The sequence below is a fragment of the Oncorhynchus mykiss genome, chromosome 29, assembly GCF_057628025.1.
Source record: "Oncorhynchus mykiss isolate SJ-2025 chromosome 29, ASM5762802v1, whole genome shotgun sequence".
Lineage (NCBI taxonomy): Eukaryota > Metazoa > Chordata > Actinopteri > Salmoniformes > Salmonidae > Oncorhynchus > Oncorhynchus mykiss.
The window spans coordinates 7,823,469-7,895,557 of record NC_143050.1 but is presented as its reverse complement, the minus strand read 5'-3'; the positions used below and the strand labels follow the sequence as shown (position 1 = coordinate 7,895,557).

Below are 72,089 nucleotides of genomic sequence, written 5' to 3'. Positions count from 1 at the left end.
CTCTCCTATTCTCCTCTCCTCCATTTCCCTCTACTTTATTCTCCCTCTCCTCTCTCCTCTCCTTTATTCTCCTCTCCTCTATTCTCCTCTATTCTCCTCTCCTCTATTCTCCTCTCCTCTACTCTATTCTCCTCTCCTCTCACGTCTCCTCTCCTCTATTCTCCTTTCCTCTATCTGTCCTCTCCTCTCCTCTCCTTTATTCTCCTCTCCTCTATTGTCCTCTCCTCTCCTCTCCTCTATTCTCCTCTCCTCTCTTCTATTCTCCTCTCCTCTATTCTCCTCTATTCTCCTCTCCTCTATTCCCCTCTACTTTCTTTCTCCTCTCCTCTATTCTCCTCTCCTTTCATTCTCCTCTCCTCTCCTCTATTCTCCTCTACTCTATTCTCCTCTCCTCTATTCTCCTCTCCTCTATTCTCCTCTCCACTATTCTCCCCTCCTTTATTCTTCTCTCCTCTCCTCTATTCTCCTCTCCTATCCTTTATTTTTCCTCTCCTCTATTCTCCTCTGTTATCCTCTCCTCTATTCTCTTCTCCTCCCCTCTCCTTTATTCTCATCTCCTCTCCTCTATTATCCTCTCCTATCCTCGCCTATATTCTCCTCTCCTCTCCTCTATTCTCCTCTCCTCTCCTCTATTCTCCTCTCCTCTATTCTCCTCTCCTCTCCTCTATTCTCCTCTATTCTCCTCTACTCTATTCTCTTCTTCCTCTATTCTCCTCTCCTCTATTCTCCTCTCCTCTATTCTCCTCTCCTCTCTCTCCTCTCCTCTCTCTCCTCTCCTCTCTCTCCTCTCCTATATTCTCCTCTCCTCTATATTCTCATCTCCTCGATTCTGCTTTTCTCCTATTCTCCTCTCCTCTACTCTTTTCTCCTCTCCTCTATTCACGTCTCCTCTCCTCTCTCCTTCCTCTATTGTCCTCTCCCTCTTCCTCTCCTTTATTCTCCTCTCCTCTATTGTCCTCTCCTCTCCTCTCTCCTCTCCTCTCTTCTATTCTCCTCTCCTCTATTCTCCTCTATTCTCCTCTCCTCTATTCCCTCTACTTTATTCTACTCTCCTCTATTCTCCTCTCCTTCATTCTCCTGTCCTCTCCCTCTATTCTCCTCTCTCCTCTCCTCTATTCTCCTCTCCTATATTCTCCTCTCCTCTATTCCCCTCTCCTCTATTCTCCTCTCCTCTATTCTCCTCTCCTCGATTCTATTCTCCTCTATTCTCCTCTCCTCTATTCTCCTCTCATCTCCTTTATTCTCCTCTCCTCTGCTCTATTATACTCTCCTCTATTCTCCTCTCCTCTCCTTTATTCTCCTCTCCTCAATTCTATTCTCCTCTATTCTCCTCTCCTCTCCTCTATTCTCCTCTCCTCTATTCTCCTCTATTCTCCTCTCCTCTATTCTCCTCTCCTCCATTTCCCTCTACTTTATTCTCCTCTCCTCTATTCTCCTCTCCTTTATTCTCCTCTCCTCTATTCTCCTCTATTCTCCTCTCCTCTATTCTCCTCTTCCTATATTCTCCTCTCCTCTATTCCCCTCCTCTCCTCTATTCTCCTCTCATCTCCTTTATTCTCCTCTCCTCTCCTCTATTATACTCTCCCCCTCCTCTTCCTCTCCTCTCCTTTATTCTCTCCTCTCCTGATTCTATTCTCCTCTATTCTCCTCTCCTCTATTGTCCTCTCCTCTCCTCTCCTACTCTCTCCTCTCCTCTCCTCTATTCTCCTCTCCTCTATTTTCCTCTCTATTCTCCTCTCCTCTATTCCCCTCTCTTATTCTCCTCTCCTCTATTCTCCTCTCCTTTATTCTCCTTTCCTATATTCTCCTCTCCTCTATTCTCCTCTCCTATATTCTCCTCTCCTCTATTCCCCTCTCCTCTATTCTCCTCTCCTCTATTCTCCTCTCCTCGATTCTATTCTCCTCTATTCTCCTCTCCTCTATTCTCCTCTCATCTCCTTTATTCTCCTCTCCTCTCCCTCTCTATACTCTCATTTTTCCCCTATTCTCCTCTCCTCTACTCTCCTCTCCTATCCTCTCCTCTATTCTCCTCTATTTACCTCTCCTCTCCTCTCCTCTATTCTCCTCTATTTACCTCTCCCTCTCCTCTCCTCTATTCTCCTCTATTTACCACTCCTCTCCTCTATTCTCCTCTCCCCACTATTTCTCCCTCCTTTATTCTCCTCTCCTCTCTCCTCTATTCTCCTCTCCTTTATTCTCCTCTCCTCTATTCCCCTCTCCTCTATTCTCCTCTCCTCTATTCTCCTCTCCTCGATTCTATTCTCCTCTATTCTCCCCTCCTTTTATTCTCCTCTCCTCTCCTCTATTCTCCTCTCCTTATTTTCCTCTCCTCTATTCTCCTCTGTTATCCTCTCCTCTATTCTCTTCTCCTCCCCTCTCCTTTATTCTCCTCTCCTCTATTCTCCTCTCCTCTATTCTCCTCTCCTCCCCTCTATTCTCTCTACTCTATTCTCCTCTACTCTATTCTCTTCTCCTCTATTCTCCTCTCCTCTATTCTCCTCTCCTCTATTCTCCTCTCCTCTCTGTCCTTCTTCCTCTCCTCTATTCTCCTCTCCTCTATTCTCCTCTCCTATTTCTCCTCTCCTCTATTCTCATCTCCTCGATTCTCTCTTCCTCTATTCTCCTCTCCTCTCTCTATTCTCCTCTCCTCTAATCTCCTCTCCTCTCCTCTATTCTCCTCTCCTCTATTCTCCTCTATTCTCCTCTCGTCTATTCTCCTCTCCTCTATTTCCCTCTACTTTATCCTCCTCTCCTCTCCTCTATTCTCCTCTCCTTTATTCTCCTCTCCTCTCCTCTATTCTCCTCTATTCTCCTCTCTCCTCTATTCTCCTCTCCTATATTCTCCTCTCCTCTATTTTCCTCTCCTCTATTCTCCTCTCCTCTATTCTCCTCTCCACGATTCTATTATCCTCTATTCTCCTCTCCTCTATTCTCCTCTAATCTCCTTTATTCTCCTCTCCTCTCGTCTATTATACTCTCCTCTCCATTATTCTCCTCTCCTCTCCTCTATTCTCATCTCCTCTATTCTCCTCTCCTCTCCTCTCTCTATTCTCCTCTCCTCTATTCTCCTCTCCTCTATTCTCCTCTCATTTATTCTCCTCTCCTCTCCTATTCTCCTCTCCACTATTCTCAACTTGTTTATTTGCCTCTCCTCTATTCTCCTCTCCTCTATTCTCCTCTCCCTCTCTCTCCTCTCCTCTATTCTCCTCTCCTCTCCTTTATTCTCCTCTCCTCACCGCTATTCTCCTCTCCTCTATTCTCCTCTCCTCTATTCTCCTCTCATTTATTCTCCTCTCCTCTCCTCTATTCTCCTCTCCACTATTCTCAACTTGTTTATTTGCCTCTCCTCTATTCTCCTCTCCTCTATTCTCCTCTCCTTCTCTATTCTCCTCTCCTCTATTCTCCTCTCTCCTCTCCTTTATTCTCCTCTCCTCACCGCTATTCTCCTCTCCTCTATTCTTCTCCTCTCCTATATTCTCCTTCTCCTCTCCTCTATTCTACTCTCCTCTATTCTCCTCTCCTATATTCTCCTCTCCTCTATTCTCATCTCCTCGATTCTATTCTCCTCTCTCTCCTCTCCTCTACTCTATTCAAGTCTCCTCTCCTTTATTCTCCTCTCCTCTATTGTCCTCTCCTCTCCTCTCCTCTATTCTCCTCTCCTCTCCTCTATTCTCCTCTCCTCTATTCTCCTCTATTCTCCTCTCCTCTATTCTCCTCTCCTCTATTCCCCTCTCTTATTCTCCTCTCCTCTATTCTCCTCTCCTTTATTCTCCTCTCCTCTATTCTCCTCTCCTCTATTCCTCTCCTCTATTCTCCTCTCCTCGATTCTATTCTCCTCTATTCTCCTCTCCTCTCCTCTATTATACTCTCCCCCTATTCTCCTCTCCTCTCCTTTATTCCCCTCTCCTCGATTCTATTCTCCTCTCTATTCTCCTCTCCCTCTATTATCCTCTCCTCTCCTTTATTCTCCTCTCCTCTCCTTTATTCTCCTCTCTCCTTTATTTTCCTCTCCTCTACTCTCCTCTCCTATCCTCTCCCTCTCTCCTCTATTTACCTCTCCTCTCCTCTCCTCTATTCTCCTCTATTTACCTCTCCTCTCCTCTCCTCTATTCTCCTCTATTTACCTCTCCTCTCCTCTATTCTCCTCTCCACTACTCTCCTCTCCTTTATTTTCCTCTCCTATTCTCCTCTGTTATCCTCTCCTCTATTCTCTTCTCCTCCCTCTCCTTTTATTCTCATCTCCTCTCCTCTCCTCTATCCTCTCCTATATTCTCCTCTCCTCTCCTCTATTCTCCTCTCCTTTCCTCTCCTTTCTATTCCCATCTCCTCTATTCTCCTCTCCTCTCGTCTATTCTCCTCTCTACTCTATTCTCCTCTCCTCTATTCTCCTCTCCTTATTTCTCCTCTCCTATTCTCCTCTCCTCTCCTCTATTCTCCCTCTATTCTCCTCTCTCTCTCTCTCCTCTCCTCTATTCTCCTCTCCTCTATTCTCCTCTCCTCTATTCTCCTCTCCTCTCCTCTATTCTCCTCTCCTATATTCTCCTCTCCTCTATTCTCCTCTCCTCTCCTTTATTCTCCTCTCCTCACCGCTATTATCTTCCTCTCCTCTATTCTCCTCTCCTCTCCTCTATTCTCCTCTCCTCTCCTCTATTCTCCTCTCCTCTATTCTCCTCTCCTATATTCTCCTCTCCTCTATTCTCATCTCCTGAATTCTATTCTCCTCTATTCTCCTCTCCTCTACTCTATTCAAGTCTCCTCTCCTTTATTCTCCTTCCTCTATTGTCCTCTCCTCTCTCCTCTCCTTTATTCTCCTCCTATTGTCCTCTCCTCTCCTCTCCTCTCTACTCTCCTCTCCTCTCTCCTCTGCCTACTTCCCTCTCCTCTATTCTCCTCTTCTCTATTCTCCTCTCCTCTATTCCCCTCTACTTTATTCTCCTCTCCTCTCTCCTCTATTCTCCTCTCCTTTATTCTCCTCTCCTCTATTCTCCTCTCCTCTATTCTCCTCTCCTCGATTCTATTCTCCTCTATTCTCCTCTCCTCTCCTCTATTATACTCTCCCCTATTCTCCTCTCCTCTCCTTTTATTCCCCTCCTCGATTCTCTTCTCCTCTATTCTCCTCTCCTCTATTATCCTCTCCTCTCCTTTATTCTCCTCTCCTCTCCCTTTATTCTCCTCTCCTTTATTTTCCTCTCCCTCTACTCTCCTCTCCTATCCTCTCCCTCTATTCTCCTCTATTTACCTCTCCTCTCCTCTCCTCTATTCTCCTCTATTTACCTCTCCTCTCCTCTCCTCTATTCTCCTCTATTTACCTCTCCTCTCCCTCTCTCTCCTCTCCACTATTCTCCCCTCCTTTATTCTCCTCTCCTCTCCTCTATTCTCCTCTCCTTTATTTTCCTCTCCTATTCTCCTCTGTTATCCTCTCCAGTATTCTCTTCTCCTCCCCTCTCCTTTATTCTCATCTCCTCTCCTCTATTATCCTCTCCTATCCTCTCCCTATCTCTCCTCTCCTTTCCTCTCCTTTATTCCCATCTCCTCTATTCTCCTCTCCTCTCGTCTATTCTCCTCTACTCTATTCTCCTCTCCTCTATTCTCCTCTCCTCTATTCTCTCCTCTCCTCTATTATCCTCTCCTCTATTCTCCTCTCCTCTCCTTTATTCTCATCTCTTCTCCTTTATTCTCCTCTCCCTCTCCTCTATTCTCCTCTCCTCTATTCTCCTCTCCTCTATTCTCCTCTATTCTCCTCTACTCTATTCTCTTCTCCTCTATTCTCCTCTCCTCTATTCTCCTCTCCTCTATTCTCCTCTCCTCTATTCTCCTCTCCTCTCCTCTCTCTCCTCTCCTATATTCTCCTCTCCTCTATTCTCATCTCATCTCCTCGATTCTCTCCTCTATTCTCCTCTCCTCTACTCTATTCTCCTCTCTCCTCTATTCACGTCTCCTCTCCTCTATTCTCCTTTCCTCTATTGTCCTCTCCTCTCTTTTATTCTCCTCTCCTCTATTCTCCTCTCCTCTCTCTATTCTCCTCTCCTCTATTCTCCTCTATTCTCCTCTCCTCTCTCCCTCTACTTATTCTACCCTCCTCTATTCTCCTCTCCTTCATTCTCCTCTCCTCTCCTCTATTCTCCTCTACTGTATTCTCCTCTCCTCTATTCTCCTCTCCTCTATTCTCCTCTCCACTATTCTCCCCTCCTTTATTCTCCTCTCCTCTCTCTCCTCTCCTTTATTTTCCTCTCCTCTATTCTCCTCTGTTATCCTCTCCTCTATTCTCTTCTCCTCCCTCTCCTTTATTCTCATCTCCTCTCCTCTATTATCCTCTCCTATCCTCACCTATATTCTCCTCTCCTCTCCCTTCTCTTCTCCTCTCCTCTCCTCTATTCTCCTCTCCTTTATTCTCCTCTCCTCTCCTATTCTCCTCTATTCTCCTCTACTCTATTCTCTTCTCCTCTATTCTCCTCTCCTCTATTCTCCTCTCCTCTATTCCCCTCTCCTCTATTCTCCTCTCCTTTATTCTCCTCTCCTCGATTATTCTCCTCTATTCTCCTCTCCTCTATTATCCTCTCCTCTCTTATTCTCCTCTCCTCTCCTCTATTCTCCTCTCCTCTATTCTCCCTCTATTCTCCTCTCCTCTATTCTCCTCTCCTCCATTTCCCTCTCTTTCTCTCCTCTCCTCTATTCTCCTCTCCTTTATTCTCCTCTCCTCTCCTCTATTATCCTCTATTCTCCTCTCCTCTATTCTCCCTCTACCTCTGCTTCTTCCTCTCCTGGATTCTCTCTCTCCTCTATTCTCCTCTCCTCTATTCTCTCCTCTCATCTCCTTTATTCTCCTCTCCTCTCCTCTATTATACTCTCCTCTATTCACCTCCCCTCTCCTTTTTATTCTCCTCTCCTCTATTATCCTCTGCTCTTTCTTTATTCTCCTCTCCCTCTCCTCTATTCTCCTCTCCTCTATTCTCCTCTCCTCTCCTATTCTCTTCTCCTCTCCTCTATTCTCCTCTCATTTATTCTCCTCTCTCCTCTATTCTCCTCTCCACTATTCTCAACTCGTTTATTTGCCTCTCCTCTATTGTCCTCTCCTCTATTCTCCTCTCCTCTCCCTTTATTCTCGTCTCCTCTCCCTCTCTCTCCTTTCCTCTATTCTCCTCTCCTCTCCTCTATTCTCCTCTCCTCTATTCTCCTCTCTTATATTCTCCTCTCCTCTATTCTCCTCTCCTATATTCTCCTCTCCTCTATTCTCATAGCCTCGATTCTATTCTCCTCTATTCTCCTCTCCTCTACTCTATTCTCCTCTCTCCTCTATTCACGTCTCCTCTCCTTTATTCTCCTTTCCTCTACTGTCCTCTCCTCTCCTCTCCTTTCCCTCTCCTCTCCTCTATTGTCCTCTCCTCTCCCTCTCTCTCCTCTCCTCTCCTCTATTCTCCTCTATCCTCCTCTCCTCTATTCTCCTCTCCTCTATTCCCCTCTCTTTCCCTTCTCCTCTCCTCTATTCTCCTCTCCTTATTCTCCTCTCCTATATTCTCCTCTCCTCTATTCTCCTCTCCTATATTCTCCTCTCCTCTATTCCCCTCTCCTCTATTCTCCCTCTCCCTCTATTCTCCTCTCCTCGAATTTTCTCTTCTCCTCTATTCTCCTCTCCTCTCTCCTCTCATCTCCTTTATTCTCCTCTCCTCTCCTCTATTATACTCTCCCCTATTCTCCTCTCCTCTCCTTTATTCTCCTCTCCTTGATTATCTCTCCTCTATTCTCCTCTCCTCTATTATCCTCTCCTCTCCTCCTTCTCCTCTCCTCTCCTTTACCTTCTCCTCTCTTATTTTCCTCTCCTCTCTCTCCTCTCCTCTCCTCTATTCTCCTCTATTGACCTCTCCTCTCCTCTATTCTCCTCTATTTACCTCTCCTCTCCTCTCCTCTCTCTCCTCTATTTACCTCTCCTCTCCTCTATTCTCCTCTCCCCACTATTCTCCCCCTCCTCCTCTCCTCTCCTCTATTCTCCTCTCCTTTATTTTCCCTCCTCTATTCTCCTCTGTTATCCTCTCCTCTATTCTCTTCTCCTCCCCTCTCCTTTATTCTCTTCTCCTCTCCTCTATTATCCTCTCCTATACTCTCCTATCTCTCCTCTCCTCTCCCTCTATTCTCCTCTCCCTTTCCTCTCCTTTATTCCCATCTCCTCTATTCTCCTCTCCTCTATTCTCCTCTCTCTCCTCTCTCTTCTCCTCTTCCTCTCTATTCTCCTCTCCTATTCTCCTCTCCTCTATTATCCTCTCCTCTCTATCGTCTCCTCTCCTTTATTCTCCTCTCTTCTCCTTTATTCTCCTCTCCTCTCCTCTATTCTCCTCTCCTCTCCTCTATTCTCCTCTCTATTCTCCTCTACTCTATTCTCCTCTCCCTCTATTCTCCTCTCCCTCTATTCTCCTCTCCTCTATTCTCGTCTCCTCTATTCTCCTATCCTCTCCTCTATTCTCCTCTCCTCTATTCTCCTCTCCTATATTCTCCTCTCCTCTATTCTCATCTCCTTGATTCTATTCTCCTCTATTCTCCTCTCCCTCTCTTCCTTCCTCTATTGTCCTCTCCTCTCCTTTATTCTCCTCTCCTCTATTGTCCTTCTCCTCTCCTCTCCTCTATTCACCCTCTCTTCTATTCTCCTCTCCTCTCTCTCCCCTATTCTCCTCTCCTCTCCTTTATTCCCCTCTCCTCGATTCTATTCTCCTCTATTCTCCTCTCCTCTATCCTCTCCTCTCCTTTATTCTCCTCTCCTCTCCTTTATTCTCCTCTCCTTTATTTTCCTCTCCTCTACTCTCCTCTCCTATCCTCTCCTCTATTCTCCCTCTATTTACCTCTCCTCTCCTCTCCTCTATTCTCCTCTATTTACCTTCTCCTCTCCTCTCCTCTATTCTCCTCTATTTACCTCTCCTCTCCCTCTCTCTCCTTACTTTCACTCTCTCCCTCCTTTATTCTCCTCTCCTCTCCTCTATTCTCCTCTCCTTTATTTTCCTCTCCTCTATTCTCCTCTGTTATCCTCTCCAGTATTCTCTTTCTCCTCCCTCTCCTTTACTCTCATCTCCTCTCCTCTATTATCCTCTCCTATCCTCTCCTATATGCTCCTCTCCTCTCCTCTATTCTCCTCTCCTTTCCTCTCCTTTATTCCCATCTCCTCTATTCTCCTCTCCTCTCGTCTATTCTCCTCTCTCTATTCTCCTCTCCTATTCTCCTCTCCTCTATTCTCCTCTCCTATTCTATCCTCCTCTATTCTCCTCTCCTCTCCTTTATTCTCATCTCTTCTCCCTTTATTCTCCTCTCCTCTCCTCTATTCTCCTCTCCTCTATTCTCCTCTCCTCTCCTCTATTCTCCTCTACTCTATTCTCTTCTCCTCTATTCTCCTCTCCTCTATTCTCCTCTCCTCTATTCTCCTCTCCTCTATTCTCCTCTCCTCTCCTCTATTCTCCTCTCCTATATTCTCCTCTCCTCTATTCTCATCTCCTCGATTCTATTCTCCTCTATTCTCCCTCTCCTCTCTATTCTATTCTCCTCTCCTCTATTCACGTCTCCTCTCCTCTATTCTCCTTTCCTCTATTGTCCTCTCCTCTCTTTCCTCTCCTCCTCTATTCTCCTCTCCTCTCTTCTATTCTCCTCTCCTCTATTCTCTCCTCTATTCTCCTCTCCTCTATTCCCCTCTCTTCTACCCTCCTCTATTCTCCTCTCCTTCATTCTCCTCTCCTCTATTCTCCTCTCTGTCTTCTCCTCTCCTCTATTCTCCTCTCCTCTATTCTCCTCTCCACTATTCTCCCCTCCTTTATTCTCCTCTCCTCTATTCTCCTCTCCTTTATTTTCCTCTCCTCTATTCTCCTCTGTTATCCTCTCCTCTATTCTCTTCTCCTCCCCTCTCCTTTATTCTCATCTCCTCTCCTCTATTATCCTCTCCTATCCTCACCTATATTCTCCTCTCCTCTCCTCTATTCTCCTCTCCTCTCCTCTATTCTCCTCTCCTTTTTTATTCTCCTCTCCTCTCCTCTATTCTCCTCTATTCTCCTCTACTCTATTCTCTTCTCCTCTCTCTCCTCTCCTCTATTCTCCTCTCCTCTATTCCCCTTCTCCTCTATTCTCCTCTCCTCTATTCTCCTCTCCTCGATTCTATTCTCCTCTATTCTCCTCTCCCTCTATTATCCTCTCCTCTCTTTTATTCTCCTCTCCTCTCCTCTATTCTCCTCTCCTCTATTCTCCTCTCCTCCATTCTCCTCTCCTCCATTTCCCTCTCTTCTTCTCCCTCTCCTCTCTCTCCTCCTTTATTCTCCTCTCCTCTCCTCTATTATCCTCTATTCTCCTCTCCTCTATTCTCCTCTCCTCTATTCTCCTCTCCTCGATTCTATTCTCCTCTATTCTCCTCTCCTCTATTCTCCTCTCATCTCCTTTATTCTCCTCTCCTCTCCTCTATTATACTCTCCTCTATTCACCTACTACCTGTCTTATTCTCCTCTCCTCTGCTCTCCTCTCTCTCTTTATTCTCCTCTCCTCTCCCTCTATTCTCCTCTCCTCTATTCTCCTCTCCTCTCCTCTCTCTCTCTCCTCTCCTCTCTATTCTCCTCTCATTTATTCTCCTCTCCTCTATTCTCCTCTCCACTATTCTCAACTCGTTTATTTGCCTCTCCTCTATTGTCCTCTCCTCTATTCTCCTCTCCTCTCCTTATTCTTCAATTATCCTCTCCTCTATTCTCCTTTCCTCTATTCTCCTCTCCTCTCCCTCTATTCTCCTCTCCTCTATTCTCCTCTCTTATATTCTCCTCTCCTCTATTCTCCTCTCCTATATTCTCCTCTCCTCTATTCTCATCACCTCGGATTCTATTCTCCTCTCTCCTCTCCTCTCTCCTATTCTCCTCTCCTCTATTCACGTCTCCTCTCCTTTATTCTCCTTTCCTCTATTGTCCTCTCCTCTCCTCTCCTTTATTCTCCCTCTCCTCTATTGTCCTCTCCTCTCCTCTCCTCTATTCTCCTCTCCTCTATTCTCCTCTCCTCTATTCTCCTACTCTCTCCTCTCCTCTATTCTCCTCTCCTCTATTCCCCTCTACTTTATTCTCCTCCTCTATTCTCCTCTCCTTTATTCTCCTCTCCTATATTCTCCTCTCCTCTATTCTCCTCTCCTATATTCTCCTCTCCTCTATTCCCCTCTCCTCTATTCTCCTCTCCTCTATTCTCCTCTCCTCGATTCTATTCTCCTCTATTCTCCTCTCCTCTATTCTCCTCTCATCTCCTTTATTCTCCTCTCCTCTCCTCTATTATACTCTCCCCTATTCTCCTCTCCTCTCCTTATTCTCCTCTCCTCGATTATATTCTCCTCTATTCTCCTCTCCTCTATTATCCTCTCCTCTCCTTTTATTCTCCTCTCCTCTCCTTTATTCTCCTCCCTTTATTTTCCTCTCCTCTACTCTCCTCTCCTCTCCTCTATTCTCCTCTATTGACCTCTCCTCTCCTCTATTCTCCTCTATTTACCTCTCCTCTCCTCTCCTCTATTCTCCTCTATTTACCTCTCCTCTCCTCCTCTATTCTCCTCTCCCACTATTCTCCCCTCCTTTATTCTCCTCTCCTCTCCTCTATTCTCCTCCCCTTATTTTCCTCTCCTCTATTCTCCTCTGTTATCCTCTCCTCTATTCTCTTCTCCTCCCCTCTCCTTCCTACTTCTTTCTCCTCTCCTCTATTAGCCTCTCCTATACTCTCCTATATTCTCCTCTCCTCTCCTCTATTCTCCCTCTCTCCTTTCCTCTCCTTTATTCCCATCTCCTCTATTCTCCTCTCCTATTCTCCTCTATTCTCCTCTACTCTATTCTCCTCTCCTCTATTCTCCTCTCCTCTATTCTCCTCTCCTCTATTATCCTCTCCTCTATTATCCTCTCCTCTCCTTTATTCTCCTCTCTTCTCCCTTTATTCTCCTCTCCTCTCCCTCTATTCTCCTCTCCTCTCCTATTCTCCTCTATTCTCCTCTACTCTATTCTCCTCTCCTCTATTCTCCTCTCCTCTATTCTCCTCTCCTCTATTCTCCTCTCATTTATTCTCCTCTCCTCTATTCTCCCTCTCCACTATTCTCAACTCGTTTATTTGCCTCTCCTCTATTGTCCTCTCCTCTATTCTCCTCTCTCCTCTCCTTTATTCTCGTCTCCTCTCCTCTCTCTCCTTTCCTCTATTCTCCTCTCCTCTCCTCTATTCTCCTCTCCTCTATTCTCCTCTCTTATATTCTCCTCTCCTCTCTCTTCCTCTCCTATATTCTCCTCTCCTCTATTCTCATCACCTCGATTCTATTCTCCTCTATTCTCCTCTCCTCTACTCTATTCTCCTCTCCTCTATTCACGTCTCCTCTCCTTTATTCTCCTTTCCTCTATCTCCCTCTCCTCTCCTCTCCTTCCTCTCCTCTCCTCTATCTCCCTCTCCTCTCCTCTCCTCTATTCTCCCTACCCTCTCCTCTATTCTCCTCTCCTCTATTCTCCTCTATTCTCCTCCTCCTCTATTCTCCTCTCCCTCTATTCCCCTCTCTTCTTCTGATTATATTCTCCTCTATTCTCCTCTCCTCTATTATCCTCTCTCTCCTTTATTCTCCTCTCCTCTCCTTTATTCTCCTCCCTTTTATTTTCCTCTCCTCTACTCTCCTCTCCTCTCCTCTATTCTCCTCTATTGACCTCTCCTCTCCTCTCTATTCTCCTCTATTTACCTCTCCTCTCCTCTCCTCTATTCTCCTCTATTTACCTCTCCTCTCCTCTATTCTCCTCTCCACTATTCTCCCCTCCTTTATTCTCCTCTCCTCTCCTCTATTCTCCTCCCCTTTATTTTCCTCTCCTCTATTCTCCTCTGTTATCCTCTCCTCTATTCTCTTCTCCTCCCCTCTCCTTTATTCTCTTCTCCTCTCCTCTATTAGCCTCTCCTATACTCTCCTATATTCTCCTCTCCTCTCCTCTATTCTCCTCTCCTTTCCTCTCCTTTATTCCCATCTCCTCTATTCTCCTCTCCTCTATTCTCCTCTATTCTCCTCTACTCTATCTCCTCTCCTCTATTCTCCTCTCCTCTATTCTCCTCTCCTCTATTATCCTCTCCTCTATTATCCTCTCCTCTCCTTTATTCTCCTCTCTTCTCCTTTATTCTCCTCTCCTCTCCTCTATTCTCCTCTCCTCTCCTCTATTCTCCTCTATTCTCCTCTACTCTATTCTCCTCTCCTCTATTCTCCTCTCCTCTATTCTCCTCTCCTCTATTCTCCTCTCATTTATTCTCCTCTCCTCTATTCTCCTCTCCACTATTCTCAACTCGTTTATTTGCCTCTCCTCTATTGTCCTCTCCTCTATTCTCCTCTCCTCTCCTTTATTCTCGTCTCCTCTCCTCTATTCTCCTTTCCTCTATTCTCCTCTCCTCTCCTCTATTCTCCTCTCCTCTATTCTCCTCTCTTATATTCTCCTCTCCTCTATTCTCCTCTCCTATATTCTCCTCTCCTCTATTCTCATCACCTCGATTCTATTCTCCTCTATTCTCCTCTCCTCTACTCTATTCTCCTCTCCTCTATTCACGTCTCCTCTCCTTTATTCTCCTTTCCTCTATTGTCCTCTCCTCTCCTCTCCTTTATTCTCCTCTCCTCTATTGTCCTCTCCTCTCCTCTCCTCTATTCTCCTCTCCTCTCCTCTATTCTCCTCTCCTCTATTCTCCTCTATTCTCCTCTCCTCTATTCTCCTCTCCTCTATTCCCCTCTACTTTATTCTCCTCTCCTCTATTCTCCTCTCCTTTATTCTCCTCTCCTATATTCTCCTCTCCTCTATTCTCCTCTCCTATATTCTCCTCTCCTCTATTCCCCTCTCCTCTATTCTCCTCTCCTCTATTCTCCTCTCCTCGATTCTATTCTCCTCTATTCTCCTCTCCTCTATTCTCCTCTCATCTCCTTTATTCTCCTCTCCTCTCCTCTATTATACTCTCCCCTATTCTCCTCTCCTCTCCTTTATTCTCCTCTCCTCGATTATATTCTCCTCTATTCTCCTCTCCTCTATTATCCTCTCCTCTCCTTTATTCTCCTCTCCTCTCCTTTATTCTCCTCTCTTTTATTTTCCTCTCCTCTACTCTCCTCTCCTCTCCTCTCCTCTATTCTCCTCTATTGACCTCTCCTCTCCTCTATTCTCCTCTATTTACCTCTCCTCTCCTCTCCTCTATTCTCCTCTATTTACCTCTCCTCTCCTCTATTCTCCTCTCCACTATTCTCCCCTCCTTTATTCTCCTCTCCTCTCCTCTATTCTCCTCCCCTTTATTTTCCTCTCCTCTATTCTCCTCTGTTATCCTCTCCTCTATTCTCTTCTCCTCCCCTCTCCTTTATTCTCTTCTCCTCTCCTCTATTAGCCTCTCCTATACTCTCCTATATTCTCCTCTCCTCTCCTCTATTCTCCTCTCCTTTCCTCTCCTTTATTCCCATCTCCTCTATTCTCCTCTCCTCTATTCTCCTCTATTCTCCTCTACTCTATTCTCCTCTCCTCTATTCTCCTCTCCTCTATTCTCCTCTCCTCTATTATCCTCTCCTCTATTATCCTCTCCTCTCCTTTATTCTCCTCTCTTCTCCTTTATTCTCCTCTCCTCTCCTCTATTCTCCTCTCCTCTCCTCTATTCTCCTCTATTCTCCTCTACTCTATTCTCCTCTCCTCTATTCTCCTCTCCTCTATTCTCCTCTCCTCTATTCTCGTCTCCTCTATTCTCCTATCCTCTCCTCTATTCTCCTCTCCTCTATTCTCCTCTCCTATATCTCCTCTCCTCTATTCTCATCTCCTCGATTCTATTCTCCTCTATTCTCCTCTCCTCTATTCTCCTTTCCTCTATTGTCCTCTCCTCTCCTTTATTCTCCTCTCCTCTATTGTCCTCTCCTCTCCTCTCCTCTATTCACCCCTCTTCTATTCTCCTCTCCTCTATTCTCCTCTATTCTCCTCTCCTCTATTCCCCTCTACGTTATTCTACTCTCCTCTATTCTCCTCTCCTTCATTCTCCTCTCCTCTCCTCTATTCTCCTCTATTCTCCTCTCCTCTATTCTCCTCTCCTATATTCTCCTCTCCTCTATTCCCCTCTCCTCTATTCTCCTCTCCTTTATTATCCTCTCCTCTCCTCTATTATACTCTCCTCTATTCTCCTCTCCTCTCCTTTATTCTCCTCTCCTCAATTCTATTCTCCTCTATTCTCCTCTCCTCTATTATCCTCTCCTCTCCTTTATTCTCCTCTCCTCTCCTTTATTCTGCTCTCCTTTATTTTCCTTTCCTCTACTCTCCTCTCCTCTCCTCTATTCTCCTCCATTTACCTCTCCTCTCCTCTCCTCTATTCTCCTCTATTTACCTCTCCTCTCCTCTATTCACCTCTCCTCTCCTCTATTCTCCTCTCCACTATTCTCCCCTCCTTTATTTTCCTCTCCTCTCCTCTATTCTCCTCTCCTTTATTTTCCTCTTCTCTATTCTCCTCTGTTATCCTCTCCTCTATTCTCTTCTCCTCCCCTCTCCTTTATTCTCCTCTCCTCTCCTTTATTCTCATCTCTTCTCCTTTATTCTCCTCTCCTCTCCTCTATTCTCCTCTCCTCTATTCTCCTCTCCTCTCCTCTATTCTCCTCTATTCTCCTCTCCTCTATTCTCCTCTCCTTTATTCTCCTCTCTTCTCCTTTATTCTCCTCTCCTCTATTCTCCTCTCCTCTATTCTCCTCTCCTCTATTCTCCTCTCCTCTCCTCTATTCACGTCTCCTCTCCTCTATTCTCCTCTCCTCTATTGTCCTCTCCTCTCCTCTCCTTTATTCTCCTCTCCTCTATTGTCCTCTCCTCTCCTCTATTCTCCTCTCCTCTATTCTCCTCTATTCTCCTCTCTTCTCCTCTCATCTACTTTATTCTCCTCTCCTCTCATCTACTTTATTCTCCTCTCCTCTCCTCTATTCTCCTCTATTATCCTCTCCTATATTCTCCTCTCCTCTATTCCCCTCTCCTCTATTCTCCTCTCTATTCTCATCCCCTCGATTCTATTCTCCTCTCTTCTCCTTTATTCTCCTCTCCTCTATTCTCCTCTCCTCTCCTCTATTCTCCTCTCCTCTATTCACGTCTCCTCTCCTCTATTCTCCTCTCCTCTATTGTCCTCTCCTCTCCTCTCCTTTATTCTCCTCTCCTCTATTGTCCTCTCCTCTCCTCTCCTCTATTCTCCTCTCCTCTATTCTACTCTCCTCTCCTCTATTCTCCTCTCCTCTATTCTCCTCTCCTCTCCTTTATTCTCCTCTCCTCTCCTTTATTTTCCTCTCCTCTATTCTCCTCTATTATCCTCTCCTCTATTCTCTTTTCCTCCCCTCTCCTTTATTCTCCTCTCCTCTCCTCTATTATCCTCTCCTCTCCTCTCCTCTATTTTCCTCTCCTCTCCTTTCCTCTCCTTTATTCCCATATCCTCTATTCTCCTCTCCTCTCCATTATTCTCCTCTATTCTTCTCTCCTTTATTTCCTCTCCTCTATTCTCCCCTCCTTTCTTTCCGCTCCTCTATTCTCCTCTCCTCTCCTTTATTTCCTCTCCTCTATTCTCCTCTCCTCTCCTTTATTCTCCTCTACTTTATTCTTCTCTCCTCTATTCTCCTCTCCTCTCCTCTATTCTCCTCTTCTCTATTTTTCTCTATTCTCCTCTCCTCTATTCTCCTCTCCTCTATTCTCCTCTACTATATTCTCCTATCCTCTCCTCTATTCTGATCTCCTTTCCTCTATTCTCCTCTCCTCTATTCTCCTCTCCTCTAGTCTCCTATCCTCTCCTCTATTCTCGTCTCCTTTCCTCTATTCTTCGCTCCTCTCCTCTATTCTCCTCTCCTCTCCTCTATTCTCCTCTCCTCTATTCTCCTCTCCTGTCTTCTCCAGTCTTCTCCTCTATTCTCCTCTCCTCTGCTCTATTCTCCTCTCCTCTATTCTCCTCTATTCTCCTCTCCTCTATTCTCCTCTCCTCTCCTCTATTCTTCTATCCTCTATTCTCCTCTCTTCTCCTCTATTCTCCTCTCCTCTCCTCTATTCTCCTCTCCTCTATTCTCCTCTCCTCTATTCTCCTCTCTATTCTCATCCCCTCGATTCTATTCTCCTCTCTTCTCCTTCATTCTCCTCTCCTCTATTCTCCTCTCCTCTATTCTCCTCTCCTATATTCTCCTCTCCTCTATTCTCCTCTCCTCTCCTCTATTCTCCTCTCCTCTATTCACGTCTCCTCTCCTCTATTCTCCTCTCCTCTATTGTCCTCTCCTCTCCTCTCCTTTATTCTCCTCTCCTCTATTGTCCTCTCCTCTCCTCTCCTCTATTCTCCTCTCCTCTATTCTCCTCTATTCCCCTCTCCTCTATTCTCCTCTCGTCTACTTTATTCTCCTCTCCTCTCCTCTATTCACCTCTCCTCTCATCTATTCTCCTCTCCTCTATTCTACTCTCCTCTCCTCTATTCTCCTCTCCTCTATTCTCCTCTCCTCTCCTTTATTCTCCTCTCCTCTCCTTTATTTTCCTCTCCTCTATTCTCCTCTATTCTCCTCTCCTCTATTCTCTTTTCCTCCCCTCTCCTTTATTCTCCTCTCCTCTCCTCTATTATCCTCTCCTATATTCTCCTCTCCTCTCCTCTATTTTCCTCTCCTCTCCTTTCCTCTCCTTTATTCCCATATCCTCTATTCTCCTCTCCTCTCCTTTATTCTCCTCTATTCTTCTCTCCTTTATTTCCTCTCCTCTATTCTCCCCTCCTTTCTTTCCACTCCTCTATTCTCCTCTCCTCTCCTTTATTTCCTCTCCTCTATTCTCCTCTCCTCTCCTTTATTCTCCTCTACTTTATTCTTCTCTCCTCTATTCTCCTCTCCTCTCCTCTATTCTGATCTCCTTTCCTCTATTCTCCTCTCCTCTATTCTCCTCTCCTCTAGTCTCCTATCCTCTCCTCTATTCTCGTCTCCTTTCCTCTATTCTTCGCTCCTCTCCTCTATTCTCCTCTCCTCTCCTCTATTCTCCTCTCCTCTATTCTCCTCTCCTGTCTTCTCCAGTCTTCTCCTCTATTCTCCTCTCCTCTGCTCTATTCTCCTCTCCTCTATTCTCCTCTATTCTCCTCTCCTCTATTCTCCTCTCCTCTCCTCTATTCTTCTATCCTCTATTCTCCTCTCTTCTCCTCTATTCTCCTCTCCTCTCCTCTATTCTCCTCTCCTCTATTCTCCTCTCCTCTATTCTCCTCTCCTTTATTCTCCTCTCCTCTATTCTCCTCTCCTCTCATCTATTCTTCTCTCCTCTATTCTCCTCTTCGCCTCTATTCTCCTCTCCTCTATTATCCTCTCCTCTATTCTCCTCTCCTCTCCTCTATTCTCCTCTCCTCTATTCTCCTCTCCTATATTATCCTCTCTTCTCCTCTATTCTCCTCTCCTCTATTCTCCTCTCCTCTCATCTATTCTCCTCTATTCTCCTCTCCTCTTTTCTCCTCTCCTCTCTTCTCATCTCCTCTCATCTCCTCTCCTCTATTCTCCTCTCCTCTATTCTCCTCTCCTCTCCTCTATTCTCCTCTTCTCTATTCTCCTCTCCTATATTCTCCTCTCCTCTATTCTCATCTCCTCGATTCTATTCTCCTCTATTCTCCTCTCCTCTCCTCTATTCTCCTCTCCTCTATTCTCCTCTCCTCTATTGTCCTCTCCTCTCCTCTCCTTTATTCTCCTCTCCTCTATTGTCCTCTCCTCTCCTCTCCTCTATTCTCCTCTCCTCTATTCTCCTCTATTCTCCTCTCCTCTATTCTCCTCTCATCTACTTTATTCTCCTCTCCTCTCCTCTATTCTCCTCTATTCTCCTCTCCTATATTCTCCTCTCCTCTATTCCCCTCTCCTCTATTCTCCTCTCTATTCTCATCCCCTCGATTCTATTCTCCTTTATTCTCCTCTCCTCTCCTCTATTCACCTCTCCTCTCCTCTATTATACTCTCCTCTCCTCTATTCTCCTCTCCTCTATTCTCCTCTCCTCTCCTTTATTCTCCTCTCCTCTCCTTTATTCTCCTCTCCTCTATTCTCCTCTCCTCTCATCTATTCTTCTCTCCTCTATTCTCCTCTTCTCCTCTCTTCTCCTCTATTCTCCTCTCCTCTATTATCCTCTCCTCTATTCTCCTCTCCTCTCCTCTATTCTCCTCTCCTTTATTCTCCTCTCCTCTATTCTCCTCTCTTCTCCTCTCCTCTATTCTCCTCTCCTCTCATCTATTCTCCTCTATTCTCCTCTCCTCTTTTCTCCTCTCCTCTCTTCTCATCTCCTCTCATCTCCTCTCCTCTATTCTCCTCTTCTCTATTCTCCTCTCCTCTCCTCTATTCTCCTCTCCTCTATTCTCCTCTCCTATATTCTCCTCTCCTCTATTCTCATCTCCTCGATTCTATTCTCCTCTATTCTCCTCTCCTCTCCTCTATTCTCCTCTCCTCTATTCACATCTCCTCTCCTCTATTCTCCTCTCCTCTATTGTCCTCTCCTCTCCTCTCCTTTATTCTCCTCTCCTCTATTGTCCTCTCCTCTCCTCTCCTCTATTCTCCTCTCCTCTATTCTCCTCTATTCTCCTCTCCTCTATTCTCCTCTCATCTACTTTATTCTCCTCTCCTCTCCTCTATTCTCCTCTATTCTCCTCTCCTATATTCTCCTCTCCTCTATTCCCCTCTCCTCTATTCTCCTCTCTATTCTCATCCCCTCGATTCTATTCTCCTTTATTCTCCTCTCCTCTCCTCTATTCACCTCTCCTCTCCTCTATTCTACTCTCCTCTCCTCTATTCTCCTCTCCTCTATTCTCCTCTCCTCTCCTTTATTCTCCTCTCCTCTCCTCTATTCTCCTCTCCTTTATTTTCCTCTCCTCTATTCTCCTCTATTATCCTCTCCTCTCCTCTATTCTCTTCTCCTCCCCTCTCCTTTATTCTCCTCTCCTCTATTCTCCTCTCCTCTATTCTCCTCTATTCTCCTCTCCACTATTCTCCTCTCCTCTCCTCTCATCTCCTCTATTCTTCTCTCCTCTATTCTCCTCTCCTCTCCTTTATTCTCCTTTATTCTACTCTATTCTCTTCTCTTCTCCTCTATTCTCCTCTCCTCTATTCTCCTCTCCTCTATTCTCCTCTATTCTCCTCTCCTCTTTTCTCCTCTCCTCTATTCTCCTCTCCTCTATTCCCCTCTCCTCTATTCTCCTCTCCTCTATTCTCCTCTCCTCTATTCTCCTCTCCTCTATTCTCCTCTAATCTCCTTTATTCTCCTCTCCTCTGTCCTGCTTCCAGTTCCTCTCCAATCATCCACTCTTGATTCAACTAATCAAGGTCATTATGATGAGAAATGAGCTGAAGGACGTGTTTGCTGCAGTAAGATTAACAAAAGCATCTTGACTGAATCTCAACCAAAACACTTGACTGAATCTCAACCAAAACCCCCAATCCCTTTATTGAGTGGCCACTTGCTAATGTGTTCATCACTCGAGTCTGCAGAGTGTTTTGGCCAAAATGAGCATTGAAATGATGTGTAATTGACATCCTAAACTGCCAATTATCAATATTCCAAAATGTATAATCCATTTGCAAACTTCCTGCGAGCCGTCCCACCTAACAATAACATTCTGTTCTCGAGAGCAACAAATCACCTCACTTTTATTTTCACATAGCGAGAACGAACAAGCCATTTTAGATTGTTCTAATTACCATATAGTACAGCTAGCTAACTTCTGATCACCTGTTTTGTAGTTATAGTTTTGTTTAAAAATATATATATATATATAATTTGGTTTGGTTTGATCAATATGATCACACCTGAGGTTTACCTTGATCATGTTCCAGGTGATCTGAACATCAGGCAGGGTGATCCCTGACCTGGATCACAGAAATTGTTTGCGGAGGTTGTTGTTGTTTTTGTCTTCCTCTTCTCTCCCTCTCTCTCCCTCTTTTCTCCCTCTCTCTCCCCCTCTCTCCTTCTTCTCTCCCTCTCTCTCCCTCTTTTCTCCCTCTCTCTCCCCCTCTCTCCTTCTTCTCTCCCTCTTCTCTCCACCCTCTTTTCCTCTTCTCTCCCTCTCTCTTCCTCTTCTCTCCCTCTCTCTTCCTCTTCTCTCCCTTTCTCTCCCTCTTCTCTCCCCCTCTCTCCCTCTTCTCTCTCTCTTCTCTCCCCCCTCTCTCCCTCGCTCTCCCTCTTCTCTCCCTCTCTCCCTCTTCTCTCCCTCTCTCTCCCCCTCTCTCCCTCTTCTCCCCCTCTCTCTCCCTCTTCTCTCACTCTCTCTCCCTCTTCTCTTACTCTCTCCCCCCTTCATAAATAGCTGTCTTTTAAAACAGCTATATTTTCTACCTATTTAGGTCATCAGTTCTTTGTTATTTATTTTATTATCAGCAATCAGTTCCTTGTCATTGTATCACCTGAGTGTTTCTCACTAATTGTTTGTTTGATAGAAAGGTCTTATTTGTCTTGTGTGTTAATATCACTCGATTTAATCTCTGCGTCATACATGCCTCAATGGTAAACATGTGCGCTCATTTTGCAATGAAGTTCTTGACAAAGACATTCCTTTAACCTATACTCTGATTTCAGTCGTTAATCAAAAACATGAATCATTAATCAAAATAAAAAAACATTCATCAAAAAAAGTGTTTTAATCATTCATATTTTTAAAAACTGTTTGATTTGTAAAAGAAATGTAAAACTCTTAGTGTGTGCACAACTCCTTTCAATACTGTATGATTTACCAACACCCCCACAATGCTTGACACATCAATCAATATGTATCTGAACAATTGATCTGAATATGACTGAGGACATCTAGTGGTCAAAAACAGATAACTGAAAAAAATTTGACAATGAGACCAGAGTTGATTTAGTAGGCTATACTTTACTTTAATATTTTATTTTCATTTAATTATAATTCATTCCATTTATATTTTCTCCCTTGGCTGCTTCACTCACTGGTTCCCTGGCTGGTCCCCTGGCTGGTCCACTCACTGGTCCCCTGGCTGGTCCCCTGGCTGGTCCACTCACTGGTCCCCTGGCTGGTCCCCTGGCTGGTCCACTCACTGGTCCCCTGGCTGGTTCCCTGGCTGGTCCCCTGGCTGGTCCACTCACTGGTCCCCTGGCTGGTCCCCTGGCTGGTCCACTCACTTGTCCCCTGGCTGGTCTCCTGGCTGGTCCCCTGGCTGGTCCCCTCGCTGGTCCCCTGGCTGGTCCACTGGCTGGTCCCCTGGCTGGTCCACTCACTGGTCCCCTGGCTGGTCCACTCACTGGTCCCCTGGCTGATCCCCTGGCTGGTCCACTCACTGGTCCTCTGGCTGGTCCACTCTCTGGTCCCCTGGCTGCTCCCCTGGCTGGTCCACTCACTGGTCCCCTGGCTGGTCCACTCACTGGTCCCCTGGCTGGTCCACTCATTGGTCTCCTGGCTGGTCCCCTGGCTGGTCCACTGGCTGGTCCCCTGGCTTCATTTTTTTAATTAATAGAGGTAGCTCAATCAACCTCACACTGACAGCTAACTAACTAACTAACTAATTTTACCTTGTACTTCCTCTTTAAATTCTCCCATTTCTTGTTATTCTGCCAGACACTAGCCTCACCAGCTGCACTTCTTTTGTTAGGTCCATAGAAGGATCTTTTAAGAACAGTGGTGAACCCATTAACGTTACTACTAGCTAGCTACTAGGCACAACTACTCAAAGCCCAGAGTAGACGCATTTCTGCAGCCAGTGGAACCGGTTATATTCTCCACCCTCAACCTTATCAGGGTGAAAGTTTGCTTCTCAGGGCGTGCGATGTTGACAACAAAATGTGTTTAGTATTTAATTAGCTAGCTATATAAGACGTTGCTAGATGACTAATGTTACTCAGCTAATGGTACAGTGCCTTGCGAAAGTATTCGGCCCCCTTGAACTTTGCGACCTTTTGCCACATTTCAGGCTTCAAACATAAAGATATAAAACTGTATTTTTTTGTGAAGAATCAACAACAAGTGGGACACAATCATGAAGTGGAACGACATTTATTGGATATTTCAAACTTTTTTTTTAAATCAAAAACTGAAAAATTGGGCGTGCAAAATTATTCAGCCCCTTTACTTTCAGTGCAGCAAACTCTCTCCAGAAGTTCAGTGAGGATTTCTGAATGATCCAATGTTGACCTAAATGACTAATGATGATAAATACAATCCACCTGTGTGTAATCAAGTCTCCGTATAAATGCACCTGCACTGTGATAGTCTCAGAGGTCCGTTAAAAGCGCAGAGAGCATCATGAAGAACAAGGAACACACCAGGCAGGTCCGAGATACTGTTGTGAAGAAGTTTAAAGCCGGATTTGAATACAAAAAGATTTCCCAAGCTTTAAACATCCCAAGGAGCACTGTGCAAGCGATAATATTGAAATGGAAGGAGTATCAGACCACTGCAAATCTACCAAGACCTGGCCGTCCCTCTAAACTTTCAGCTCATACAAGGAGAAGACTGATCAGAGATGCAGCCAAGAGGCCCATGATCACTCTGGATGAACTGCAGAGATCTACAGCTGAGGTGGGAGACTCTGTCCATAGGACAACAATCAGTCGTGTATTGCACAAATCTGGCTTTTATGGAAGAGTGGCAAGAAGAAAGCCATTTCTTAAAGATATCCATAAAAAGTGTTGGTTAAAGTTTGCCACAAGCCACCTGGGAGACACACCAAACATGTGGAAGAAGGTGCTCTGGTCAGATGAAACCAAAATTGAACTTTTTGGCAACAATGCAAAACGTTATGTTTGGTGTAAAAGCAACACACCATCCCCACTGTCAAACATGGTGGTGGCAGCATCATGGTTTGGGCCTGCTTTTCTTCAGCAGGGACAGGGAAGATGGTTACAATTGATGGGAAGATGGATGGAGCCAAATACAGGACCATTCTGGAAGAAAACCTGATGGAGTCTGCAAAAGACCTGAGACTGGGACGGAGATTTGTCTTCCAACAAGACAATGATCCAAAACATAAAGCAAAATCTACAATGGAATGGTTCAAAAATAAACATATCCAGGTGTTAGAATGGCCAAGTCAAAGTCCAGACCTGAATCCAATCGAGAATCTGTGGAAAGAACTGAAAACTGCTGTTCACAAATGCTCTCCATCCAACCTCACTGAGCTCGAGCTGTTTTGCAAGGAGGAATGGGAAAAAATGTCAGTCTCTCGATGTGCAAAACTGAGACATACCCCAAGCGACTTACAGCTGTAATTGCAGCAAAAGGTGGCGCTACAAAGTATTAACTTAAGGGGGCTGAATAATTTTGCACGGCCAATTTTTCAGTTTTTGATTTGTTAAAAAAAGTTTGAAATATTCAATAAATGTCGTTCCACTTCATGATTGTGTCCCACTTGTTGTTGATAGTAACGTTCAACAGCAAGCTGGAGCTAACGTGAACCTAGCTAGCTAGTTAGCTATACTGAAAACAAATATAAATGCAACACGCAAACAATTTCAAAGATTTTACTGAGTTACAGTTCATATAAAGAAATCAGTCAATTTAAATACATTTATTAGACCCTAATCTATGGATTTCACATGACTGGGCATTCAGATATGCATCTGTTGGTCACAGATACCTTTAAAAAAAAGGTTGGGACATGGATCAGAAAACCTGAATTGCATACAGATCCTTGCGACATGACACCATGCATTATCATTGAGATGATGACTGCGAATTAATGGCATGACAATGGGCCTCAGGATCTCGTCACAGTGTCTCTGTGTATTCAAATGGCCTTTTATAAAATGCAATTGTGTTTGTTGTCTGTAGCTTATGCCTGCCTATACCATAACCCCACCGCCACCATTGGGGCACTCTTCACAATGCTGACATCAGCAAAACGCATGCCCACAGAATGCCATACACGTGGTCTGCGGTGGCGAGGCCAGTTGGACGTACTACCAAATTATGTTGAAGGTGGCTTACTGTAGAGAAATTAACATTCAATTCTCTGGCAACGGCTCAGGTGGACATTCCTTCTGTCAGCATGCCAATTTCACGCTCCCTCAACCTGAGAGTTGTGTTTTTTTGTTGTGTGACAAAACACACAGCTCATACCGCATATATATATATTATTTTGCAAACTCCATTTAGAGAACATTTTGAGTAAAACTATACTCAGAAAACTATGCTAAGCATACTTACATTTGAACAGAGTTTTAGCTGGGGTTTGATTAGTCATTTCAGTTGCTATGTTGTTGCTAGGTAACATGCTAAGATGCTGCCAAGGCCGCTGAGTCCATAGGATGCCCATTCCATAAAGAGGTTTTCAAAGTGAGCAGTGGAGCCCTCAATGACTTGACTCAACTGACTCGTGAAAACGCATATCGAGTGATGGAGTGCTCAAAGTGTCCAGATTGAGATTCAGCCCTTGTTGCTCCCTACATCCCTACATCTTGTAGCTAATGTTCACAAAAATTCCAGGTCAGCTGAGAGCAAACTTCAACATTGTGAAAATTCTGTGCAACTTCCATTGTGCTTTTACAGTGAGGCTTTCCCCACTTTAAGTCACAGTGTTAACAGTGGTCAAGTAGGCTACTGTGGCTATTTGATTATAATGTAGGACTACCAGAGTGGCCCACCATCAAAATAAATGCAGAAATTACATCCCAAAACATTTTAACATGGAAATAGCTGTTCTATCATTCAGCCTACAGTAGCAGCCCATGTGTGGTGTTCAATGTAGAACCTACATTCCATGAGACTTATGAAAAAAAACATGAAGGGCTTGACATTAAGCTGTTAATCCACTTGTCCTTCAGACAAGGAAGTCACTGATAATAGTGTTGTTTGATGCAAGAAACCACTTTACAAAATAAAATGCATCATTATTCCCATACCGTGATCACAGAGAATCAGACAAATCGTGCTTCCCTCTGCCGATCGGCTAATTAGCTTATTCAAGCCTGTCTAGAAATACAACACTGCCCCTTTAAGACAAAAAAAAATCTCTTTACCTGACTCACTTTTCAAAGATGTATAGAAATGCACACGTTGTGTGCTCTTGTAGGAAGCAACCACTCCCCCATTGCTGACTACAAAATACCTATAACTGGGATGATAACTCACTACTAACCAGCAAAGGATGTGAACAAAATGTGCACCCGTGGCTACATGCTGCTCTCGCTTTGATTTCAAAACAAACAAACAAGTGCATCTACTAATGACGATGTAAACGGGTCCATTTCAAAGTAAACGGCACAGATCCATATATGGCAATGGTCGATTTGCATATAGGGATACTGCAGCTCTGATTGGTTATGGCGCACTGGTCTGTGAGGTATGGAGTATGGGCCGGAGTCGTGCGTGTCAATGCAATGGAATTCTACTCTGATGTGTTCTGCCTTCAACAAAATCTCTTGCATAGTTTACTTAGTTTTGCATACTAATGTTTGCATAGTTCGTTTTGTTTCACTATGTTGCATTGAAGGTGACTAATATTTGCGTTGATTCGATCCCAATTCCCACAGTAAAGCGAAATGTCGATAGTGTTAACTAACGGGGAAAACTCTGGAACGTTGAGTGAAGTTCAATCGCGTGTTTCTCTCCTCATGCTTATATTTCTTCAGTCCCGGGGGAGCTGCTCGTCCGCGCACAGTTTAGCGCGAACATTGCCTCTCAATAATCAACACAGGTTCTTTGTTGTTAATTAATGTGTTACGATATCAAAGAAACCCAATCTACTGGTACAATAAACAGGTATATTCAGAGACACATCATTTCACCAATACCTTTACGGATCATAAGGGTGGGTAATAGCAAACATCATAAACATACAGTATGCAGTATGATTTGATTGATTGATTTGTTGTGTCTTGCACTCAGTCATGTTCAGTCCACATGATACTAAGCAGTGGCGATTTTAGCATGTAAATCGTTAAAAAAATGTATGAGTGGGAAGCATGCCAGAAAAGTCACTACACAACAATAAACAATACATTAATTGCACTATAACGGTGACAAACGGTGCCCACAAACTGTTAGAGCCGACATAAAGCTGTCCCAACAGCAGAGTCACAACAGCAGTCCCAACACCTTACCACTGTTACACCTGGCTATCAGCGGATCCTTGTCTGGCAGCGAAACAGTTCATTCAGCCTTTCATTTACTGCCTTAAAAAAAAAACATAGCTGATATGGCTGTCTTGTTTAAACAAAATGTGCTTTCTACTGACAATTGAGATGTACAAACTATGGCATAAGGGAATGACAAGCGGATAAGAGGCAATCCGTAATTTCGATTAAGACATTAATGAGCGAGCCAGGACGGATGTAGTCAAAATAACTATTTGTTTAAAACTTTTGTGTTGTAATGCAACAGAATTCAGAACATGGGCCGTTCTTACAGTGTTTTCCCTGTACACCAAGTCAGAACTGTAGGATAAATAAAGAGGGCATATAAGCAGACAATGAAAGCTCTTACAATATTCGATGATTACATTTCTTTATCATCTTTTATTTACAGCGTGTGAGAGAACATTCATAAACGTAGTGTATCGAGCACTAGGATCTATTGTAAGAAAATAAAAAACATTTTCATGCAGGCCTCCAATTCACAAACATAAGTAAAAAAATAAATAAAATACATGATCAATATTCACATTAATAACAATACAATGTTTCCTTATAAATGTGGTTCATTTTGGTTGGCTGGAATTGAACAATGTACAAAATGTCAGCCAGACGTTCTTATTTACAGAATCGTGTGTTGAGGCAATGTTGATACTAACATTTTTCAAGTTTCTCTAGTGCTAGCATGCACTGGCTCGCACGGATATGCCACAAGAGCTGGTAAACAGCTAATGACCAACTGTTCATTTTAACAACGTCCATGTTGATTGTTTACAATTTGTACATTTTGTTAAACACTTCCAACAATACACAGTTCCAAATGTAAAAAAAGTTATACTTCGGCCATCTTAAACATGTTAATATTGTTAACAGAGTTTTGTCTCAGTACAGTGTTGAATGTGAAGTGTGATCTCTGTGAACAGATGTAGGATCTTAAAACTTGTTTGGGATTGGTGGGTCCCCTGCTGGACGGTTGAGCTAACGTAGGCTAATGCGATTAGCATGAGGTTGTAAGTAACAAGAACATTTCCCAGGACATAGACACATCGGATATTGGCAGAAAGCTTAAATTATTGTTAATCTAACTGCACTGTCCAATTCATAGTAGCTATTACAGTGAAAGAATACCATGCTATTGTTGGAGGAGAGTACACAGTTTTGAACATGAACAATTATTAATAAACAAATTAGGCACATTTGGGCAGTCTTGATACAACATTTGGAATAGAAAAATGCAATGGTTCATTGGACCAGTCTAAAACTTTTCACACACACTGCTGCCATCTAGTGGCCAAAATCTAAATTGCACCTGGGCTAGAATAATACATTATGGCCTTTCTCTTGCATTTCACAGATGATGGTACAAAAAAAAAATACAAAAAAGCTGTTGGTTTTTTCTTGTATTATCTTTTACCAGATCTAATGTGTTATATTCTCCTACATTCCTTTTACATTTCCACAAACCTCAAAGTGTTTCCTTTCAAATGGTACCACGATAATGCATATCTTAGCTTCAGGACCTGAGCTACCCTCAATTAGATTTGGGTATGTCATTTAAAGCGAAAATTTGAAAAAAAGGGACAGATCCTTAACCTCTTTTAATTTGAGCCAGTCTCCAACAGCAGGAAAATAATCAACAAGAAATGTGAAATATCATATTATATTAATATTAATATATTATATTAATGGACATTTAAAGTACATTTTGTAGAGGTTAATACATGAGGTAAAATCAAGTCTGAAATTTGGAAATTACAAACTTTAGAAGCCTTTTTAAACATAAAATACACTTCAAGTTTTAAAGGACAGTTCTGCAACAGAGGTGGTCAAATTAAGATCTTACATCTGTAACTGTTTGCCAAGAGACTCATGCCGGGAGATGGGTATACTCAACAGGTTGTCTCATTCTCCAACAGTGTTCTAGCTCAAACCCAGGTCTGAGCATAAGAATTGGTCTAATTTACACAGAAGTGTTTTCATTGTCAAACATGCCGAAGGTCCTTTTTTAAGCACCATTTTGATGATGGCTCGTGCCTTGTCTGCCCTCTCAGCGTTTACGTTTACTGACTCCATTTCGTAATCATTGATCACATTCTTCTGCAGGAGCCCGTCCAGGAGACATTTAGTTATAGGCTCTGATACCGTTTCTGCAAACTTCTGCCTCACAGACCTCAGCTGCTCCATAGCATCGACCTCCTGCCCCCCAATCAATGCAGTATCCGGGGGGGTATCTGGGGGGCAGGGAAAAGTATGAGATACATTTGCCAAATATGTACTTGTGATGGAAGATACCTGATCTACACTATAGATATAGATACGATCTACACTATAAATATATGACAGCCACAGAGTAAGTAACACAGTAAAGGGACTGGATGGGTTTAAATAGCAACTTACCGGTTAGTGGCACTTGGCGTATCCATACCTCCTCATCCCCTCTCTTCAGAAGCCTAAGCTCCACATCCTCTGTACCAGCCTCCAGGAACACCTGGAAGGTGGGGTGGTAGTTGGGGCCGTAGTCACGGTGAAACGTTTCCTTCTGAAACACATGGAAAGTCAATGTTATGTCTCCACCAACTGGCATTCAGTACATGCATCAGTACAGCTCACATTTCAAAATCACACAGCATTATGGTACGACAATGTCACATTCACATGATCCAGGATATGTCTGATAAAAACATGGGAAAAAATATGATTTATTGTACCAATGGTTGTATCTTGTTTTTCATGGCAGAATCACAGCAGAGTTTGTATGTTTCCCCACAGGTGAGCGGGCAGTTGGAGGCGATCTGAATGTATCTGCAGGCCCGCTGTAGCTTCTCTACCTGCAAGAGAGCTGACTATCAATAAGGGTCCTTCGATTATCAGAGGAGAGACAAATGACACTGCCTAAAGTGACTTTCAGATTCATTTTAGCAACAAAAGTGTCCTTATCCTGAATGTAAGGGTTTTTGCACCTCAATGACAGGCACGTTCACGGGAAGTAAATGTACGTTCAGAGTTGACTTGCGGAGTTGCGGTTTGTGGAACAGCAACACTTGGCCTTCCACTGAGGATGAGAATATGTAGGATAGCAGGCCCCAAAAGGAAAGGTCTGTGATGTCCACCACCGCATGTGAGTCAGTCACCCTGACCGGCTGCAAAACTTCCACACTGTCACCAGTAACATGGGCCACAGATAAGGAATCAAAGCCTTTCCCTGCAATAGAGAAAAGGGTCATTTGTGAACTGTGGTGATTGTCTGACATGGTGAAGATTGTCCTGCTACTAGGACGTTAGAGGATGTCAGAAACTGTAGTTTTCCCATTTCTGTTTTGGGATTCTGTTTACATAAATACAGGAACAACTTTTCAGGATGTAGCCTTTAATACCCACCAAAGAAGAAGAAGAAGATAATGAAGTGGGTCTGGGTGCATAGTCACTGTACCCCTACCTACATCTACATATTACCCAGACTGCCCTGTACCCCCATAGTCACTGTACCCCTACCTACATCTACATATTACCCAGACTGCCCTGTACCCCCATAGTCACTGTACTCCTACCTACATGTACATATTACCCAGACTAACCTGTACCCCCATAGTCACTGTACTCCTACCTACATGTACATATTACCCAGACTAACCTGTACCCCCATAGTCACTGTACCCCTACCTACATGTACATATTATCCAGACTGCCCTGTACCCCTATAGTCACTATACCCCTACCTACATCTACATATTACCCAGACTGACCTGTACCCCCATAGTCACTGTACCCCTATAGTCACTGTACCCCTATAGTCACTGTACCCCTATAGTCACTGTACCCCTATAGTCACTGTACCCCTACCTACATCTACATATTACCCAGACTACCCTGTACCCCCATAGTCACTGTACCCCTACCTACATCTACATATTACCCAGACTGCCCTGTACCCCCATAGTCACTGTACCCCTACCTACATCTACATATTACCCAGACTGCCCTGTACCCCCATAGTCACTGTACTCCTACCTACATCTACATATTACCCAGACTAACCTCTACCCCCATAGTCACTGTACTCCTACCTACATCTACATATTACCCAGACTAACCTGTACCCCCATAGTCACTGTACTCCTACCTACATCTACATATTACCCAGACTAACCTGTACCCCCATAGTCACTGTACTCCTACCTACATCTACATATTACCCAGACTGCCCTGTACCCCCATAGTCACTGTACTCCTACCTACATCTACATATTACCCAGACTAACCTGTACCCCCATAGTCACTGTACCCCTACCTACATCTACATATTACCCAGACTAACCTGTACCCCTATAGTCACTGTACTCCTACCTACATCTACATATTACCCAGACTGCCCTGTACCCCCATAGTCACTGTACTCCTACCTACATCTACATATTACCCAGACTAACCTGTACCCCCATAGTCACTGTACCCCTACCTACATCTACATATTACCCAGACTGCCCTGTACCCCCATAGTCACTGTACCCCTACCTACATCTACATATTACCCAGACTGCCCTGTACCCCCATAGTCACTGTACTCCTACCTACATCTACATATTACCCAGACTGCCCTGTACCCCCATAGTCACTGTACCCCTACCTACATCTACATATTACCCAGACTAACCTGTACCCCATAGTCACTTTACCCCTACCTACATCTACATATTACCCAGACTACCCTGTACCCCCATAGTCACTGTACCCCTACCTACATGTACATATTACCCAGACTAACCTGTACCCCAATATTTACTTTACCCCTACCTACATGTACATATTACCCAGACTAACCTGTACCCCTGGCACATTGACTCGGTACCGGTACCCCCTGTATATAGCCTCCACATTGACTCGGTACCGGTACCCCCTGTATATAGCCTCCACATTGACTCGGTACCGGTACCCCCTGTATATAGCCTCCACATTGACTCTGTACCGGTACCCCCTGTATATAGCCTCCACATTGACTCTGTACCGGTACCCCCTGTATATAGCCTCCACATTGACTCTGTACCGGGGGTACCCCCTGTATATAGCCTCCACATTGACTCTGTACCGGGGGTACCCCCTGTATATAGCCTCCACATTGTCTCTGTACCGGGGGTACCCCCTGTATAGCCTCCACATTGACTCTGTACCGGGGGTACCCCCTGTATATAGCCTCCACATTGACTCTGTACCGGGGGTACCCCCTGTATATAGCCTCCACATTGACTCTGTACCGGGGGTACCCCCTGTATATAGCCTCCACATTGACTCTGTACCGGGGGTACCCCCTGCATATAGCCTCCACATTGACTCTGTACAGGGGGTACCCCCTGTATATAGCCTCCACATTGACTCTGTACCAGTACCCCCTGTATATAGCCTCCACATTGACTCTGTACAGGGGGTACCCCCTGTATATAGCCTCCACATTGACTCTGTACCAGTACCCCCTGCATATAGCCTCCACATTGACTCTGTACCAGTACCCCCTGTATATAGCCTCCACATTGACTCTGTACCAGTACCCCCTGTATATAGCCTCCACATTGACTCTGTACAGGGGGTACCCCCTGTATATAGCCTCCACATTGACTCTGTACCAGTACCCCCTGTTTATAGCCTCCACATTGACTCTGTACCGGGGGTACCCCCTGTATATAGCCTCCACATTGACTCTGTACCGGGGGTACCCCCTGCATATAGCCTCCACATTGACTCTGTACAGGGGGTACCCCCTGTATATAGCCTCCACATTGACTCTGTACCAGTACCCCCTGTATATAGCCTCCACATTGACTCTGTACAGGGGGTACCCCCTGTATATAGCCTCCACATTGACTCTGTACCGGTACCCCCTGTATATAGCCTATATAGCCTCCACATTGACTCTGTACAGGGGGTACCCCCTGTATATAGCCTCCACATTGACTCTGTACCAGTACCCCCTGTATATAGCCTCCACATTGACTCTGTACAGGGGGTACCCCCTGTATATAGCCTCCACATTGACTCTGTACCGGTACCCCCTGTATATAGCCTCCACATTGACTCTGTACCGGTACCCCCTGTATATAGCCTCCACATTGACTCTGTACCGGTACCCCCTGTATATAGCCTCCACATTGACTCTGTACCATAATACCCTGTATATAGTCTCCACATGGACTCTGTACCGTAATACCCTGTATATAGCCTCCACATTGACTCTGTACCTGTACCCCCTGTATATAGTCTCCACATTGACTCTGTACCTGTACCCCCTGTATATAGCCTCCACATTGACTCTGTACCTGTACCCCCTGTATATAGTCTCCACATTGACTCTGTACCTGTACCCCCTGTATATAGCCTCCACATTGACTCTGTACCTGTACCCCCTGTATATAGTCTCCACATTGACTCTGTACCTGTACCCCCTGTATATAGCCTCCACATTGACTCTGTACCTGTACCCCCTGTATATAGTCTCCACATTGACTCTGTACCGTAATACCCTGGATATAGCCTCCACATTGACTCTGTTCTGGTACCCCCTGTATATAGCCTCCACATTGACTCTGTTCTGGTACCCCCTGTATATAGCCTCCACATTGACTCTGTACCGGTACCCCCTGTATATAGCCTCCACATTGACTCTGTACCGGTACCCCCTGTATATAGCCTCCACATTGACTCTGTACTGGTACCCCCTGTATATAGCCTCCACATGGACTCTGTACTGGTACCCCCTGTATATAGCCTCCACATTGACTCTGTACCTGTACCCCCTGTATATAGCCTCCACATTGACTCTGTACCTGTACCCCCTGTATATAGCCTCCACATTGACTCTGTACCAGTACCCCCTATATAGCCTCTTTATTGTTATGTAATTTTCTTGTGTTACTTTTCTTAACTCTATAAATATTTTCTTAACTCTATTTATTGAACTGCATTGTTGGTTAAGGGCTTGTAAGTAAGCATTTCACGGTAAGGTACCTTTTGTATTACCTGTTGTATTCGGCGCATATGATAAATATAAATTGATTTGATTTGAAGCCAGATCAGGGAGAGAAGAGGTAGACTGCTGGACTCCAAGCTGCCACGCGGTCAAGGTGTTTTAGAGTATTGTTGTTGTCAAGGTGTTTTAGAGTATTGTTGTTGTCAAGGGGTTTTAGAGTATTGTTGGTGTCAAGGGGTTTTAGAGTATTGTTGTTGTCAAGGTGTTTTAGAATATTGTTGTTGTCAAGGTGTTTTAGAGCATTGTTGTTGTCAAGGTGTTTTAGAATATTGTTGTTGTCAAGGTGTTTTAGAGTAATTGTTGTTGTCAAGGTGTTTTAGAGTAATTGTTGTTGTCAAGGTGTTTTAGAGTAATTGTTGTTGTCAAGGTGTTTTAGAGTATTGTTGTTGTCAAGGGGTTTTAGAGTAATTGTTGTTGTCAAGGTGTTTTAGAATATTGTTGTTGTCAAGGTGTTTTAGAGTAATTGTTGTTGTCAAGGTGTTTTAGAGTATTGTTGTTGTCAAGGGGTTTTAGAGTAATTGTTGTTGTCAAGGTGTTTTAGAGTATTGTTGTTGTCAAGGGGTTTTAGAGTATTGTTGTTGTCAAGGTGTTTTAGAGTATTGTTGTTGTCAAGGTGTTTTAGAGTATTGTTGTTGTCAAGGGGTTTTAGAGTATTGTTGTTGTTAAGGTGTTTTAGAGTATTGTTGTTGTCAAGGGGTTTTAGAGTATTGTTGTTGTCAAGGGGTTTTAGAGTATTGTTGTTGTTAAGGTGTTTTAGAGTATTGTTGTTGTCAAGGGGTTTTAGAGTATTGTTGTTGTCAAGGGGTTTTAGAGTATTGTTGTTGTCAAGGTGTTTTAGAGTATTGTTGTTGTCAAGGGGTTTTAGAGTATTGTTGTTGTCAAGGGGTTTTAGAGTATTGTTGGTGTCAAGGTGTTTTAGAGCATTGTTGTTGTCAAGGGGTTTTAGAGTATTGTTGTTGTTAAGGTGTTTTAGAGTATTGTTGTTGTCAAGGGGTTTTAGAGTATTGTTGTTGTCAAGGGGTTTTAGAGTATTGTTGTTGTTAAGGTGTTTTAGAGTATTGTTGTTGTCAAGGGGTTTTAGAGTATTGTTGTTGTCAAGGGGTTTTAGAGTATTGTTGTTGTCAAGGTGTTTTAGAGTATTGTTGTTGTCAAGGGGTTTTAGAGTATTGTTGTTGTCAAGGGGTTTTAGAGTATTGTTGTTGTTAAGGTGTTTTAGAGTATTGTTGTTGTCAAGGGGTTTTAGAGTATTGTTGTTGTCAAGGTGTTTTAGAGTATTGTTGTTGTCAAGGGGTTTTAGAGTAATTGTTGTTGTCAAGGTGTTTTAGGGTATTGTTGTTGTCAAGGGGTTTTAGAGTATTGTTGTTGTTAAGGTGTTTTAGAGTATTGTTGTTGTCAAGGGGTTTTAGAGTATTGTTGTTGTCAAGGTGTTTTAGAGTATTGTTGTTGTCAAGGTGTTTTAGAGTATTGTTGTTGTCAAGGTGTTTTAGAGCATTGTTGTTGTCAAGGGGTTTTAGAGTATTGTTGTTGTTAAGGTGTTTTAGAGTATTGTTGTTGTCAAGGGGTTTTAGAGTATTGTTGTTGTCAAGGGGTTTTAGAGTATTGTTGTTGTCAAGGGGTTTAGAGTATTGTTGTTGTCAAGGGGTTTTAGAGTAATTGTTGTTGTCAAGGTGTTTTAGAGCATTGTTGTTGTCAAGGGGTTTTAGAGTATTGTTGTTGTTAAGGTGTTTTAGAGTATTGTTGTTGTCAAGGCGTTTTAGAGTATTGTTGTTGTCAAGGGGTTTTAGAGTATTGTTGTTGTTAAGGTGTTTTAGAGTATTGTTGTTGTCAAGGCGTTTTAGAGTATTGTTGTTGTCAAGGTGTTTTAGGGTAATTGTTGTTGTCAAGCTGTTTTAGAGTATTGTTGTTGTCAAGGTGTTTTAGAGTATTGTTGTTGTCAAGGTGTTTTAGAGTATTGTTGTTGTCAAGGGGTTTTAGAGTATTGTGTTTGTGTAGCTTATTAAAGTAAAGTTTTGTTTGTTTCTGGTCCTTATTTACTGAACCGTTTGCATTTTATTATAATTAATATTTATTCATTTATTTCATTTTGTGGTTAAAGGTTTGAACACAGAATAAATCCTGAATCCTCAGTCAATTTGTAGCCCCACTTTCTTGCTTGTGTGGCTTCTCACTGTGTGCTGTTCTGTTTGCTCTACCTCGACTGAGAGCTGCTACCTACTGAACTAAGACCTAGAGCCAATCAGATCAAGCGTTAACCCGGGTGATAGTGGATGTTTTTGCAGGTGTTGGTTGGTGGAACTGCAATAGAGCTGTCCAATCGGTGAGCAGCTGCTCTTGATGATCGTTGTCAAGAAGCCACACCCATCCCACTCGGGTTAGAAGTTCAGAACGATAAAGTGTAAGCTATATTGAAATGATGACACTCAATTTGAAAATCATGAAACAAAATAATTAGTATTTCAATCAGTTTAATCGAGGCGTAGATTACATCTCACATTCCAGTGTTAGAACTTGTACAAGGCTGTATTGGATTTCTCTTAATGTAACTCCGTGCAGCCGATCGCAATGTCTGCTTTAGGTCCCGTATAATGCCGGGAGCCATTTGTGGATTTGACAGCTGTAAAGCAGCTCCACCCCCGACACCGTTAAAACATCCGCTATGTGGCTGTCGACTAAAGCGGATCTATTTGAATTGGGAATTTAAAAAATTAAAAATTCTTTGCTGTGACATTTAAACCGTGTGTACTTAACCCTTCAACTTAAACAACTTTAAGAACACTGTTTGATGGACTTCTGTAGTAGGCAAGCAGTTTGTTTCAATTAATTAATTCATCAACTTTTTCATATTTACCCCTGTAACTGTAGCACCTTAATGAATGAGTTATTAATAATATTTGTGTAATTCTGTCTAGCGTGATCTGTTTCCTTACCATGTACCCAGTTGAAGTCTTTAATGACTCTGCCCTTATCCCAATAATTATGTGGGTGTTACAATTGTCTATTTGGACAGATGTTGACATTATGTTGGCATTTGGACAGATGCTGAACTTTGATGAAGACGTAGTGCAAAACTCACCAGAGGAAATCTCACAGTGTGGGAGGTGTAACTGACGAACAGATCCCCGAGGACACTCAATGCTGAACAGAGGTCCGGCAGGTGTCCGGCCTGTGGAGTGCAGGAGACTGTCGTCCCATTGGACAGTCCTGTAAAGCACCTCCCCCTCCCCCTCCATCAGAAACACCAGCCCTGTCAACCTGCACTGGAACAGGCCTGCATGGGGGCACTGGAGCCTAGGGGGCCAAAGGACAGAAGTGGCACTCATTAAAAAAAATACATTTTAGATGGTTCCTCACCCAGGAAGTAGTGTATGGGCCAGGAGAAACTATAATCCATTGTTCAGGTTTTCTTTCTATGTAAAATAAATGATGTCGCTTTGACTACGGCGATGTAGTTGCTGTCGCCGCATTATTACGTGTGACCGATGTGACATCACTGTGATCTGTATCAGGAAGTGGGCTGGCTGTCACTGGCAAAGCAGAGCAACATTGCATTCTATTCATTTACAGCTCTCTTGCAGAATTTACCATATTACCTCACATCGCTTCTAACACACAGAGGAAGGAAATACAAGACATGGCCAAAGATACAGTATGTGGACATCCCTTCGAATTAGTGGATTCGTTGCTGACAGGTGTATAAAATCGAGCACACAGCCATGCGATCTCCATAGACAAACATTGGCAGTAGAATGAAGAGCTCAGTGACTTTCAACATGGCAATCATCATAGGACGCCACCTTTCCAACAAGTCAGTTCGTAAAATTTCTGCCCTGCTAGAGGAACTGTAAATGCTGCTATTATGAAGTGGAAACATCTTGGAGCAACAACGGCTCAGTCACTAATTGGCAGGCCACACAAGCTCACAGAACGGGACCGCGAGTGCTGAAGTGTGTAAAAAGTTGTCTGTCCTTGTTTGTCTTCACTACTGCGTTCCAAACTGAGTACCCTAAAATTCACTACTGCCATTTGGGCATTTTAGGGAATTGGTAAATTACCTGTTCACAGACAAAATGTACAGTGAGCTACAAAGGTTTTGGCTCCGTACTCCAGCATATGTGGATTTGAAATGATACAATGACTATGAAGTTGAAGTGCTGACAGACAGCTTTAATTTGAAGGTATTTTCATCCATATCAGGTGAATCGTTTAGAAATTACAGCACTTTTTGTTCATACTGTAGTCCCCCCATTTTAGGGGACCAAAAGTGCTCTATTGGAACAAATTCACTTATGTGTAATAATATACACATACTGCTTTAATGTAACTTCCCCTGTTATTCTAATTGTGAAAGGTTAGGATGTCTTGGGGGTATGATATTTATGCGTCTGTAACTTTCTCGCTCATCGTCATTCACGATTAATTATCCATCATTAGCAACATTAATGTAGAAGTGTTTAGAAACATATTCTATTCTTATTTACAATAAAAGTGATTCCAAAATGACACAATACATTATTTACCATTCATTTCATTTCTGTTGGGAACAAAATAATCTGACCAAATGCATCCAACCAGTTTGTGGAGTCTCCAGCTTGAATATGGGACCAAATACTTACTTGTTTACTATACTGAACAAAAATATAAACGCAACATGTAAAGTGTTGAGCCCATGTTTCATGAGCTGAAATAAAAGATCCCAGAAATGTTCCATATGCACAAAAAGCTTATTTCTCAAACATTTGGTTTTCTTCCATACCTGTTAGTGAGCATTTCTCCTTTGCCAAGATAATCCATCCACCTGACAGGTGTGGCATATCAAGAAGCTGATTGAACAGCAGGATAATTACATAGGTGCACCTTGTGCCGGGGACAATAAAAGGCCACTCTAAAACGAGCAGTTTGTCACACAACAAAAATGCCACGGATGTCTCAAGTTTTGAGGGAGCGTGCAATTGGCATGCTGACTGCAGTCATCTCCACTTGAGCTGTGTTCTGTATCTGTATTCCTAGTCATGTGGAATCCAGGTATCAAATACATGAACTTTAACTTCGTAAAATATTTGAAATTGTTGCATTTTGCATTTATATTTTTTGTTCAATGCTAATACAAAAAGTGCTGTAATTTCTGACAGTCTTGCACTTTAACCTCATCGTCATTGTATCCTTTCAAATCCAAAGTGCTGGAGTACAGAGACAAAACAACAACAGAATTCACTGTCCCAATACTTTTGGAGCTCACTGTTTTTTTCTAGTATTGTTGTATTTCTGATGATACTGCCTTTATTGTCGTATTTATATCATACAATCTATACATTATATCATCCTGCTGCATTGTTTTGTATGAAGCAGGGCTCCCCTTGAAAAAAGACAAAGAAAGAAATAAAAACAGCCCTACAAACTTCAACTAACCTGGCAACCACTAGCAAACAATCAATGGAAGTAATAGCGGCGTGTTTTCTTTCAACTTAATTAACATCAAACCAAATATGGAGTTGATTTGAGTTGATTTGGCCGTGACATTTTGAACATTTGCACACGTGTCATCACTCCAACTGAGCGGCTGTTTAGACAAAACTGAACCACGAATTAGAGTTTCTCCTGGTTTTTAGACTTCTGTCAGCGTGAGGAACCATCTAACATCAGGTTGTAAAATCCTGACCTTCCCCTTCAAGTGAAAAATGTATTCATGGATAATAAATGCTAACCTGTAATGGGTTTTTGTCAATTGTGGATGAATGTTTTTCAATTCAGGTTCTGTCCAAAGAGTTGGGGTCTGGAATAGAAAGAGGAACACAAACATGTCAGCCAACACTTTAAGGCCTACATTCTCTCTACTAAGCAGTGATGATGTTGATAACAACAGGCTGCATTACCTACAATATTTGCCTCTGTTTGGAATGAGACTTTCCACGCCTGTGTTTGAGACTGTCATTATACCATGCTTTGATACAATACAACTTTTATTAATCAAACGCTTATACAACTGTTATCCATAAAACACAACAACACAGTGCACAGAGTTAGAGAGTACTTTGATTGTCTTTAAGACCAACTATCTGGCCATGGTGTTCATGCTGCATCATTGGTCCCTACACTCTACAAATTAGGGGTTCAACAAGGCTTTTTCTAAGATCATCAAAGATCTCTGAAGAACCTTAGGGTTCTCGGCACAGAAAATTGCCCCCAAAAGGTTCTTCTAAGATCCCCATAGTCGGCGGGGTTCATCGAGAACCGTCCTTAGTCGGTGGGGTTCATCGAGAACCGTCCTTAGTCGGTGGGGGTTCATCGAGAACCGTCCTTAGTCGGTGGGGTTCATCGAGAACCGTCCTTAGTCGGTGGGGTTCATCGAGAACCGTCCTTAGTCGGTGGGGTTCATCGAGAACCGTCCTTACTCGGTGGGGTTCATCGAGAACCGTCCTTAGTCGGTGGGGTTCAGCGAGAACCGTCCTTAGTCGGCGGGGTTCATCGAGAACCGTCCTTAGTCGGTGGGGTTCATCGAGAACCGTCCTTAGTCGGTGGGGTTCATCGAGAACCGTCCTTAGTCGGTGGGGGTTCTTGCAGGAACATAACTGCCCAACTTGAAATATTTGGATTGGAATATGGAAAGACAACAGCTGCAGGCATTTAACTGAAAAATGGAACGATCTCCTCAATTTGTATGGTTTAAATTGATATTGTTTTATGATGATACCATCTGTCTTTTCATATTTGTCAAATCTTTCTAAAACAGAGAATGGACACAATTCAATGGGATATCAATCAACAAAGAGGTAAGAATATGTAGGCTATTAGAATATGTTGAAGGCTGGCTGTATTGGGTGCAGATGACTGAACTGCTCACTTTTGTGTCTGCAGGTATCTGAACAAAATCTGAACAAAAGCCAAGGTGTGAATACTGTCATGTGCATGTTTTGTTAATCATCTGTATAATTACTATATATATATATATATATATATAAAATAAATAATTACTTACATGAATGTGGCTAGGAGTCTTAAAGCCCTTTGGAATCCCTGAAATAAGAATCAATGGTGAACATTTTCTCACTTGTTTTGGATCCGGTATCTCAGAAACAAACCCATGGATACATTATACACACCATTGTATATTTGTATTAAACCAAATAAACAACTGTCGAACATGAATATAAATCGAGATATTCACCCCACATAATATTCTGTATTAGATTAACTTTCATCTGTGTATTCATTTTTTAGAAAGTCACTTATTTTGCCCCCAATGTCTAGATAATTCAACATTAGCATGTAAACATTTACTTCAAAGTTTTACACTCATTGTTAACATTTAAAACAGGCACCATCATGTGGAATAGACCTAATACAAGTCAAGGTATGACTTACCTCGATTGAATGTTTTTGATTCTTCCATTCTGGTTCCCTCTGATCCAATGGCATCATCCCTTTGTTTCTGAACATTTCCTCCAGATCTCACTGTGGGCATTGTGTACTTTATGTCAAAAGCTTGAGGGCCACTGATATTGAAGCCAAGGTAAAATGAGATGTTGCCATCCTTCCACACACTGGCCTGTTTCTGGGGACAAATCTCGATCTCTTTATCTGCCATACGGGCAAATGCTTTATGCACTCTGACCACTCCATTGACACGAAGAAGGTGATCCTGAATGCAAGTGTCCCTGATCTCTGCACTGCCTCTTGTTTTATTGAGAGTCCTTGATTTCCTTTTTTTCAGATCCACACAGATGTCGTCTATGCTTGATTTGTGAACAAGTCTTTTCAACCCAGCACCTTTACCCAGGTAAAACAAGGGCACAAGTTCCCTAGATTGTAGGTACTTCTTGTATTTGTTGTCAAAGGCCTGTTTCATGCACTCAACATACTTGTTAAGATCAATGTCATTGGTGACATCGCCCTCTCTTGCCTCCTCGGGCCAAAACAGTAGAAGGACAAGGAGGTAAAACTCTGGAGTCCAAAGTTTGGTATTTTCTTTCTCCATGAACTTCTGAAGAATGGCTCTAAGTTGTGGTAGAGTTGCGGGTTCTGGAGATGCCACTGGCCCATTGGTCTGGAGGATGTTGGCCAGGATGTAATTACAGGCAGTGTTAACATCGTCAGGGTTTTCTTTATTGATTATTTTCCACAGCGCTGTGATTTTACTCAAGTTGGCATTTCGATTGAGGGTGGAGAGGCCAGGAAAGGTAGAGGCCATTTTTTCTTTGAGTGTCTTTAATGGTAGTTCCTCTTTTGAACTGGGGACACTTGTATACTTGCAAAAACAATCAACAATGTCTCGCTGAAAGTATGGTGTCTGATCCTTCCAGTTCCTGGGCTCAGAGTAAGTGAGGTAACTCTCAAAAAAATTATAAAATTTCCTTTCAACCGCAACTCTGAGGCTTGTGATGAAAGTCTGGTACTTCATGAGCTTTCTGTCCTCAGACAGTATCGAGAGATGTTCAGCTGATATTTCCTGGGTAAGGATTTTCCTCCATTTTGGGTTGAGATTTGTGAGGGAATTATAAACAATGTTAGCAACCTGTAGATAACCAAAGATTCCCCTGTTGTTGAAGGTGTGATACATTTTCGTTGGACTGTCACCCTCCATGTGATTCACTGATTCCCTTTCAGCTAACTCCTCCTCTTGTTTGAAAGCCTTGATGGCTTTCTCTGCCCAAAACAAAATATCTCTGGTCCCTGATTTTTCACCTGATTTGCCATTGACTTGTTTATACAAATGGTTCTTATGAACTTGTCCCAGTGTATCAGCAATGAATGAGTTGGTGGGAACTCTCTCTTTAGCTTTTTCAGCCCAAATCTCAGCTCTTGTAAAATCAGACATTTTGATGTAGTAAAAACGTGCAAGAGATTGAGGGTAGAACGGATCATGTTTAAATGTTTCTGATGCGGTTTTCAACACATTCGCACATTCGGGAATGCCTTCATGTTTCTCAATGTCTAGAATTAACCTGGAAAAGATCTCTTGGCCATTTGAGGTTGTTTCTCTCTTTGTTAACATGTCTTTGAAGAACAGTAACAAGGATGGCTGAATTTGTTGTCTGGTTAAGTACTGCAGAAAGTCCAGTGTTGCTGAGCTCCTAGCTATACCAGCATCTGCCAGCAACTCAACACATTGATGTGCAAGTACTGGGTGTGCTATGCGGACTCTCTTGTCTTCTCCTCCATGTCTTGAGAATGTGACTATGAGATCGCTGAAAGGTTGCATGCGTTTCTCAAATGACAAGTTCACACCAAAGGGGTCTTGATGGCTGAGGAATGCCTCACATTGTGACTGTAAGAGGTAGGAGCCAGGAACATAGGAGTTCACCAGAGCTAAAAAGGCAAAGAGTTTGGTGTTGCGGGAGACTTTGTTTTGCTGAAGATATTTGATGATTTCTTTTCCCTCTTCTGAACAAAATGTTTTTCTCATGTATACTTCATTGAAATTATTTTGCATTATGTTAAAGCCGTGAAACTTCCCCATCTCGTCTCTGTGATGCCTCTGTACTAGTTTGTCTTTGCTCACAAAGCTTGTTTTCTCTTTGTCAGAAAGACGTGATTTCAGGAGTAAATCTGCCTCAGTTCTACTCTCATCCTCCTCATCGTCTATGATACAGGTCGAGCGTATGCATTGTAGAACGATGACCACAGGGAATTTAGCACTGATTTTTTGCTCTGTTATTTCTCTGATGAGGAAGTCCTGTAAGTGGTCCCTCAGGTGTTCATTGTCCTGCAAAAGAAGCACTGTATTCTGGTTTTCTGGATCACCGGTAGCAAAAAGTTTGACCACCTGTTTAGCAATAATCCTGGTGTCCGACAGGGGGTCTTTCTGGACTTGTTTGCCCATATCTTTCTTGTCAGAAGATGGGTCGACTAGAACAGCACACCTGAGCTCTTTCCTCAGGTCCCAGAGTATTTGCATGGCCAGGGTGGTTCCTCCGCTGCCTGGCTGGTGCAACAGCTTAATACTGTTTACACTCCAACTGCCCTGTCTCTGTAACTTGATGAGTTCCCTCAGCTTTTCATAACCATCTCTTCTGATACATTCAATGTCCTTTTCTTCTCCTGTAGGTGTGGCACTGCTATCAGAGTTTGCCCTCTCATCAGCCAGGTAAAAGTTCATCCATTTAGGTGGGGTTCCCTTGTAAAAATCTGTCTCAGTCTCCAAAGCAACTGCTGGGTCGATTTGTTCTCCTTCAAACTCGTTTGCACTCAAGACATCTAGAAATGAGAGTGAGTCCATGAGTTCACTGTCCATGAGAATTACCCCCCCTCCAGCATTGGGTAAGGTTGGTATCACTTTGCCTGCCATGACAGGTAGCTATGTTGAGACTCTCTCACAGTGGAGGGAAAAGAGATTTGCATCTGTGGCATCTGATGACGCCTTCAAAGGCTGATAATTCCTGTGGCAAGGAGGGAGTAACCTTTCCCCTAGGCTATTACTAAGTACAGCACAGATAAGCCTGGAATATCAACCAATCCAAAGAATGTATTGCATGTATTTTCTCTTTGCAAATCACATGGGTGCGAGGCATGGCCGTGAATCAGAGACGTATAGTGTGCTCAGAGGCTGTGTTCAGAGAGAGGTTCAAAAATAGTTGATTGATTTGAGATAAGAGCCAATGGTTGTTGGTCAGGACTTTGTTCCTTGCTTTCTATTGGGTTTAACGAAGGCCACATTTGAATGAAGCTTTGTTAAACAAAGACAATTTTATTTTTACGTGGAGCTGTCGTTTGTTCCAGTTGATCTTGGTTATTTTCCACAGGTTTTGTCATGTCCAGTCTACAGGGAGAATGTTCCGGAAACAAACAACGTTTCAGTCAAAATAAGATTACGTTTGATGAATGAAAACCAGGCAAAAATTTCTGAATTACAATGAAGAAATACTGATACAAAATACTGATACAAAATACTGTCAAGATCATGGGACAATTTCAGCTTGATCTGATATAGTTAAAACCCTGCTGAATTACTAATTTTTACAAACAAAATACCAGACTTGTATTTTGTATTGTACAGTATTTAAAAAAAAAGATGTTTTTTGCATTTCAAAATACAAAAATACATTTGGAAAGTAGATGGGCCGAACAGCAACAAAATTCTCAGTAACTGTTACAAAAACGTTTTACTTGCTATGACTGTGATATGTTGTCGTTTATCTACCTTAGTTGAGCAAGTCAAGCTGGATAACAGTGTCTGCTAAATGACCAAAATCGAAATCTATAATTGAAAATGAACACACCAAAATAAACTGAAAATACTAATACTGGGTATTATTTTTGAACTCATTTCAGGGGCGGAGCTCATTAGAATAGTACTCAGCATGCTTTGCAATTGTTCACTTTTACACATACATTTATATTTGTCCTGTAGCAGAAGCTTTTATTACACCATAGTGCAATTAGACTTCTGATACCAATGCAGGATGAAAAGCGAGGGGCCACAAAATGTAAACATATTTAGCATTTTGAAAATACAAATGACAGTATTTTGAGTAAAACAAATATCGAATACATTGGATTGTAGTTCAGCCCAGTGTAATTCAAATGACAAAATACTCAGAAGTAATTAAAATACGTATTTCTAATACAGTTAAAAGACCATTTCAGCTCGATCTAATACAGCTAAAACACTGCTGAACTACGCATCTTACAAACTAATTACCATACATATCGATCTGATACAGCTAAAACACTGCTGAACTACGCATCTTACAAACTAATTACCATACATATCGATCTGATACAGCTAAAACACTGCTGAACTATATGCATCTTACAAACTAATTACCATACATATCGATCTGATACAGCTAAAACACTGCTGAACGACGCATCTTACAAACTAATTACCATACATATCGATCTGATACAGCTAAAACACTGCTGAACGACGCATCTTACAAACTAATTACCATACATATCGATCTGATACAGCTAAAACACTGCTGAACTATGCATCTTACAAACTAATTACCATACATATCGATCTGATACAGCTAAAACACTGCTGAACTACGCATCTTACAAACTAATTACCATACATATCGATCTAACACAGCTAAAACACTGTTGAACTACGCATCGTACAAACTAATTACCATGCATATCGATCTGATACAGCTAAAACACTGCTGAACGACGCATCTTACAAACTAATTACCATACATATCGATCTGATACAGCTAAAACACTGCTGAACGACGCATCTTACAAACTAATTACCATACATATCGATCTGATACAGCTAAAACACTGCTGAACTATGCATCTTACAAACTAATTACCATACATATCGATCTGATACAGCTAACACACAGCTGAACGACGCATCTTACAAACTAATTACCATACATATCGATCTGATACAGCCAAAACACAGCTGAACGACACATCTTACAAACTAATTACCATACATATCGATCTGATACAGCTAAAACGCTGCTGAACGACGCATCTTACAAACTAATTACAATACATATCGATCTGATACAGCTAAAACGCTGCTGAACGACGCATCTTACAAACTAATTACCATACATATCGATCTGATACAGCTAACACACTGCTGAACGACGCATCTTACAAACTAATTACCATACATATCGATCTGATACAGCCAAAACACAGCTGAACGACACATCTTACAAACTAATTACCATACATATCGATCTGATACAGCTAAAACACAGCTGAACTACGCATCTTACAAACTAATTACCATACATATCGATCTGATACAGCTAACACACTGCTGAACGACGCATCTTACAAACTAATTACCATACATATCGATCTGATACAGCTAAAACACTGCTGAACGACGCATCTTACAAACTAATTACCATACATATCGATCTGATACAGCTAACACACAGCTGAACGACGCATCTTACAAACTAATTACCATACATATCGATCTGATACAGCTAACACACCGCTGAACGACGCATCTTACAAACTAATTACCATACATATCGATCTGATACAGCTAACACACTGCTGAACGACGCATCTTACAAACTAATTACCATACATATCGATCTGATACAGCTAACACACTGCTGAACGACGCATCTTACAAACTAATTACCATACATATCGATCTGATACAGCTAACACACAGCTGAACGACGCATCTTACAAACTAATTACCATACATATCGATCTGATACAGCTAACACACAGCTGAACGACGCATCTTACAAACTAATTACCATGCATATCGATCTGATACAGCTAAAACACTGCTGAACGACGCATCTTACAAACTAATTACCATACATATCGATCTGATACAGCTAAAACACTGCTGAACGACGCATCTTACAAACTAATTACCATACATATCGATCTGATACAGCTAACACACTGCTGAACGACGCATCTTACAAACTAATTACCATACATATCGATCTGATACAGCCAAAACACAGCTGAACGACACATCTTACAAACGAATTACCATACATATCGATCTGATACAGCTAACACACTGCTGAACGACGCATCTTACAAACTAATTACCATACATATCGATCTGATACAGCCAAAACACAGCTGAACGACACATCTTACAAACTAATTACCATACATATCGATCTAATACAGCCAAAACACTGCTGAACTACGCATCTTACAAACTAATTACCATACATATCGATCTAATACAGCTAACACACTGCTGAACTATGCAAATTACAAACTAATTACCATACATATCGATCTAACACAGCTAACACACTGCTGAACGACGCATCTTACAAACTAATTACCATACATATACTGTAAAAGCATACACTTTTAAAGTTATTTCCTAGTGAATGGGATAGAAGGCATTTTGAAACCCTTTGCCCTGATTTCTCACCCACTGTATAAAGCTACTGTAAGCTGTGTGTATTTGTTGGTCTGTTGCCATAGAAGCCAGGAAAGCCAGCAAATATGACCCCATTGGCCCATGTGAGTATTCGGTGGGTAAGGTGGGCACTAGCTATCCCACATCAAGTCCATCCTGCCCAGCACATGGTAGCCCACACCAGCCCAACACTTGTATACACCGAGACCACACCATCCCAACACAGGCTAGCCAACACCAAGCTCACACCAGCCCAACACTGGTTATCCCACACCAAGCCCACATTAGCCTTACACGGGCCAGCCAAGACCAACCCAACACAGGCATAGCCTACACCAAACTCAAATCAGCCTAACACATGCTAGACACAAAAAGCCCACACCAGCCCAACACAGGCTAACCCACACCAAGTCCAGCACGGGCTAACCCACAACAAAAACCCAGAAAAAAAATTGGCAAAAACACTACAATGAATACTGTAGTATTTACTGTGGTATGCTGTAGTATTTACAGTTAACTATAGTATAAATACTGTAGTAAAAGAGAACTGTAGTGTACACTGTAGTAATTAATGTAGTGTTTTTGCAGATTGTAATATACTGTAGTAATTTATGTAGTGTTTCTGCAGATTGTAATATACTGTAGTATTTACCGTATTCTTTTAGTTGTATTTATCTTTGACATAGAACTGGCTCTTTTGCTCTATTAGTATTACTGGAGAAATATTAAAATAGCCCATTTTCATAATCTGTAGGAAGGACTGGGGTCTGAACAGATAGTTCAGCGCTTCTGATATTTTTTACAACTTGCATGTACCAAATGGGGATTTTTTTATTTATTTATTTTACCTTTATTTAACCAGGTAGGCAAGTTGAGAACAAGTTCTCATTTACAATTGCGACCTGGCCAAGATAAAGCAAAGCAGTTCGACAGATACAACAACACAGAGTTACACATGGAGTAAAACAAACATACAGTCAATAATAAAGTATAAACAAGTCTATATACAATGTGAGCAAATGAGGTGAGAAGGGAGGTAAAGGCAAAAAAGGCCTTGGTGGCAAGGTAAATACAATATCGCAAGTAAAACACTGGAATGGTAGTTTTGCAATGGAAGAATGTGCAAAGTAGAAATAAAAATAATGGGGTGCAAAGGAGCAAAATAAATAAATAAATTAAATACAGTTGGGAAAGAGGTAGTTGATAGGGCTAAATTATAGGTGGGCTATGTACAGGTGCAGTAATCTGTGAGCTGCTCTGACAGTTGGTGCTTAAAGCTAGTGAGGGAGATAAGTGTTTCCAGTTTCAGAGATTTTTGTAGTTCGTTCCAGTCATTGGCAGTAGAGAACTGGAAAGAGAGGCGGCCAAAGAAAGAATTGGTTTTGGGGGTGACTAGAGAGATATACCTGCTGGAGCGTGTGCTACAGGTGGGAGATGCTATGGTGACCAGCGAGCTGAGATAAGGGGGGACTTTACCTAGCAGGGTCTTGTAGATGACATGGAGCCAGTGGGTTTGGCGACGAGTATGAAGCGAGGGCCAGCCAACGAGAGCGTACAGGTCGCAATGGTGGGTAGTATATGGGGCTTTGGTGACAAAACGGATTGCACTGTGATAGACTGCATCCAATTTGTTGAGTAGGGTATTGGAGGCTATTTTGTAAATTACATCGCCAAAGTCGAGGATTGGTAGGATGGTCAGTTTTACAAGGGTATGTTTGGCAGCATGAGTGAAGGATGCTTTGTTGCGAAATAGGAAGCCAATTCTAGATTTAACTTTGGATTGGAGATGTTTGATATGGGTCTGGAAGGAGAGTTTACAGTCTAACCAGACACCTAAGTATTTGTAGTTGTCCACGTATTCTAAGTCAGAGCCGTCCAGAGTAGTGATGTTGGACAGGCGGGTAGGTGCAGGTAGCGATCGGTTGAAGAGCATGCATTTAGTTTTACTTGTATTTAAGAGCAATTGGAGGCCACGGAAGGAGAGTTGTATGGCATTGAAGCTTGCCTGGAGGGTTGTTAACACAGTGTCCAAAGAAGGGCCGGAAGTATACAGAATGGTGTCGTCTGCGTAGAGGTGGATCAGAGACTCACCAGCAGCAAGAGCGACCTCATTGATGTATACAGAGAAGAGAGTCGGTCCAAGAATTGATCCCTGTGGCACCCCCATAGAGACTGCCAGAGGTCCGGACAACAGACCCTCCGATTTGACACACTGAACTCTATCAGAGAAGTAGTTGGTGAACCAGGCGAGGCAATCATTTGAGAAACCATGGCTGTTGAGTCTGCCGATGAGGATGTGGTGATTGACAGAGTTGAAAGCCTTGGCCAGATCAACGAATACGGCTGCACAGTAATGTTTCTTATCGATGGCGGTTAAGATATCGTTTAGGACCTTGAGCGTGGCTGAGGTGCACCCATGACCAGCTCTGAAACCAGATTGCATAGCAGAGAAGGTATGGTGAGATTCAAAATGGTCGGTAATCTGTTTGTTGACTTGGCTTTCGAAGACCTTAGAAAGGCATGGTAGGATAGATATAGGTCTGTAGCAGTTTGGGTCAAGAGTGTCCCCCCCTTTGAAGAGGGGGATGACCGCAGCTGCTTTCCAATCTTTGGGAATCTCAGACGACACGAAAGAGAGGTTGAACAGGCTAGTAATAGGGGTGGCAACAATTTCGGCAGATAATTTTAGAAAGAAAGGGTCCAGATTGTCTAGCCCGGCTGATTTGTAGGGGTCCAGATTTTGCAGCTCTTTCAGAACATCAGCTGAATGGATTTGGGAGAAGGAGAAATGGGGAAGGCTTGGGCGAGTTGCTGTTGGGGGTGCAGTGCTGTTGACAGGGGTAGGAGTAGCCAGGTGGAAAGCATGGCCAGCAGTAGAAAAATGCTTAGTGAAATTTTCAATTATGGTGGATTTATCAGTGGTGACAGTGTTTCCTATCTTCAGTGCAGTGGGCAGCTGGGAGGAGGTGTTCTTATTCTCCATGGACTTTACAGTGTCCCAGAACTTTTTTGAGTTAGTGTTGCAAGAAGCAAATTTCTGCTTGAAAAAGCTAGCCTTGGCTTTTCTAACTGCCTGTGTATAATGGTTTCTAGCTTCCCTGAACAGCTGCATATCACGGGGGCTGTTCGATGCTAATGCAGAACGCCATAGGATGTTTTTGTGTTGGTTAAGGGCAGTCAGGTCTGGGGAGAACCAAGGGCTATATCTGTTCCTGGTTCTAAATTTCTTGAATGGGGCATTTTTATTTAAGATGGTTAGGAAGGCATTTTAAAAAAATATCCAGGCATCCTCTACTGACGGGATGAGGTCAATATCCTTCCAGGATACCCCGGCCAGGTCGATTAGAAAGGCCTGCTCGCTGAAGTGTTTCAGGGAGCGTTTTACAGTGATGAGAGGAGGTCGTTTGACCGCTGACCCATTACGGATGCAGGCAATGAGGCAGTGATCACTGAGATCTTGGTTGAAGACAGCAGAGGTGTATTTAGAGGGGAAGTTGGTTAGGATGATATCTATGAGGGTGCCCATGTTTAAGGCTTTGGGGAGGTACCTGGTAGGTTCATTGATAATTTGTGTGAGATTGAGGGCATCAAGTTTAGATTGTAGGATGGCTGGGGTGTTAAGCATGTTCCAGTTTAGGTCGCCTAGCAGCACGAGCTCTGAAGATAGATGGGGGGCAATCAGTTCACATATGGTGTCCAGAGCACAGCTGGGGGCAGAGGGTGGTCTATAGCAGGCGGCAACGGTGAGAGACTTGTTTTTAGAGAGGTGGATTTTTAAAAGTAGAAGTTCAAATTGTTTGGGTACAGACCTGGATAGTAGGACAGAACTCTGCAGGCTATCTTTGCAGTAGATTGCAACACCGCCCCCTTTGGCAGTTCTATCTTGTCTGAAAATGTTGTAGTTTGGAATTAAAATGTCTGAATTTTTGGTGGTCTTCCTAAGCCAGGATTCAGACACAGCTAGAACATCCGGGTTGGCAGAGTGTGCTAAAGCAGTGAATAGAACAAACTTAGGGAGGAGACTTCTAATGTTAACATGCATGAAACCAAGGCTATTACGGTTACAGAAGTCGTCAAAAGAGAGCGCCTGGGGAATAGGAGTGGAGCTAGGCACTGCAGGGCCTGGATTCACCTCTACATCGCCAGAGGAACATAGGAGGAGTAGAATAAGGGTGCGACTAAAAGCAATAAGAATTGGTCGTCTAGAACGTCTGGAACAGAGATTAAAAGGAGGTTTCTGGGGGCGATAAAATAGCATCAAGGTATAATGTACAGACAAAGGTAAGGTAGGATGTGAATACAGTGGAGGTAAACCTAGGTATTGAGTGATGAAGAGAGAGATATTGTCTCTAGAAACATCATTGAACCCAGGAGATGTCATTGCATGTGTGGGTGGTGGAACTAATAGGTTGGATAAGGTATAGTGAGCAGGACTAGAGGCTCTACAGTGAAATAAGCCAATAAACACTAACCAGAACAGCAATGGACAAGACATATTGACATTAAGGAGAGGCATGCTTAGTCGAGTGATCAAAAGGGTCCAGTGAGTGGAGAGGTTGGTTGAGGGTCACGGCGATTTAGACAGCTAGCCAAGCCAACCGGTAGCAAGCTAGCATAGGATGGAGTCTGTTGTTAGCCACCTCTTGCGTTCGGTCAGTAGATTAGTGGGGTTCCGTGAGGTAGAGGGGATTAATCCAAATCACACAACAACAACAAAAATAAGAACAATAGATATAGTTATAGAGGCCCGAGAAGAAAACATAATAATAATAAAAATAAATAAATTGTCCGATTGTCTATTCAGATAGCAGCCGGTAAGACAGCTAACGGTTAGCGGGCCGCAGATGGGCGTTCAGGTAACGTCGCGACAGAGGAGCCAGCCGGATCTCCTTCAGGTAGATAACGTCGGCAGTCCAGTTGTGAAGGCCCGGTGGGGCTCCGCGTAGGCAGTGAAACGGGTCCGGATAGGTGACTGCAGCCCAGGAGTGAATGATGGAACTCAGGAGTGATTGACGGAGCTGGCTAGCACCGGAACAATCTATGTTTGCTCCGGAATCGACGAAAGCCGACTGTCACACGGATAGCAGCTAGCTAGCTGTGAGATCCGGGTATGAATGTCCAGAGAGCAGTTGAAATCCAGGGACATGGAGAGAAAAATTGGTCCGGTATGTTCCGTTCCGAGCCGCGCTGCGCCGTACAAAACTGGCGATAGATTTTCGAGCTAAAGGATAGCTGATGACCACAAACCGTGGCTAGCTTCTGATTAGCTTCTGGATTAGCTTCTGGGCTAGCTCCTGGCTAGCTTCTGGCTAGTTTCTGGCTAGCTTCTTGGAGTTTCTGGCTAGCTTCTTGGAGGATTACAGATCTGAGGTAAATAATAATTTTTTATAAATATAAATTGGTGAGGCTGGTTGCAGGAGAGTGTTTAGAAGATGAGTTGATATGGATATGGGGAGGGGAATGGGCAGGGTATAAGCAAATTAAACACTGTAGTACTTACTATAGTAAAAAAAAACTGTAGTGGTTTTGCAGACATTACTGTAGTATTACTGTAGTATCTACAGTATACGACAAAATTCTATAGTAACTCCTACACATGAGGGATACTGCAGAGTGTAGTATGTTATTGTACAGTGTAGTCGCATCGGTCGAATGTGAGCGGCCTACATGGGGCCAATGTTTTAACCTGCATTGGGCCCACATCGTGCCAATGTGGACATGTTTGCTGGGACTCCTACTTCCATGGAACAACAGTGTGCAGGATATCCTACACTCTACACTATGTGTTAATTCCCATCAACTCTGTTCAAAGTTATACACCTCAGGGGCAATCTCAGTAATGAAACTCATAGCGAATTGAATGTTCATGTAATTGCCATTGTCATTGTATGTGGTTATCAAAAATGTATTCATTATTCCATTCACCACCAAAGTACTTTTTATTAACAATGGTCTAATCTCCACCACCATCTTAACATTCACTTCCTCTGTCAACGTTGCCGGTGACAAGGACTTAGTTCAACCGTTATTCAATGAACTTCCTGTCTAATACTCTATAATTTAGAAAATCACTTTTTAATCTGCTCTGTCTTTCCTCTATTTCCATTCTGGATACTTACTCTGTTATCTCCTCTCTCCGTGAATAGAGATTATCTTGTGCTCTTTCGTCTCCAAATGGATCCTGCTGAAAAACAAAGACAGATTTAGTTTCGTTTTTACTTACGCCACTCCTACATGATAAACCACTCCAACATGTAGAAAAACATTGTTCAGGAGGCGGATCCTACACAAGAGATTCGTCACAAATGGCCTTCTATTCCTGTATAGTGTACTACTTCATAGGGCTCTGGTGGAATGTAGTGCACTATATAGGGAATATGAAGCCATTTAGGACACTTCCTGGGGGTGTTACTTCCTAAAGGCAGTTCACTCATAATAGGGAACTGAAATTCATACATAGGAAATAGCGCACAACGCCATGTAATGGAACTATACAACCCCAGTCTAACAGCATGTAATGGAACTGTACAACCCCAGTCTAACACCATGTAATGGAACTATATAACCCCAGTCTAACACCATGTAATGGAACTATATAACCCCAGTCGAACACCATGTAATGGAACTATACAACCCCAGTCTAACAACGCCATGTAATGGAACTATACAACCCCAGTCTAACAACGCCATGTAATGGAACTGTACAACCCCAGTCTAACACCATGTAATGGAACTATATAACCCCAGTCTAACAACGCCATGTAATGGAACTATATAACCCCAGTCTAACACCATGTAATGGAACTATATAACCCCAGTCTAACACCATGTAATGGAACTATATAACCCCAGTCTAACACCATGTAATGGAACTATACAACCCCAGTCTAACAGCATGTAATGGAACTATACAACCCCAGTCTAACACCATGTAATGGAACTATATAACCCCAGTCTAACACCATGTAATGGAACTATATAACCCCAGTCTAACACCATGTAATGGAACTATACAACCCCAGTCTAACAGCATGTAATGGAACTATATAACCCCAGTCTAACACCATGTAATGGAACTATATAACCCCAGTCTAACACCATGTAATGGAACTATACAACCCCAGTCTAACAGCATGTAATGGAACTATACAACCCCAGTCTAACACCATGTAATGGAACTATACAACCCCAGTCTAACACCATGTAATGGAACTATATAACCCCAGTCTAACAACGCCATGTAATGGAACTGTACAACCCCAGTCTAACAGCATGTAATGGAACTATATAACCCCAGTCTAACACCATGTAATGGAACTATACAACCCCAGTCTAACACCATGTAATGTAACTATATAACCCCAGTCTAACAACACCATGTAATGGAACTATATAACCCCAGTCTAACAACATGTAATGGAACTATATAACCCCAGTCTAACAGCATGTAATGGAACTATATAACCCCAGTCTAACAGCATGTAATGGAACTATACAACCCCAGTCTAACAACACCATGTAATGGAACTATATAACCCCAGTCTAACACCATGTAATGGAACTATATAACCCCAGTCTAACACCATGTAATGGAACTATACAACCCCAGTCTAACACCATGTAATGGAACTATATAACCCCAGTCTAACACCATGTAATGGAACTATATAACCCCAGTCTAACAACGCCATGTAATGGAACTATACAACCCCAGTCTAACACCATGTAATGGAACTATATAACCCCAGTCTAACAGCATGTAATGGAACTATATAACCCCAGTCTAACAACGCCATGTAATGGAACTATACAACCCCAGTCTAACACCATGTAATGGAACTATATAACCCCAGTCTAACAACACCATGTAATGGAACTATACAACCCCAGTCTAACAACGCCATGTAATGGAACTATACAACCCCAGTCTAACAACGCCATGTAATGGAACTATACAACCCCAGTCTAACACCATGTAATGGAACTATATAACCCCAGTCTAACACCATGTAATGGAACTATACAACCCCAGTCTAACACCATGTAATGGAACTATATAACCCCAGTCTAACAACGCCATGTAATGGAACTATAAAACCCCAGTCTAACACCATGTAATGGAACTATACAACCCCAGTCTAACACCATGTAATGGAACTATACAACCCCAGTCTAACACCATGTAATGGAACTATATAACCCCAGTCTAACAACACCATGTAATGGAACTATATAACCCCAGTGTAACACCATGTAATGGAACTATATAACCCCAGTCTAACAACACCATGTAATGGAACTGTATAACCCCAGTCTAACACCATGTAATGGAACTATATAACCCCAGTCTAACAACGCCATGTAATGGAACTATACAACCCCAGTCTAACACCATGTAATGGAACTATATAAGCCCAGTCGAACACCATGTAATGGAACTCCACAACCCCAGTCTAACACCATGTAATGGAACTATACAACCCCAGTCTAACACCATGTAATGGAACTATATAACCCCAGTCTAACAACACCATGTAATGGAACTATATAACCCCAGTCTAACAGCACCATGTAATGGAACTATATAACCCCAGTCTAACAACACCATGTAATGGAACTATATAACCCCAGTCTAACAACACCATGTAATGGAACTATATAACCCCAGTCTAACAGCACCATGTAATGGAACTAGTATAACCCCAGTCTAACAACACCATGTAATGGAACTATATAACCCCAGTCTAACACCCTGTAATGGAACTATATAACCCCAGTCTAACACCATGTAATGGAACTATACAACCCCAGTCTAACACCATGTAATGGAACTATATAACCCCAGTCTAACAACGCCATGTAATGGAACTATACAACCCCAGTCTAACACCATGTAATGGAACTATACAACCCCAGTCTAACACCATGTAATGGAACTATACAACCCCAGTCTAACACCATGTAATGGAACTATATAACCCCAGTCTAACAACACCATGTAATGGAACTATATAACCCCAGTCTAACACCATGTAATGGAACTATATAACCCCAGTCTAACAACACCATGTAATGGAACTGTATAACCCCAGTCTAACACCATGTAATGGAACTATATAACCCCAGTCTAACACCATGTAATGGAACTATAACAGCATGTAATGGAACTATATAACCCCAGTCTAACAACACCATGTAATGGAACTATACAACCCCAGTCTAACAACACCATGTAATGGAACTATACAACCCCAGTCTAACAACACCATGTAATGGAACTGTATAACCCCAGTCTAACAGCATGTAATGGAACTATATAACCCCAGTCTAACACCATGTAATGGAACTATATAACCCCAGTCTAACAACACCATGTAATGGAACTATATAACCCCAGTCTAACAACACCATGTAATGGAACTGTATAACCCCAGTCTAACAGCATGTAATGGAACTATATAACCCCAGTCTAACACCATGTAATGGAACTATATAACCCCAGTCTAACACCATGTAATGGAACTATATAACCCCAGTCTAACACCATGTAATGGAACTATATAACCCCAGTCTAACAACACCATGTAATGGAACTATATAACCCCAGTCTAACAACACCATGTAATGGAACTATATAACCCCAGTCTAACAACACCATGTAATGGAACTGTATAACCCCAGTCTAACAGCATGTAATGGAACTATATAACCCCAGTCTAACACCACCATGTAATGGAACTATATAACCCCAGTCTAACAGCATGTAATGGAACTATACAACCCCAGTCTAACACCATGTAATGGAACTATATAACCCCAGTCTAACACCATGTAATGGAACTATATAACCCCAGTCTAACACCATGTAATGGAACTATACAACCCCAGTCTAACACCATGTAATGGAACTATATAACCCCAGTCTAACAACGCCATGTAATGGAACTATACAACCCCAGTCTAACACCATGTAATGGAACTATATAACCCCAGTCTAACAACACCATGTAATGGAACTATATAACCCCAGTCGAACACCATGTAATGGAACTATACAACCCCAGTCTAACAGCATGTAATGGAACTATATAACCCCAGTCTAACAGCACCATGTAATGGAACTATATAACCCCAGTCTAACAGCACCATGTAATGGAACTATATAACCCCAGTCTAACAACGCCATGTAATGGAACTATACAACCCCAGTCTAACACCATGTAATGGAACTATATAACCCCAGTCTAACAACGCCATGTAATGGAACTATATAACCCCAGTCTAACAGCATGTAATGGAACTATACAACCCCAGTCTAACACCATGTAATGGAACTATATAAGCCCAGTCGAACACCATGTAATGGAACTATACAACCCCAGTCTAACTCCATGTAATGGAACTATATAACCCCAGTCTAACAGCATGTAATGGAACTATATAACCCCAGTCTAACAACGCCATGTAATGGAACTATACAACCCCAGTCTAACACCATGTAATGGAACTATATAACCCCAGTCTAACAACACCATGTAATGGAACTATACAACCCCAGTCTAACAACGCCATGTAATGGAACTATACAACCCCAGTCTAACAACGCCATGTAATGGAACTTTACAACCCCAGTCTAACACCATGTAATGGAACTATATAACCCCAGTCTAACACCATGTAATGGAACTATACAACCCCAGTCTAACACCATGTAATGGAACTATATAACCCCAGTCTAACAACGCCATGTAATGGAACTATACAACCCCAGTCTAACACCATGTAATGGAACTATACAACCCCAGTCTAACACCATGTAATGGAACTATACAACCCCAGTCTAACACCATGTAATGGAACTATATAACCCCAGTCTAACACCATGTAATGGAACTATATAACCCCAGTCTAACACCATGTAATGGAACTATATAACCCCAGTCTAACAACACCATGTAATGGAACTGTATAACCCCAGTCTAACACCATGTAATGGAACTATATAACCCCAGTCTAACAACGCCATGTAATGGAACTATACAACCCCAGTCTAACACCATGTAATGGAACTATATAACCCCAGTCTAACACCATGTAATGGAACTATATAACCCCAGTATAACACCATGTAATGGAACTATACAACCCCAGTCTAACACCATGTAATGGAACTATACAACCCCAGTCTAACACCATGTAATGGAACTATATAACCCCAGTCTAACAACACCATGTAATGGAACTATATAACCCCAGTCTAACACCATGTAATGGAACTATATAACCCCAGTCTAACACCATGTAATGGAACTATACAACCCCAGTCTAACACCATGTAATGGAACTATATAACCCCAGTCTAACAACGCCATGTAATGGAACTATACAACCCCAGTCTAACACCATGTAATGGAACTATACAACCCCAGTCTAACACCATGTAATGGAACTATACAACCCCAGTCTAACACCATGTAATGGAACTATATAACCCCAGTCTAACAACACCATGTAATGGAACTATATAACCCCAGTCTAACACCATGTAATGGAACTATATAACCCCAGTCTAACAACACCATGTAATGGAACTGTATAACCCCAGTCTAACACCATGTAATGGAACTATATAACCCCAGTCTAACACCATGTAATGGAACTATAACAGCATGTAATGGAACTATATAACCCCAGTCTAACAACACCATGTAATGGAACTATACAACCCCAGTCTAACAACACCATGTAATGGAACTATACAACCCCAGTCTAACAACACCATGTAATGGAACTGTATAACCCCAGTCTAACAGCAAGTAATGGAACTATATAACCCCAGTCTAACACCATGTAATGGAACTATATAACCCCAGTCTAACAACACCATGTAATGGAACTGTATAACCCCAGTCTAACAGCATGTAATGGAACTATATAACCCCAGTCTAACACCATGTAATGGAACTATATAACCCCAGTCTAACACCATGTAATGGTACTATATAACCCCAGTCTAACAACACCATGTAATGGAACTATACAACCCCAGTCTAACAACACCATGTAATGGAACTATATAACCCCAGTCTAACAACACCATGTAATGGAACTGTATAACCCCAGTCTAACAGCATGTAATGGAACTATATAACCCCAGTCTAACACCACCATGTAATGGAACTATATAACCCCAGTCTAACAGCATGTAATGGAACTATACAACCCCAGTCTAACACCATGTAATGGAACTATATAACCCCAGTCTAACACCATGTAATGGAACTATATAACCCCAGTCTAACACCATGTAATGGAACTATATAACCCCAGTCTAACACCATGTAATGGAACTAGATAACCCCAGTCTAACACCATGTAATGGAACTATACAACCCCAGTCTAACAGCATGTAATGGAACTATACAACCCCAGTCTAACAACGCCATGTAATGGAACTATACAACCCCAGTCTAACACCATGTAATGGAACTATATAACCCCAGTCTAACAACGCCATGTAATGGAACTATACAACCCCAGTCTAACACCATGTAATGGAACTATATAACCCCAGTCTAACAACGCCATGTAATGAAACTATACAACCCCAGTCTAACACCATGTAATGGAACTATATAACCCCAGTCTAACACCATGTAATGGAACTATACAACCCCAGTCTAACAGCATGTAATGGAACTATATAACCCCAGTCTAACAACACCATGTAATGGAACTATACAACCCCAGTCTAACAACACCATGTAATGGAACTATACAACCCCAGTCTAACAACACCATGTAATGGAACTGTATAACCCCAGTCTAACAGCATGTAATGGAACTATATAACCCCAGTCTAACACCATGTAATGGAACTATATAACCCCATTCTAACACCATGTAATGGAACTATATAACCCCAGTCTAACACCATGTAATGGAACTATATAACCCCAGTCTAACACCATGTAATGGAACTATATAACCCCAGTCTAACAACACCATGTAATGGAACTATATAACCCCAGTCTAACAACACCATGTAATGGAACTATATAACCCCAGTCTAACAGCACCATGTAATGGAACTATATAACCCCAGTCTAACACCATATAATGGAACTATATAACCCCAGTCTAAAACCATATAATGGAACTATATAACCCCAGTCTAACACCATGTAATGGAACTATATAACCCCAGTCTAACAGCACCATGTAATGGAACTATATAACCCCAGTCTAACAACACCATGTAATGGAACTATATAACCCCAGTCTAACAGCATGTAATGGAACTATATAACCCCAGTCTAACACCATGTAATGGAACTATATAACCCCAGTCTAACACCATGTAATGGAACTATATAACCCCAGTCTAACAACACCATGTAATGGAACTATATAACCCCAGTCTAACAACACCATGTAATGGAACTATATAACCCCAGTCTAACAGCATGTAATGGAACTATATAACCCCAGTCTAACACCATGTAATGGAACTATATAACCCCAGTCTAACACCATGTAATGGAACTATATAACCCCAGTCTAACAACACCATGTAATGGAACTATATAACCCCAGTCTAACACCATGTAATGGAACTATATAACCCCAGTCTAACACCATATAATGGAACTATATAACCCCAGTCTAACACCATGTAATGGAACTATATAACCCCAGTCTAACAACACCATGTAATGGAACTATATAACCCCAGTCTAACAACACCATGTAATGGAACTATATAACCCCAGTCTAACAGCATGTAATGGAACTATATAACCCCAGTCTAACAGCATGTAATGGAACTATGTAACCCCAGTCTAACTCCATGTAATGGAACTATATAACCCCAGTCTAACAACACCATGTAATGGAACTATATAACCCCAGTCTAACAACACCATGTAATGGAACTATATAACCCCAGTCTAACACCATGTAATGGAACTATATAACCCCAGTCTAACACCATGTAATGGAACTATATAACCCCAGTCTAACACCATGTAATGGAACTATATAACCCCAGTCTAACAACACCATGTAATGGAACTATTTAACCCCAGTCTAACACCATGTAATGGAACTATATAACCCCAGTCTAACACCATATAATGGAACTATATAACCCCAGTCTAACACCATGTAATGGAACTATATAACCCCAGTCTAACAACACCATGTAATGGAACTATATAACCCCAGTCTAACAACACCATGTAATGGAACTATATAACCCCAGTCTAACAGCATGTAATGGAACTATATAACCCCAGTCTAACACCATGTAATGGAACTATATAACCCCAGTCTAACACCATGTAATGGAACTATATAACCCCAGTCTAACAACACCATGTAATGGAACTATATAACCCCAGTCTAACACCATGTAATGGAACTATATAACCCCAGTCTAACACCATGTAATGGAACTATATAACCCCAGTCTAACAACACCATGTAATGGAACTGTATAACCCCAGTCTAACACCATGTAATGGAACTATATAACCCCAGTCTAACACCATGTAATGGAACTATAACAGCATGTAATGGAACTATATAACCCCAGTCTAACAACACCATGTAATGGAACTATACAACCCCAGTCTAACAACACCATGTAATGGAACTATACAACCCCAGTCTAACAACACCATGTAATGGAACTGTATAACCCCAGTCTAACAGCATGTAATGGAACTATATAACCCCATTCTAACACCATGTAATGGAACTATATAACCCCAGTCTAACAACACCATGTAATGGAACTGTATAACCCCAGTCTAACAGCATGTAATGGAACTATATAACCCCAGTCTAACACCATGTAATGGAACTATATAACCCCAGTCTAACACCATGTAATGGAACTATATAACCCCAGTCTAACAACACCATGTAATGGAACTATATAACCCCAGTCTAACAACACCATGTAATGGAACTATATAACCCCAGTCTAACAACACCATGTAATGGAACTGTATAACCCCAGTCTAACAGCATGTAATGGAACTATATAACCCCAGTCTAACACCACCATGTAATGGAACTATATAACCCCAGTCTAACAGCATGTAATGGAACTATACAACCCCAGTCTAACACCATGTAATGGAACTATATAACCCCAGTCTAACACCATGTAATGGAACTATATAACCCCAGTCTAACACCATGTAATGGAACTATATAACCCCAGTCTAACACCATGTAATGGAACTATATAACCCCAGTCTAACACCATGTAATGGAACTATATAACCCCAGTCTAACACCATGTAATGGAACTATATAACCCCAGTCTAACACCATGTAATGGAACTATATAACCCCAGTCTAACAACACCATGTAATGGAACTATACAACCCCAGTCTAACAGCATGTAATGGAACTATATAACCCCAGTCTAACACCATGTAATGGAACTATATAACCCCAGTCTAACACCATGTAATGGAACTATATAACCCCAGTCTAACAACACCATGTAATGGAACTATATAACCCCAGTCTAACACCATGTAATGGAACTATATAACCCCAGTCTAACACCATATAATGGAAATATATAACCCCAGTCTAACACCATGTAATGGAACTATATAACCCCAGTCTAACAACACCATGCAATGGAACTATATAACCCCAGTCTAACAACACCATGTAATGGAACTATATAACCCCAGTCTAACAGCATGTAATGGAACTATATAACCCCAGTCTAAAACCATATAATGGAACTATATAACCCCAGTCTAACACCATGTAATGGAACTATATAACCCCAGTCTAAAAGCACCATGTAATGGAACTATATAACCCCAGTCTAACAACACCATGTAATGGAACTATATAACCCCAGTCTAACAGCATGTAATGGAACTATATAACCCCAGTCTAACACCATGTAATGGAACTATATAACCCCAGTCTAACACCATGTAATGGAACTATATAACCCCAGTCTAACACCATGTAATGGAACTATATAACCCCAGTCTAACACCATGTAATGGAACTATATAACCCCAGTCTAACAACACCATGTAATGGAACTATATAACCCCAGTCTAACAACACCATGTAATGGAACTATATAACCCCAGTCTAACAGCATGTAATGGAACTATATAACCCCAGTCTAACACCATGTAATGGAACTATATAACCCCAGTCTAACACCATGTAATGGAACTATATAACCCCAGTCTAACAACACCATGTAATGGAACTATATAACCCCAGTCTAACACCATGTAATGGAACTATATAACCCCAGTCTAACACCATATAATGGAACTATATAACCCCAGTCTAACACCATGTAATGGAACTATATAACCCCAGTCTAACAACACCATGCAATGGAACTATATAACCCCAGTCTAACAACACCATGTAATGGAACTATATAACCCCAGTCTAACAGCATGTAATGGAACTATATAACCCCAGTCTAACAGCATGTAATGGAACTATATAACCCCAGTCTAACACCATGTAATGGAACTATATAACCCCAGTCTAACAACACCATGTAATGGAACTATATAACCCCAGTCTAACAACACCATGTAATGGAACTATATAACCCCAGTCTAACACCATGTAATGGAACTATATAACCCCAGTCTAACACCATGTAATGGAACTATATAACCCCAGTCTAACACCATGTAATGGAACTATATAACCCCAGTCTAACAACACCATGTAATGGAACTATTTAACCCCAGTCTAACACCATGTAATGGAACTATATAACCCCAGTCTAACACCATATAATGGAACTATATAACCTCAGTCTAACAGCATGTAATGGAACTATATAACCCCAGTCTAACACCATGTAATGGAACTATATAACCCCAGTCTAACAACACCATGTAATGGAACTATATAACCCCAGTCTAACAACACCATGTAATGGAACTATATAACCCCAGTCTAACAGCATGTAATGGAACTATATAACCCCAGTCTAACACCATGTAATGGAACTATATAACCCCAGTCTAACACCATGTAATGGAACTATATAACCCCAGTCTAACAACACCATGTAATGGAACTATATAACCCCAGTCTAACACCATGTAATGGAACTATATAACCCCAGTCTAACAACACCATGTAATGGAACTATATAACCCCAGTCTAACAACACCATGTAATGGAACTATATAACCCCAGTCTAACAGCACCATGTGAAGGTCTCATCTAAGATCACAGATACAATTACAGCAATTAATGTTTTTCATTCTTCCTTAACATCTTGCTTCTCGCCCTGTCTCTCTGCTTCTCTCCCTGTTCCCTCTCCCTCATCTTACGTTTCTGAGTTGTAACAATTGTAAATATGAGAGACAATAACAAACGTACCTTCCGTCTGGTCTACCCATACAAGCACTGGACTTGTGGAGAAACCTTGACTATTCATTCCAACACACCAACTACAGCAAGCTTCTTTTTGAGTATCAAACAGAGATTCTGGTCCACTCATGATTACAAAACAGCAGTGACCACGGGCCAACTACTACACACACCTTATTCAGCTTTGATTTCCTGTAAAGGGAAGGACAGAGAGAACCGGTAAAACAGGTCGGAACATCACCCTGCCCAATGTTACTATGTCCTGCCCATAAAAGGATTTCCTTGCAATCTTGCCTGTGGATGTGTGTTATGATTAACCAATAAGTCACAACAGGCTGTGTTCTGTTAGTGTAGCCTACGTTCCTTCCTCCTCTGCATCTGACACCTGACTCTACTCCGTCCTTCCCTGATATGTCATTCCTATTGGAAGTCAGGATATCCAACAGGTTGAATTTTTATTCACCTAAAACCCGCATTCAGAATTGAAAATGTATAAGAAGACTATTTAAAAATCATTTAAACTGCAGCCACCATTTCAGTAGCAGGTGCAAGAAAATGAACTAGCTGATTGTATGTTATGTATCTATGTGTAGCATAAGCAGAGAGAACAGTCTATGACTTGGGTGGCTGGAGTATTTGACAATTTTTAAGGTCTTCCTCTGACACCACCTGGCAAAGAGGTCCTGGATGGCAAGGAGCTTGGTCCCAGTGATGTACTGGGCCGTACACATTACCCTCCGTAGCGCCTTGTGGTTGGATGCCAAGCAATTGCCATTCCAAGCGGTGATGCTGTAGGTCAAGATGCTTGCAACCTTCCGGTTGCAGGAACTAATGGGGATCTTTATTAAATACATAATACATACAAATACATAGCAAACGCCACACTCGTAGAAAAAAAGGGTTCCCAAATAGTTATTTTGTCGTCCCCCTATGAGAACCCTTTTTGGTTCTAAGTAGAACCCTTTATGGTTCCAGGTAGAACCCTTCTGGGTTCCTTGTAGAATCAACTGTGGGAAGGGTTGTTTTTTTGCTCAGTGTGTTGATTGATGAGGAAAACATTGTTTCACTAAATTAGTCAGTCAAACATTCCCGTGTGTGTGTGTGTGTGTGTGTGTGTCTCACTCCTCCCAGGCTCCCAGGCTATCTCACTCCTCCCAGGCTTTTGGAACGGAGGGTAGACAATGAATCATTCGGATGTAAGCAATGTCCCTGCTCTCTGGCAGCTTTCATAGCTGATAATTTTTTTCCGCCTCTGGCGCACAGCTCCAGAGAAGTCCTTGTTGAGGAATTTGTTGGTTACTCTCAAGTTCTCTAGAACATCCATCTTGACCTTGAAACGTAGGAACCTGACCACTATCTGCCTGGGTCTGTCACCTGTCACCTCGTTACAGGTATTCCAGACCTGGGCGTGGCTTCACCTCAATCTACCTATGATCCATCTGCAGCTTTTCTGTGATTATTTTTCACACACTTTCTCCTCAGACTCCATCCAGGTGTCATGTGGACTCCACAACAATGTTATTCCTCCTGGATTGTCCCTCTACATAGTCTGTTTTTCCAGTCATCTGTAGTAATGATTCACACACAGTGCTGATCTTGCAAGGACTTAAAGTTTGTAGTCTTTGTGTCTTGCTGCAAGTCTCTTTCAGGACATCCACCTCTTCTGTTGTTCTTTACAACTCCTGTTATGAATGAAAGAAAATTGTACCTACACCCCGAAGAAGGCTGTAAAGCTGAAAACGTGATGCAGTAAAACATTTAAAACATTGAATAATAAAAGTAGCTTTATGAGACATCTTTTTTTTGTTGTGTGTGAATCCACTACACCTCTTTGTTAGTCTGAATTCGCAGGTTTTTATGCACCAGCCAAGCTTCTGGGAGAACACTTTTGATTTAGGACATCCACCTCTCCCTGGGAAAACTGCAAACTGTTCTTAAGGTCTTGGACCTTTATGGTCAGATCATCCATTCATTTGTTAGTTGAGTCCATGCGTATTTGGACAAAGCTCTTGAAACAATTTTCCTGTTGCTGTAACAATTGCTTGAAGACATGTTTTTGTTGATTGAAAAGATCATTCACCTGCGAAACACTGTCCTCTCCTTTACTCCAACCTTCAATCACTTTGGGCAAAATGTTGGTATCAACGTTGGCTAACGCTCGTACACCACGCAATTCCAGCCAGCACAGCTAGCAGGGCCTATGGAAACAGCAGGGATTTAAACAGCCACAAGCCCGGGACAATCCGTGGTCCCAGACACAAGGGCTAACAACACTGCAGGCTTTATTCAGACTGTCAAGGAAACCTGGCTAGCTTGGCTAGCTGCTTGGCCAATTAGCAGCTCTTCAGACTTTAGGGTTTGACAGTATCCCGGGAAAGATAGTAGCAGTCCCAGCAACTGAGGCTAACCTTATCACGGGAAACAAATTAAACCTGTAAGCTAGTAATTCAAGATTCATTCATTCTTCAGGAAAAACTTTTTGAGAAACGTTCAAAACAACAAACCAAGCTCTTTCTCGCTACGCGTTCGGCATGCGTCGTACTTTGATGATGTGAATTTGAATGTCGCTTTCGGAATTAATGGAAGTTCGGCGTTCCAACTGGGAAGGCAACATGTAGGAAACACAGTGGGTTGACTTAAGCAGAAAAGCTAATTGAGAGGTGATGACAGACACTGATATGATTTTAGCTTACAGAGGAGTTCTCACGGAAAATGTATCTCTGCCCAAATATTTCCCAAACTCCACAGTCTGGTTTCCGCAACATGTTATTAGGCACCTGTGGCATTGTCTTGCTCCAGAAATCCCATGGTTGGCCTGAATACTATCAGGACAGCTTCAATATTATTTTGTCTGTATAATACATTTTACAGACAATGAGTGTCATACCACCCTGTATACCACTGCTGGCTTGCTTCTGAAGCTAAGCAGCAGGGTTGATCCTGGTCAGTCCCTGGATGGGAGACCAGATGATGCTGGAAGTGGTGTTGGAGGGCCAGTAGGAGGCACTCTTTCCTCTGGTCTAAAAAAACATCCCAATGCCCAGGGCAGTGATTGGGGACATTGCCCTGTGTAGGGTGCCGTCTTTCGGATGGGACGTTAAACGGGTGTCCTGACTCTCTGTGGTCACTAAAGATCCCAAAGCACTTATCGTAAGAGTAGGGGTGTTAACCCCAGTGTACTGGCTGGGCTAAATTCCCAATCAGACCCTCATACAATCATGGTCACCTAATCATCCCCAGCTTACAATTGGCTCAACCATCCCCCTCCTCTCCCCTGTAACTATTCCGCAGGTTGTTGCTGTAAATGAGAACGTGTTCTCAGTCAACTTAGCTGGAAAAAATATATATATTCTCCTGTCTTTGTACAAACGTCATTTATTGTTGTTGCATACGGCCCACCGTTTCTATATTAATCAAGCATCTGTGACAATCAAAGGAGGAACTCTACCTCCTCTTAAACCTATGTGTTGATTATACTCTGCCATCATCATCCCTGTGTGTATTTTAATGCGTCCATCGTGAGTGAAGTTCTGATTGTTGTCCTCAACTGTTCTTTCATGGATAAATAACATCTCGCTGGTTTTTCCTTTACTAGATTGTGTGTATTAGGTTTTGTTGTTGGAATTAGATATTCGGTTTTGTAGAGGAAGTTGTTAGATATTAGGTTTTGTAGTGGAAGTTGTTAGATACTAGGTTTTGAAATGGAAGTTAGATATTAGGTTTTGTAGAGGAAGATGTTAGATATTAGGTTTTGTAGAGGAAGTAAGATATTAGTTTTTTTTGTGGAAGTTGTTAGATATTAGGTTTTGTAGAGGAATTGTTAGATATTACCTGTTAGATACTGCTGCACTGTTGGATCTAGAAGCATAAGCATTTCGCTACACTCACAATCACATCTGCTAACCATAACCATGTGATCAATAACATTTGATTTGATTAGAGTTTTTCTATGCATCGTCAAGACCAATCGGCAGACTCAGGTAAGATTAAGGGGAGGAGGGGTGTGTCTTTGTTAGCACGCGCTCCAGCAGGTGTATCTCACTGATCATCCCTAAAGCCAACACCTCATTTGGCCGCCTTTCGTTCCAGTTCTCTGCTGCCTGTGACTGGAACGAATTGCAAAAATTGCTGAAGTTGGAGACTTTTATCTCCCTCACCAACTTCAAACATCTGCTATCTGAGCAGCTAACCGATCGCTGCAGCTGTACATAGTCTATCGGTAAATAGCCCACCCATTTTCACCTACCTCATCCCCATACTGTTTTTATTTATTTACTTTTCTGCTCTTTTGCACACCAATATCTCTACCTGTACATAACCATCTGATCATTTATCACTCCAGTGTTAATCTGCAAAATTGTAATTATTCGCCTACCTCCTCATGCCTTTTGCACACAATGTCTATAGACTCTCTTTTTTTTCTACTGTGTTATTGACGTGTTAATTGTTTACTCCATGTGTAACTGTGTTGTCTGTTCACACTGCTATGCTTTATCTTGGCCAGGTCGCAGTTGCAAATGAGAACTTGTTCTCAACTAGCCTACCTGGTTAAGTAAAGGTGTTCTCAACTAGCCTACCTGGTTAAATAAAGGTGTTCTCAACTAGCCTACCTGGTTAAATAAAGGTGTTCTCAACTAGCCTACCTGGTTAAATAAAGGTGTTCTCAACTAGCCTACCTGGTTAAATAAAGGTGTTCTCAACTAGCCTACCTGGTTAAATAAAGGTGTTCTCAACTAGCCTACCTGGTTAAATAAAGGTTAAATAAAGGTGAAATAAAAAATAATAAATAAAAAACAACAGCTGATGGGCGATTTCTAACATTAAGGAGATTAGTACATCTCATGATAAGCTGAAGTCCACACTATTTACCAAGAGAGTTTTCATCTATATGTTTCGTAGCTGTCTCTTTACCACCACAAACCGATGCTGTTACTAAGACCCCACTCAACGAACTATATAGGACCGTAAGATGACAAGAAAATGCACAATCGGAGGCAACGTTTCTCGTCGTTGGTGATTTTAATGCAGGGAAACTGAAATCCATTCAAGGTCGCCCTACCTGCAAACAATAACGGATTACAAAGGGAAACCCAGCCGAGAGCTGCCCAGCGACGCAAGCATACCAGACGAGCTAAATGCATGAGAGCACCAGCTGTTCCGGAAGAACGTGTGATTACGCTCTCCCTAGCCGATGTGAGTAGACCTTTAAAACAGCTTCTACCCCAAAGCCATCAAACTGAATAATTAGGTTAAATAGTTAACAAGATATCTACCCGGACATAGACCCTTTTTGTATTATTTTTTGGACCCACACACTCTCTGGACTCTACCAGACACACTCTGGACTCTACCAGACACACTCTGGACTCTACCAGACACACTCTGGACTCTACCAGACACACTCTGGACTCTACCAGACACACTCTGGACTCTACCAGACACACTCTCTGGACTCTACCAGACACACTCTGGACTCTACCAGACACACTCTCTGGACTCTACCCACAAACACTGGACTCTACCCACACACTCTGGACTCTATCAGACACACTCTGGACTCTACCAGACACACTCTCTGGACTCTACCAGACACACTCTGGACTCTACCAGACACACTCTGGACTCTACCAGACACACACTCTGGACTCTACCAGACACACTCTGGACTCTACCAGACACAATCTGGACTCTACCAGACACACTCTGGACTCTACCAGACACACTCTGGACTCTACCAGACACACTCTGGACTCTACCAGACACACTCTGGACTCTGACACACTCTGGACTCTGACACACTCTGGACTCTACCAGACACACTCTCTGGACTCTACCAGACACACTCTGGACTCTACCAGACACACTCTGGACTCTACCAGACACACTCTGGACTCTACCAGACACACTCTCTGGACTCTACCCACAAACACTGGACTCTACCCACACACTCTGGACTCTACCAGACACACTCTCTGGACTCTACCAGACACACTCTGGACTCTACCAGACACACTCTGGACTCTACCAGACACACTCTGGACTCTACCAGACACACTCTGGACTCTACCAGACACACTCTGGACTCTACCAGACACACTCTCTGGACTCTACCAGACACACTCTGGACTCTACCAGACACACTCTGGACTCTACCAGACACACTCTGGACTCTACCAGACACACTCTGGACTCTACCAGACACACTCTGGACTCTACCAGACACACTCTGGACTCTACCAGACACACTCTCTGTACTCTACCAGACACACTCTGGACTCTACCAGACACACTCTGGACTCTACCAGACACACTCTGGACTCTACCCACAAACACTGGACTCTACCCACACACTCTGGACTCTACCAGACACACTCTCTGGACTCTACCAGACACACTCTGGACTCTACCAGACACACTCTGGACTCTACCAGACACACTCTGGACTCTACCCACAAACACTGGACTCTACCCACACACTCTGGACTCTACCAGACACACTCTGGACTCTACCAGACACACTCTCTGGACTCTACCCACAAACACTGGACTCTACCCACACACTCTGGACTCTACCAGACACACTCTCTGGACTCTACCAGACACACTCTGGACTCTACCAGACACACTCTGGACTCTACCAGACACACTCTGGACTCTACCAGACACTCTCTGGACTCTACCAGACACACTCTGGACTCTACCAGACACACTCTCTGGACTCTACCCACACACTCTCTGGACTCTACCCACAAACACTGGACTCTACCCACACACTCTGGACTCTACCAGACACACTCTCTGGACTCTACCAGACACACTCTGGACTCTACC

General features: G+C 42.7%; 1 protein-coding gene across 8 annotated transcripts; it reads right to left on the bottom strand.

Moving 5' to 3' along the window:
* Positions 1-27,378: 27,378 nt before the first annotated feature.
* Positions 27,379-65,527, bottom strand: LOC110510252 (sterile alpha motif domain-containing protein 9-like). 8 transcript variants are annotated; one of them, XM_021591642.3, is made up of 10 exons: positions 65,268-65,527; positions 53,974-54,038; positions 41,389-44,782; positions 41,003-41,040; positions 39,732-39,799; positions 37,103-37,317; positions 29,975-30,216; positions 29,723-29,842; positions 29,412-29,553; positions 27,379-29,245 (listed from the first exon to the last, which is right to left on the bottom strand). In XM_021591642.3, exons 3-10 carry the CDS (start codon positions 44,309-44,311, stop codon positions 28,935-28,937), a joined length of 4,059 nt encoding a protein of 1,352 aa, XP_021447317.3. In that variant the 5' UTR covers positions 44,312-44,782; positions 53,974-54,038; positions 65,268-65,527; the 3' UTR covers positions 27,379-28,934. The 8 variants fall into 8 exon arrangements, with proteins under 8 accessions (XP_021447317.3, XP_036823540.1, XP_036823536.2 ...); XM_036967645.2 differs by having other exon boundaries at positions 41,389-41,478; positions 65,268-65,466; XM_036967641.2 differs by having other exon boundaries at positions 53,974-54,035; positions 65,268-65,460.
* Positions 65,528-72,089: the final 6,562 nt, after the last annotated feature.

Bases quoted from the DNA above. Each gene is read 5' to 3' on its own strand.
- LOC110510252 (XM_021591642.3), bottom strand. From the start codon at position 44,311: ATGGCAGGCAAAGTGATACCAACCTTACCCAATGCTGGAGGGGGGGTA. The intron at 37,318-39,731 runs GTTAGCATTTAT...TTGGCCCCCTAG, and splicing joins TTGACAAAAACCCATTACAG to GCTCCAGTGCCCCCATGCAG. The intron at 29,554-29,722 runs GTACAATAAATC...CATGTGTTTCAG, and splicing joins AAAACAAGATACAACCATTG to AAGGAAACGTTTCACCGTGA.